Source organism: Chenopodium album, chromosome 7 (assembly GCF_948465745.1).
Source record: "Chenopodium album chromosome 7, dcCheAlbu1.1, whole genome shotgun sequence".
NCBI lineage: Eukaryota > Viridiplantae > Streptophyta > Magnoliopsida > Caryophyllales > Amaranthaceae > Chenopodium > Chenopodium album.
The window spans coordinates 29,771,293-29,843,381 of NC_137840.1; the positions used below are offsets into that span (position 1 = coordinate 29,771,293).

Below are 72,089 nucleotides of genomic sequence, written 5' to 3' on the forward strand. Positions count from 1 at the left end.
TTATCTTCGCATAGCATCATCCAGGGATAGTGCAAGATCGCCAAGGGGTACCAGCTCCCTCTGACATGCTCAACAACCTCGCTGCGTTAAACATGTGACGTGGTGGAGGAGTAGGAACGACAAAAATATCGGAGGAATGCTGTCTAGCAACCCTCTCTCCAAGGTATACGGTCGCTCCATAGGTCCCAAGAAATAGCGACGCTCAGCGGAATACTGCGCGGCTAACCTAGAGACTGCCAAGCCGACCCACGACCGGTACAGCACCTCAGGCTCCTGTAGAGAGCGCCAATCAGGCAAGAAACTATCTAAAGCATCGCAAAATGGCAAATAAGAAAAGAATCATACCTCAATGATCTAATCTCGGACGTATGCAGTGGACATCCCCACACGGCGGCTGCCCCTGGAAGCACTGACTGGAAACTTGTGCGGCGACTGTCTCGCCGGCGCAGCAGAAGGGAAGTACTCGTAGAACCAGATCTACAAGGAGTTAAAATTATCAGCAAGTGCTAGCTAAAGTGTAGAGCTAAACTTTATAGGGAATGATGTTTACCTCTACGACCCTCCAAAAGCTGGATAGAGCAACATTCGTCCCAAAAGACCGGTGTCGACACGAGTCCCTCAGCGCTCGAATGAAGTCAGCATAGGTCAAGCTGGCCCAGTCATAAGTCCCGATCTGATGTAGATCGCGGACGGTAGGAAGGTAGTAAAGCAGCGCCCTGCTACCCTTGTCAGGGGAGAACGTCCCTAACAATAAAATAAGCGCAAAGATGCGCACCCGCTGCTTTCTCGTGGTCGCACCATCGTCAAAAGCCGCTGCTAGAGTCGAGCGGCGAATCCCCCTAGCGCTGAACTGAGACGACTCTACCTCAGCTCGAGCCCGAATGGTAATCGGCCCCAACAACTCCTCGACCTCAGGGGAAAAGAAGTCGATCCCGCTGTCGAACGGCAGTTGCACGGAGCTAAACTGCAGTCCTGTGATGAGACTGAAGTCGGTAGGAGTGACCATCATCTCACCCCAAGGAAAGTGGAAAGTGTTGGTGGTGTCCCAAAAGAACTCCACCAGGGCACGCACTACATGATGACCCCCGCTGGAGGCAACCATAGCCTCGAAGGTCTCGTACAGCGCAGTAAGACCGCAGGACTCCCATAGGAGTCTCGTCTCGACATCTCTAGCGATGTACATCTTGTAAAGATCGCCCAAACCGTCACAGCCAGAGCCATGACAGCGCGTCTCTCAGAAATGTGGTGGACGGGGGAAAAGAACAAGGTCCGCTCATCCCACTCGGGGAGTCAACCAAGCGAAGTGGACGGCTCGGCATCGTCCTCCACGGGCTCATGCTCCTGTCGAATGTCTCGGGACCGTGAACCAGAACCTCGCTGTCTAGCCATGCTACATTGTGCAGAATTATCATAAATTAAGATTCTATAGTATCTAAGGTTCGCCTAGCCGCATGATACTATGTTCGCATAAAACAGAGTACGTAGTACTAAAACAGAGCACAAATTCAAATTGAGCATAACGGCATTTTTCAAGCAATCAAACAATTTCTTGCAATACTATAGTAATTATTGTGACAAATTGGACAAGAATTTCTAGCAAAAACATCAAGAACGAGCCACATTGTATTCCCGACCTCAAGAGGTTCAACAATGGCAATTTGTTCATTTCTTCACCAAATTGAGTCAAACAAGTCTCAAATTACTCCCAAGGTAATATATAAACATAATCAAGCAATTTCATGGCATAAAATTTGACAAATAAAGAGAATTAAGCATTCCAAGTTTTGAAATTTCATGAAATTCGAGAATAAACACATGAAAAATTCATTAAAACCGATGTGAGTTCGAAGAAAACTTAAATAGATCGGGAAAATGGATGAAATAAGCTTTGGTTTACAACAAATTTGAGTAAATTTGGCTGGGAAACGAGCAAGAACGAAGCAAATGAATTTCTGGAAATTTTCGAGCAAAAACGCGACGAGCAACAGCGAAAATGAAGAAGAAAAGGGTATTTAAGGAATACCCTATTCTGGCGCCAAGCGCTAGACCTTGGCGTCAACAGATAGGCTTGGCGCCTGGCGCTAATCCCAGCGTCTGGCGCTACGGCCAGTTATGTGGCGCTGATGTTATTTCAGCGGCGCCAGGACCTTCAGCTACTCAGTGAGGTTGTTCTACCTTTTTACAATATATTTTGGGTTCCTTGGTACGCCAGTTAGCCCCTCTAAGCAATTTGACACGATTTTTAGTAATCGGCTTGATTACAATTATATAAAGTGATCGACCTGATGAATGACCGTCTCACTTAGCTTAAAGCGCCTAAGCATTGGCTCATTAACAAAAGACACCGACATACTGGTTCATTCACAAAAGGCACCGACGTACAGGTTCAGAAGCAACAAAAGCGCCGACGAACAGGCATAGCGGAAGCAAAGTTCAAGCGAGCTTTTAAAAATCGACAAGCGGAGATCTTTGGTAATTTCCTTTGGGAATTTATCGCAACAAATGAGGAAAGATTCAAGCGAGGATATCTTTGACGGCATTCCCTAGATTGTGGAGAGTTGTCACAAACAACTGAAGGTGATTTCAAGCGAAGTTGTCTTCGATCATGTTCCCTTAGACGTGGAAGATGGTCACATAGCGAAAGAGGATTGTTTAAAGCGAAGCAATCTTCGATAGTGTTCCCTTAGACGTGGAATATTATCAAAGCAGAAGAGGATCGTTTCAAGCGAAGCAATCTTCTATATTGGAAGCAGTTACAAGCGTAGCGGTTTTCAAGCGGGATGACATTCTCTTGGCAGGAGGTCATCAAAACAACAGTAAAGCGGCAGCAAATCGGTTACTTTCAGAGACGTGTGCTCGATGGTGCAAGATACGCATTTCTTAACTCTTTTATCTGTTTAACTAACGCTAGTTTGCAAGTATCGGCGTTACAAGAGTGGTTTAGGATCGTAGAACGTTCTGAATCATTCTCCGTCCCTATCGATACTTTGACTTTTGTTTTTGAAACTTGCGTTTCTCCAAACTTAGTTAAAGTGGGGGATTCTGTAGACACCCATTTGTGTCTCCCCAAAACCAAACCCAGTGATGAGTGCCTTTCGCGTCGAATCATAATCGAATGAAGTGAAAGTGTGGAAAGTTTAGTGTTGCGGGTAGTTTTAATTTCTTTTCTATTCTCTCTGTTTTTGAAAACTTATTTTAAAAAAACGGCCAATCAAGTTTGGTTGGTCCATGATATGGGACCAATAGAAGTGTAGTTGGATGGGGCTTGAAAAGAGTTTTCCAACGATATATAATAAGCCTAATTCCGATGAATATTGAGGAAATTATGGCCAATTTACTGAACTGGGCCCGGTTTGAGCCTTATATGCGACCCAATGATCTAGAGGAGGGCCTAACAAAGATTTATCATTCCTAAAGCAATTAGGAATGGTTTTAGTCTTCTAGATTCTTTTAGAAGGTTCTTTTCATTCCTAATTCAATTATCATTGATAAATTGACTTTTGTTGACTTTTTAGAGTTTTAAATAGAATCAAAGAACATTTTTTTAGGGAAATACGATTTTATCCTCTTGTACGGCAATTTTTATCTGATTTCAAGAAAACTCATTTATTTCTGAGTCAGCGCCAAACGCCAAATGTAGCACCTGACGCTGCGATTGGCGCCTAGCGCTAGACTTGGCGCCTGCCGCCAATATTAGCGTCTTGCGCTAAGGTCAGCGTCTGGCGCCAACTCGGTTTTTTGTGTCAGAAACTAATTATTGATATTTTATCTTTTGGCTGATTTTCTTTATAAATAACGCCGTAAAAACTCCGTTTTGATTCACCAACTCTCATCAAGATTTTCTTGATTACTCTCTCTCTTTCTAAACTAGCCTTCTCTCAAATACAAAATTTCGCACTCATTAGATTTAGATACACACCTAGCCATATTCGAAGTTGCCTTTGCCCTAGACATGAAAGGTTTAATTTCTGAGGGTTTGGTCCCAAATCTCTCTTTCAATTATTTAATTTAATTGTTTTGCTTATTATTTTCGTTGAAGTTACTAACGCGTGTATTTTGTTATTAGAAAGAGGTACGAGGCATCAAAGTAAGTACTTTAATGATTTTGATTGACATTATGGTATAGAGTTCATGCTTAGGTTGTTATTATGATTCCTAGTATCATGTCTTGGGTAAATTTAATATCAAGTATGATTGTTATGATGCCTTCTATTTTCTTTCCTAATATTTATGATTGTTAGTATCATGTTAGGGTTAAAGCTTTGATTTTTATTGCTTAATGACATGCTAGGGTTTATTATTAATCTTGTTAGTATCATGCCTAGGATCTTGCTATTATTATGCTTTAACATGATTTATGATTATTAATTATGATTATGATTATTTTTATGATTCATGATTATGGTTGTGAATATTATTATTATTATAATTTTATGATTATTATTATTATTATGATGATGATTATATATTATGTTGCTTGATTAAATTTATTGTTATTGCTTGATCACACCTTTTATGCATGTTTAAAGGGAATTTGTACTTGTAATCACGCTTAATAAGATAATTAATAATCTTGTTTAGGGTTAATTGCGATTATAATTCAAGTGATCGCCAATAATAGCTTTATTTGTGCATTAATATTCAACCAACATAGATAAACAGGTTTAGGGTTAAACCTATTGATTGCATGTTAGTCAGAAAGCGCACATGAATACGATCTGAATAAAGTAGAGGCCTATTATTAGGGCAGGTTCAATCTCTTTTAGGTTGGATTTGTATCTTCATCCCCGAACCCTATTTGGTTCAAGACCTTATGGAGTTGACGATCTCTTGGATCGTTAAGGGGTGTAACCTTCACCTCTTGAACGGTTTACAAGTTCCTAAAAAACTTGTTGGCGACTCTTTTGCTCTATCTTCTTCCCTTTTGGACGCCACCGTACTTTAGTGTATTATCACAGTGGGGTTCAAGCTAGGGGTAATGCTTGAAATATTCCCTACAATTGGTATTTGCTTAATGTTGAAGTCTTGAGCCTTCATTCCACCCATGTGAAAGTGCAAGTTAGTTCAAAGTCATTCTCTTACGTGAGTATGCCCTCATATTAAATGGGATTTCAACATATTTTGATCTGGCTTGTGATTTCCTGGTGTTGCAGTTCAATCCAGATGAAATAGTTGTGTTGTGAAAGATTTCAAGGAGTATGAAATGGGGATTGTACTGTAGAATTGTTAGTCATTGAACAAAATTAGAATTTCCAATGGAATTGAAATATATCCCATATTCAAAATAATTGTAAGTATGAGTGTCAATTTTATAATCATTAGCTATTTACCGTTGTAAATAATACGAGTAGGTTGAATTTTGAAACAATAAGCTATTGCCCTAGCTCAATTTCATTCTTAAGTGACAGGTTTAAGTACTACTTTATATTATACTTGTACATTTGTCTGAAGACTTAATAGCGATATTTATTTTTATGATGCATTAAATATATATGAACAATCTCTCAGTTTTTTAACAAATGTATTGGTAAAATATTTCCGTAAAAAAATTTTTAGGTATGATAGGAATTAGGAAGTATAAATAATTTCTAAACGACTATTTGATTAGAGGGTGTTTGGTTCACAAAATGATATGAGTTTTGAATTATGAATGAAATTAGGGTGGTATGAGTTTGGAATTAAGAATGAAATTAAGGTGATATGAGGTTGGAACTTGATTCTTAATGCATTGTGTTTGGTTTTTTTTGTTTAAAATTTTTTTTAAGGCGTGGTATGAACAATACTTACCTCCCCTACCTTGTCGGTTTAAGGTATAATTTAAAAATTAGATTTTTCTTAAACAGACATTAGTGTCAAAATATATTCACATATATCTTAACAGTTAGTTATGGGTTTTACTTTCTTTAAAAAAAAAAGTATGGGTTTTACTCATTCCAACCCCATACCTCACACATAGACCTGGTTATTAGGCGGGTCGGGTCAAAGAGGGTAACATTTTATAGGGTCAGTATAGGGTTGGGCCGATGCGAGTTGCGGGTCGATATATAGTGGGTCGATAATGGACGGGCCTACAAAATATCAATTACAATAAATATTGGACAAAGCCATTATTAAATACATATGAATACTAATTTATCTATATTATTATTTTTAAATTATTTATTTTCTTTATCAATTAAATTGGAAAAATATTTTGGCCATATATTGACCCTACCCAATAAGGGCCCTGTCCATTAAAGGTCCTGTCCATAAAAAGCCCTATAAGCTTGGCCCTGACCCTGTTATCATTGGGTTACCCTACCCAATAACCACCTCTACTCACACATAAAATCTACGAATCAGACACCCCTTTAAACTTTCTTGTACACTGTGTCGTCCTAAAAATCTCCTTGCATTCATAAGATTTAAATGACTTTATTGTTACATATTAACAATTGCTTAATAACTCAATGATTCTTATATTAACAACAATTTGGTTCTTAAGAGGGATGCTTAATACATGTTGTCTTTGAGTTTCTTGTAGTTAGAGGGAGACAGAGATTGAGAGAGAGAAAGAGGAAGAGAGAGAGAGAGAGAGAGAGAGAGAGAGAATGCTTGTTAAAATGTAATTAAGTAATCAAATGATAATACTTTTTAGAAACTTTTTAATGTGCTCAAAATCGTGAATGAAAGAGAAATCTAAGGGAAGGTGAAACAAAGTAAACATGAGGGAGAATTTCTACGATTAGATTTGGATAAGCTTATTTTAATAATCAATATATGTTATTGATTAACCAACGTGTTTTGTGATAATTATGAGAAAGTCAACTAATTAATAGTACCTTTACAATAAAAATTTCAGCATAATTTTATACACAATGACAAAATCGTGCTATATTCATGAGAAATTTTTTTTAATGTTTGTAAGACCATAGTGATATATAGCTTTAGAGACAGATAGACAAAGGAGGGGGGAGGGAAGCAGCAGGAGTATAAGAGAGCAAAAGAGGGGGGAAGAAGAGAGCGAGAAAGAGAAAAAGAGGAGATAGAGCAAGAGAGGGAAGGAGACATAGATAGATAGATAGATAGATAGATAGATAGATAGATAGATAGATAGATAGATAAAGAAAAAGGATGAGAGAGAGAGAAAGAGTGGAAATCAACAAAGAAAATGGTTACAAGATAAAGAAAATGGAGCAATGAAATATAGAGATAGCATGCTAAAAAAGAGAGAGGGCATGATAGGAGAGGAGAAGGCATGCAGGGAAAGGAAAGGGGTTGAGAGATAAATAGAGAACAAGGGTCCTAAAGAGAGAGTGAGAAAAGAAGGGTTGGGAAGGAAATGGAAGAAAAGAGGGGGTGGGGGAAGAGGGGCTTGAAGAAGAGAGAGAAAGAAAAAGAGGGGGGCTAGGATGAAAAGAATAGAAAGGAGAGAACGAGATATAGGGTAAAGAGAAAGAAATAGGGCATTAAAAAAAGAAAGAGGTCGAGAGTGATAAAGTGGGAGTGGGAGAGGGAGAGGGAGAGAAGTTTGAAACTTTATAAAAATCTGAAAATTATTTTATATATGAAGTCATGAAATTACAGCTATCTTTAAAACTACCTATATTATATAGTAGGTTAGTAAGCTTTAAACCCAAACAAAACATCAATTCAAAAAAATTAGAGACTTCAAAAACAATAAATAATAATATGTGTTTTGGGTGTTTTTGTCCCTCGGGAGAGTTACGTCACAAAGATTGGTCCGGCCGAGTTGTACTTGCAAAACAACGGAGACTCCGGGTGGTTGGAGCTCCGCCTCCGATGATCAAGTTAGTAACTTGAAAGAGAATAAAGAGTGCGGAAATTTAGGTGGGGATCTGCTTGGATTCCAAGCTCAGGTGCTTCTCTGATGAGAGAGAATGTAGGTGTAATAAATGATTGAATGTGTCCCCAAAGTGGGGAAATATCTCCCTATTTATAGGGTCATTGGTAGGAGTGCCCCTATCTAGGTCACTTGACCTAGATTGTGGTGGGCTGCGCCGAATTACGGCGTTCTCTTGGGGTTTGGGCCCTTAAAGGCCGCCATTTCAGAATCTATCTGAAGGAGCCACGTGTCAAATGGCTAGGGGGCCACTTGGGTGAGTCTGATCTTGACACGTGGCCTTCTCTTATTGAGACACCTGTCTAGGGTAATTTTTACCCTAAACATTTTCCCCTCACATGGGTCACGTGGGGCATGTGACACGTGTCCACCTATCAAAGGTGAACAGTAACAACGGATAGTAAAATTTAAATTTCAAACGGGGATGCCCCCGTTTTCACCTTCTATAAATAGAAGTTTACCCCCCCCCCCCCCTTTTTCTCTCACTTCATTTTCATTTGACTTTCTAGAGAGAGAAAGAAAGATTTTTAGAGAGAGATTCTCTGCTTCCGTCTGCGTCAAAGTTTTTCGGATTTCCGCATGCTAACGTTGCAACACCCGGTTCACCGTCTGTAGTCGTTTTCAGATTTTTCAGTGCTAAAGTAAGGTAACCGCCTGTACCATCTTTAGCTTTTTTCTTTTTTCAACTTGTATACATTCTTTCTTCGCCTGTATACATAGTTTAGAAATAAAAATGAGTTCTCAATCCACACACTCGGCACTGCCTAGGACACTCAGCCGGTTCCCCGGAACGGCTGAGTCTAGAACAGGAGGTGCCTTTTCTGGACTGTCAGAATCGATGTGCTCATCTCCAAATTCCTTCCTCTCTGTGTCTATGCAGAACACAATGGCAAGAGTCAAACAGACGACCAGAAAGTCTAGGAGCCGACGCACTATGGCAGTGCCAGCCGATGAGATTGTTCCGGATGGGGAACATGAAGATTTGGAGGAGAGAAGTTCTGATGAAGAGGATCTCTCTACTTCCGAAAGCTCAGGCGTACGGGAGGATGGCGGTGAGGAAGCCGCCTCCTCTAATGGATCCGGCGATTATGAGGCAGGTGAAAGATCGAAGGCCGAAACTTCTGGTTCTGACCAGGATAACTTTGCGGCTGACTATCAGCAGCCTTCGAAAGTCGCTGACAACCCCAACCCTAAAAGGATTAGAATGCTACCGGGTGACATTGCCCTGTTAAAAAGTGGTTTCAAGGCTTTCAAAGAGAAGCACCCCTTTGGAAAGGGGTGGGATATTATTGTCCCGCCTGCTGATGCAGTAATGGCATGGGACGACGACATTGATAATGGAGACCACTACTTTGTCATCTACGAGGCGGTTATAGAAGCTGGCCTCTGGTTTCCCCTCCATACCAGGATTAGGAAAATCCTAAAGGGGTATGATATGGGAGTTTGGCATCTCACCCCCAATTCGTGGGTGAACATTTTAAGTTACATTGCCGCCTGCGAGCTCCAGAACTTAGCTCCTAACTTCTCCGCTTTCGCTCATATGCATTACTTGAGCAAGGCACCAGGCGGTCATGGGGCATGGTACACTCTTTCCACTTTACCCTAGTATTTGATGAGTTTGGACAAGGTGTCCAAGTGGTCCGGGTGGAAAGATAAGTTTTATTTGATTTCTTCTCCAACTCTGAGACACAATCGGACACTACGCTGGTACAAAAAGGAACCGGTTCTTCTGGGCAGGAAATGCCCTCTCCCGAAGCTATCTGCTAGGGCCCGGGAGCAAATAATGGAGCCTGGTTTCTTTGAAACCATTACTGAGCCCATGGGAGATGGGACTCATATTATAGTTCCAAAAAAATGGATCCCCCACCCGGACTACTTCAAGGACCAATGCTTCTTGTCTGCTTGTGGGTTAAGTCCCATGTTTCCCAAGGGTAGATCCACTTGCATCCAAAATGTTTGTGATTTTATTTTTACATTACAAACTTTCCATAATTTCTTCTAACTTTTACCTTATTCATGCAGCTGACGCCTTGAAGATGGTTGACCCGGCCAAAACCCCGGCTAAGTCAGCGGCGCTACTGCGCAAGGAGGCTGTTATTGCAAGGAAAGTAGTCGTTGAAGCCAAAGAGTTGAAGAAAGGCGGGGTAAGACCGCCTGACTTAGTATTAATATATATTTTTTTTACTAAGGCAGTTTGCCGGTTGGGTATACTTAACTTTTTAATTTGCAAGACTCTGCAAAACGTGTGCCACAATCCTTCTCCAAACTTTTCAAAAGGCAAGGAAAAGATCTAGAAAAGGCTTCGGCTGCTAAGGCCGCCAGAAAGGACCCTCCCTGGTCAAGCTCTACTGCCAAAATCGATCGTCCCATGACCGGTGGCAAATCCCCTGCTGCAATGAAGATTCTGAGCGAAGGCTCAGAGCGTTCGCAGAAGAAAGCGCCGGATGCCTCCACGACATCGAAGGGTGGCCCGCCACCTAATGTTGTAGCCGGTGCGGCAACAACCAGGGAGGAGGAGGCTCCTAAGCCCAATCCTGAAACCCAAGGTAAGGGAAAGATTGAAATACCTTGGCCACTTGACTTCATGAGAGTCAAGACTAAGGTAGACCCATCCGGAGGTTCAGTCAACAGCCGGCAACGGATGAATGCCAACTATGCTGCTTTCTTCTCACAAAGTACTTCTACTTTTGGTGCAGATCTTACATCCGACGAGCCAGAACTTACTGGTTTTGCAAAACGGATGGTGAGGACCCTTACCCGGTCAAAGAAGAATTCAATCCCTGATCTGCAGGTAGTGGACTTCGACCGGATAATGGGCTAGCTGGCTGAGGTAAAGAATCCCCACCTTAACCCTGATATCTTTTCTTTATTTTAACTAAGTATGCCATAATCCGGCTGCTCTTTTCTCAGGTAATGCTGAGAGTGGACGAACTCCGAGGCCCCTTCAGGCGGAAACTGGAAGAGGTAAATGATGCCAAACGGAGGGCCCTTGAAAACCTCAACTCTGCTGAATATGCTAATTATATGTGTGATTTAGAGATTAAAGCAGTAGAGTTGAAACAAGAAGAGCTGGTCTAGAGCTTGACGGCTGCAAATGATGAGGCCACCAACTGGGCTAATGACCTTGAGCAAAAACTAAAGGATGCCAAATTTGAGCTCAAGGCATTAGAAGATGCCGAAAAGAAAAACGCCCAACTCTGGGCAGACGTCTCTCGATTGGGGGTCGAGATCGTCAAACTGCGGAACAAGTAGTCGGATGAGATCGCCTAGGAGCAAAAACGGCTGATGGAAGAGAACGAGCGGGACATCGAAGCCCGCCTGAAGATAGCCTGGGGGCTGCTCTACTCAGATGTGGACTTCGAGGTCTACAAGCTTAGGTATGATTACGCCACAGCGGTGTATGTGCCCAAGTGCTGGGTGAAGCTCCTCCGCCTCGCTTCCAAGGCTGGGCTGCCGAGCAAAGGTATGAAGTGTCGGACAATGAGGAGCCGGCGGAGGAAGAGAGAAATGTAGGTAATCAGCCTTAAGTAGCTTATTACCAATCTGAAGCCCTCCCAACCGGCCAAGACCAGTCGGAGCAGCAGCTTCCACCTCCGCCTTAGGCAAGCCTCCCCAAATTCAGCGGCAGTATGCCAATATCTTTTCTTTACCGGCTTGTATGCCGAGTAATGTTGTATTTTTACCAACTGTAGAGTTGGTTAACAATCATTTTCTTTTGCTTCTTCTCCGGATGTTATTCCGGCTAACAATTATTCTGGCCTTTGTGCCATTTTTAATATGAAGTATTCCGACTCAGTCGGTTATTTATATATATATTTATGTTTGAATTTTTCAATTTGAATTTTGCGTATATATTGCAGTTCTTTAATATTTTGTCTAACTTAAAAAAGCATGCAGCAATTCACAATCCGGGTGCTCTTGCCCCTGAACGACTGTGTGGTTGGTTTCATTTCAAATTGATTGATTGGCTTGATAAACACTTGATACTTGGAGAAGTATGAGTTGTTTTAAGGCCAATCAATCACAATGGTGATTGCCCCAAACCAAGTGCACAGCCGACCATTAGAACGGGTGCTTCGAGTCTCTTACCCAGACGGTAATATTCCGTCTAGAATTATTACATAGCCATTACACAAAATCTTTTACCCCAACTGGGAGAGAGAGTGCAACTTTGGAATAAATAATCTAAGTGGAAACTTCTGCCGGCAACCGACTGATGCCTCGGGGCATCCGGTATTTGGTAATTTAATCGTTTCTCGTAGATTATTCTGGTCAGACGGCTATGAGTTAACCAATTTGGTCATTCAATCTTTGCCGTCTGCATAGGTACGTAGAAATGACGAAGAGTCTGTTCTTTGCAACGATTGCACCCGGAGGGGTGTCGCCGGACGCCATTGTCCATGTTGGGATAGGCGGTTTTATAAAATAAGCAACTATCCGGCCATTTGGCCTTTTGTCTTGTTTGAGACCGGTTGTATAGCCACTAAGCGTTTTTTAACTTAGTTTTTTCAAACTGGCCATTGGCCACGGGATATCATATTTACACTAAATATCAATTTTAGTTGGTTAAGAAATTAGTCCGTCTAGGTATTACCCAGGCGGAATGGTTATTATAACATTAAATTACACTAAGCATTAAACTTAGTGGGTTAAACAAGTAGTCTGTCTAAGTATTACCCAGGCAGATAAGATAACAAAACAGTTTTGCAAATAAATCCTGATTTCTCATTGATGGACTCACTGTTTACAAAAAATTTACATTTCTCAGAAGTAGTACTTTTTTAAGTTATCTACATTCCAAGTTCTAGGTAGACGCTGGCCGTCTGGAGTTTCCAGACGGTAAGTGCCATCCTTGACTTCTTCATAAATCCGGTAGGGGCCTTCCCAATTAGGAGTTAGCTTTCCAGCTTCATTGGCCCTACCGGTTGCCTCCATTTTACGTAAAACAAAGTCGTCAACTTTCAAAGGACGCTTGCGTACTTTCTTGTTGTAGGCTCTGGTCATTCACAGACGGTATATCTCATGGCGCATGACAGCATTGCCCCTGCGTTCCGGGAGGGAGTCCAGTGCTAGTCGCATGGCCTCCCAATTTGCCTTTTCATCATAAAGCATGACTCTAAGAGTCGGCTCGTAATGTTCAATGGGCAAGACGGCTTCATCACTGTATACCATAAGAAATGGGGTTTCACCGGTTGCCCCTTTAGCAGTCGTCCGGATGGCCCATAGGACATGAATTAGCTCTTCTGCCCATAAGCCACCGGCTCTTTCAATTTTCTTTTTTATGCCGTCTAAGATGAGCTTGTTGAAGGCTTCAACTTGGCCATTTGCTTGGGGTCGGCCGACTGATGCAAAACAAATGTGAGATACCCTGATCTCCCAACCAATTCTTAAGGTGAGGCGTTTCAAACTGAGGGCCATTATCAAACACCATATACATAGGTACCTCGAACCGGGTGATGATATTTTTCCAAATGAAAGAGATGACATCCTTTGTCTTGATGTTCTTGACCGGCTCAGCTTCTACCCATTTGGTAAAATAATCCACAGCCACCAAAATGTAGCGCTTTTCGCCTGGAGCAGGCGTATAAGGACCCAGGATATCCATGCCCCATTTAGCAAACGAGACTGGGATGTGGATTGTCGTCAGATCATTAGCCGGGCGGTGAATAAGCTTGCCAAACCTCTGGCATTTGTCACATCTCTTCACCATCTCTTTAGCATCTGCTTCAAGAGTAGGCCAAAAGTAATGTCGCCTGGCTCTGACGGCTAGGGACCTGCCGCCTATATGAGAGGCACAGTATCCAGCATGCAATTCTTCAAGAATTCATTTCCCCTTTTCTTGGGTAACACACTTCAATAGAGGTTTAAGGAAACCCGCCTTGAAGAGCTCTCCGTTTCTCAACTCAAAGTTTGCTGCTCGCTTCTTCATGACGGCTGCTTCCTGTGGTGAATCAGGAACTGTGGCGTCTGCTAAATATGCCCGTATGCCATCCATCCAGGTAGAGCTTTGGTCCAGGATTCCAATGGGCTCTTCATATACACTTCTCTTTTCAAGAACTTCCCAAAAGACTGACCGAGGCGTATCACAGCAGGCGGATGAAGCAAATTTGGACAACGCATCCGCCTGGTTGTTATCTGACCTGGGCAATTGACTCAAACGGAATTCCTCAAGTGCCCCGGCCTCTTCTTTGGCTGCCTGAAGGTACTTGATCAAAGCCGGATGAGTTGCCTCATATTTCCCACATACTGGCTTACGACCAACTGTGAATCAGAGTAGGCGTCAATTTTAGTTGCCCCTGCTGCCTTACACATGCAAACTCCGGCTAGTAGAGCTTCATATTCCGCATCGTTATATTGAGGCTTGAAACTTAAACCGCAGTGCATATTCAAATATGTCCCCCTCAGGGGACTCGTATATAATTCCTGCACCGCAGCCGTTCTTCGTCGAGCTCCCGTCTACATACACTTTCCAAACCTGATCAATGTTATCCGGTTGAACCGGTCGCGTCATTTCAACAATGAAGTCGGCAAACGCCTGACCTTTCACTACCTTTCTAGGTTCAAAAGTGATTTCAAGACTTTGCATTTCAATAGCCCATTTCAGCATTCTGCCTGATGATTCCAAGGTAGACATTGCCCGCTTGAGGGGCTGATCGGTGTAAATTACCACCGGATGGGCTAGAAAATACGGCTTCAATTTCTTGAAGGCCATATATAGGGCAAGGTCAAATTTTTCAACCCTGGGATACCGGAGCTCAGCATTTTTTAGAACATGGCTAATGAAATAGACCGGGAGCTGAATGTCGTCTCTCTCAGCAAGGAGAACAGCACTGAGAGCATGATCTAAGACGACTAGGTACATATATAACGACTCTTTAGGTAAAGGGCTAGCCAGCCTTGGCAAAGAGTGCAAGTGCTCTTTTAGCTTTTGAAAGGTCGCTTCAGCATCATCCCCCCATTCAAATCTGGTCTTCTTCCTGATTGCTTGGAAGAAGTAAAGGCATTTGTCACCTGACCGGCTGAGGAATCTCCCCAAAGCCTCTAGGCAATCGGTTAGTCTTTGTGCTTCCTTGACAGTTCGGGGTGACTTCATGTCAATTACTTCCTGTATCTTCTCGGGGTTAGCCTCTATCCCCCTTTGAACAATCAGGAATCCGAGAAACTTCCCAGACTCAACACCAAAGATGCATTTCTTAGGGTTTAACATAACCTTATGCCGCCTGAGTGTGGTGAAGGTTTCTTTGAGATCAGCAAGGTGATCCGCCTGCTGCTTGGATTTGACTATCATGTCATCAATGTACGCCTCTACATTCCTCCCAATTTCATTAATGAAGACCGTATTAATCATCCATTGGAATGTAGCCGACGCATTTTTTAAGCCAAACGACATCACAGTGTAACAGAATAACCCCTGATCAGTGACGAAGGCCGTCTTCTCTTGATCTTTTTTCCACAGGGGTATCTGATGGAAGCCGGAGTAGGCATCCATTAAACTTATCAAGGCATGCCTAGTTGTCGAATCGACCAAACTGTCGATCTTTGGAAGTGGGTAACTGTCCTTAGGACATGCCTTGTTGAGGTCTGTGTAGTCAACACACATACGCCAGGTACCATTCGGCTTCTTTACAAGCACAACATTCGCCGAATGAACCCAGTGTCCAACAGCTTTTTCACTTCGGCAGCTGCCGCCTAACTTCTCTCCTCACCGTGATTTCTTTTCTTTTTACGGATGGGCTTCTTTTTAGGATCCACGGCGAGTTTGTGGGCAGCAAGATCCGGGCTAACGCCTGGCATCTCCTCCACTGCAAAGGCAAAAATGTCTTTGAATTCTTTCAACAGGAGGTGCAGATTTGCACCCAATTTAATAAGAGCAGCTCTGGACGGATGTCTTCTAGAGTTATATCAATATGGTCTCCAACCGGCTGGGGACGGAGCTCAGCTGACCGCTCCCCGGTCAGTGATTGCTGTTTTTTCTCTTTCTTCACCTCCACCAGCAGCGGTGCCTTTCTTTTCTTTTTGGCTGATGGGGCTGGAGCTGGGTCGGCATCCTTGACAGTGTCAAGGTCTATTGGTTATGGGCCTTGGTCGCCTGGGGTCACAGTATCTTTGACGGCTGAAAGGTAGCACTCCCAGGTCATCTTTTGATCCCCATTCAAGGAACCAACAGAGTCGTCATCCCTCTCATACTTGATGAGAATGAGGGAAGGGATGATTACAGCCTTGGCTTCGTTGAGGGTTGGCCGACCTAGAATAATGTTATAGGCGGTCAGCTCCTCAACGACCAAGAACTTGACGACCAGGTGTCGTCTTTTTCCTTTTTCACCTAGCCGGATTAGTAAATCAACCCTTCTGACTGGGTAAACCATTCCACCCCAAAGCCAACCAGGGGGTGTGCAACTGGATGCATGCTACTGACATTGTATTTCAGCTTTTGCAGGCATCGGAGACTGATGATGTCCGATGAGCTGCCGGTGTCAATAAGGATTCGTCCAACCAATTGGTTGGCAACCTTACATTCAATGACGACCGGGTCGTCATGCTAACGGCAAACGCTGCCCCTGTCCTTCTCAGTGATCAGAACGTCTGGGAAGGAGGAGCTAGCAGACGCTTGATCATCATCATCGTTGTCCATATTTTGAAGATGGCTCTTGGTGCCCCGGATGGTAGGGCCACCGCATGAGAACCCGCCTGCTATGGTGTAGACCGGCTCCTTATCAGTGTCCAAACTACTAGCAGGATGGGGTGTCTTAGACGACTGCCCCGGGTTCTTCTTATTAGTCCCTTTGGACTTAGAGATATAGGACTTTAACATCCCCTTGTCAGCCAGACGGTCAAACGCCCGTTGAAGGTTGAAGTAGTCGTTGGTGTCATGGCCAACTTCCTCATGGTATTGGCAGAATTTATTTTTGTTCCTTGATTGAATGGAACTTTTCATTGGACTCCAGGATGGAGTTGCAGTCCTTGTTAAACTCGTACTTAGGAACGTACGGTTTAAATTCTTTCTTCTTCTTCTGAGACGGCTGGTCAGAATCACTAACCGCCTAGACTTCTTTTCTTTTCTTGCTCTCTTCTTTTTTCTTGGTTGGCTGAGCAGGCCGGCTGTCTTTCTGTTTGTCAGACTTCTTAGAGTCCGACTGGTTACCAGGCAAGCAGAGGTCGGTTGCTTGAATATAGCTTTCCGCCTCCCTCAGGGCCGCTTGTAAGGTGAAAGCCCCTTTTCTGACTAGGTCGAACTTAAAAGTCGACCCGTCTCTCAGACCCTTGAAAAATTCTGTAAAAGCTACCTCGTTAGACAGTCCTTGAATTTGAATTCTTATCAGATTGAACCGCCTGACATAGGAGCGCAATCCTTCTCTCTCCCCCTGCTTAATGGTGCTCAAGTCTAGACTTGTTTTTTTCGCAGGGATGTTCATCGAGAAGTTGGAAGCAACACAAGAAGGCAAGCTTCCTGAAACTATCAATGGACCCGGCTGGCAGGTTGCCAAACCATTGTTGGGCAATGCCCTTCATTGTAGCCGGGAAGCATCGACACCAAGTGGCATCATCCAACCCTTGTAAGTACATGAGGTTGGTGTAAGCCATGAGGTGGTCTTCCGGGTTGGAGGTACCGTCATAGGTGCCTACCAACACATTTTTAACCTTGGCCGGTTGTGCCGCCTCGGTTATCTCCCGGGTGAACGCAGAAGGTTGTTCACCCAGGCGGAGCAGACGAAGCTTCTAGTCTAGTGGCTGGACAATGTTGTATGCCGCCTGACCTCCAAAGAGGGTCGGCTGCATGAAATAGGGAGAATACTGACCGTAGACCTGATAAGATACATACGGTGCAGTCTCAATCATCTGAGGACCAGAATGGACGTTATTACCGCCTGTTTAGCTCTCATGCAAGGAAGGTACATTTCCTGCAGAGTTGTTGTTGAAACTGTCTAGAAAGTTTGACGTAGAAGCCGACTCAGACAACTGCTTATTTCTCTTGCGGGTGATGATCTCCCGGGCGTCAAGAATTGATTTTTTGCTTCCCACCGGCTGTTGAGTCCGGCGGGGATTGTTGACATTCCTCTTGGGCAGAAGAATTTTAGACCAATCAATGGTCCCGGCTGCCTTCTCATTTGGATGAGGAGTTGGCTGCCGATCTCTGACTGACTTCCCCTTCTCAAGAGGAGTCTTTTTTGCCGACTGACCCTTGCTTGGGCCAGCCTGGCTCTTCGTGATCAGATCTTTAATTTCACCCTTGAAACTTGTCATGAAGTTCATGAGTTCGTCTCGAGTGACAGGAGCTGATCCGCTGGCCGTATGGGTTTCCCCTTCCGACTGCCCAGGGGGTCGTCGTGTACCCGCCTCGCTGGCACCCCGCTCCAGAGTGTCTCTAGGCCGAATACGCTTGGTTATCAGGGAGCCATCATCGGCTATATAAGTTTCAACCTGAGGATCTTTATCCTCTTGGTCAGTGAAAACTTCCCGGTCATCGCCCGGACGCTTAGGAGGTGGTACAGACTCTTGAAGCATCCTTGAGGTACTCTCCCCCACAGACGGCGCCAAATGTTTTGGGTGTTTTTGTCCCTCGGGAGAGTTACGTCACAAAGATTGGTCCGGCTGAGTTGTACCTGCAAAACAACGGAGACTCCGGGTGGTTGGAGCTCCGCCTCTGAAGATCAATTTAGTAACTTGAAAGAGAATAAAAAGTGCGGAAATTTAGGTGGGGATCTGCTTAGATTCCAAGCTCAAGTGATTCTTTGATGAGAGAGAATGTAGGTGTAATAAATGATTGAATGTGTCCCCAAAATGGGGAAATATCTCCCTATTTATAGGGTCATTGGTAGGAGTGCCCCTATCTAGGTCACTTGACCTAGATTGTGGTGGGCTGCGCCGAATTACGGCGTTCTCTTGGGATTTGGGCCCTTGAAGGCCGCCATTTCAGAATCTATCTGAAGGAGCCACGTGTCAAATGGCTAGGGGGCCATTTGGGTCAGTCTGATCTTGACACGTGGCCTTCTCTTATTGGGACACCTGTCTAAGGTAATTTTATACCCTAAACAATATGAAAATTAATTCTTGAAATTAAACTTTAAAGTTTAAATTAGACTTTAAAGAGCACGGATCACCAAATTGGTTCCCTCCCCCAAAATGAATAGGTTGATCTACACTCAGCAGCATAGTTGATGGTAACAATAAACTTTAATATAATTATGTTGCCGCCGGTTAAATTCACTTCACGAGCAACATATTTATATTAGAGATAATCAATCATTATTTAGGTGTATTGTCAATATAAAACATTTGTTATATGTTGACGATTAAACATCTAAATGACACCCGAGTAAAGCACTCAAGCAAATGGGCTCGGCGTTTACGTCAAGCAAATGGAGTCAACTTCCACCGAATGAAGCTTACTCCTACCAAACATCTCTTGGGAAAAATGGTTGTGATTTTATTTTTTGAAGTTATTTGTAATCTTATATAGTTTTGCATGTTATATGAAATTGAAATATATTTCAAGGTATTAGAATATCGAGATAAAAAAAAAAAACAAAAAAACTAACACATTGAGTTGTAATTTTTTTTTTTTTTCTAATATATCTTCTAAAACTTACTTACTAGAATTATTGTCCATTTTAAAGAATAAGTACTTTGTTATGTTGAATTAGTTTATAATTTGTTATGTTTTATGAACAATGCAAGTTAATACTTGCTGAGTTTTATGAACAATGGCTGAACTTCAAACAGTTTTTCAAATTATTTGAAGCTCCGCTAATAGATATTGATGATAATGCTGCAAGTATTAATAGCCTAAACTCTAATTAACAAGCTCCTCTATCTTCAGTAATTTCCTTGAATTGTTCATCTTATAAGTACGACACTGATGCAAAGTTAAAGCCACTACATTTGCCATGCTTGTTGATCCTGATAGTGCAGTGCTTATATTTCTTTTGCAAAAGAAAACTCAGCAAGTATAACCTGCTTAAAGTTAAGTCAAATAAAGGATCATTAGCTACGGATTATGCAAAGTTCTTATAATTGAAACAAATTTCTTTGACATTATCTTATAAACTGCTCCAATTTTAGTTGAAGCAATAATTTTGCGTATAGCTAGAGTGATCATCATACGCTAACCAATCGAAGCAAAACAAAATCAGCAATCAAAATGCGACCAATTACATTAACACATAAACAACAACTAATTACACACTAATCATCGAGGTGAAATCACCAAATTGAAGGAACGCGCGCGAAGCGCGCGGGCCAACAACTAGTATATGAAAAATTGCCACATAATAATATCATATATTATACTTGCCAATAATCAAAATATCTATATTCTTAATTATGTCAAGTGGATAAATCAATTAATTAGGAAATCCTTGAATATAAATCATATCAATATTTTTAATTATATTCTAGGATTTCCTAATTAATTAAATATGCTCATATTTAATGTGAGCATATCATATGCTCACACGGAGTTCAGGCTGGTTTAACTCCCAAGAAGAGGGATGTTAAAACTTTATGTGATATGCTCACATACAAATTGGTAAGCTCTTGGTGTACATGCTTGATATTCGAATCTTGCTTAGTTCTTTAGTTTTAGATTGCATTGTTCTTGGTACAATCCTTGAATAATTTGTATTCTTCTGAGCACTTTCTTTAGATAACAGTTACTTTTAACACGTCAGTAGCATTTTTTTGTCCATGAATGTCAGTTGTACGTAACTCTTCTAGCATTTTACGTTGGTAAGTAAGCGAGTGAAAAATTGAGGTTGATACAATTTTCCTTGTTTGATCTTGGCTCATTTGTGTTTTCCTCATTTTATTTTTACTTTGAAGATATAGATAAAAATGGAGTACAAAAATAAAAAAATTGTTCATTTATGGACTGAACAGTGAAACTGCTCAATTTTTTTTTTTAAAGGGGTGACTGCTTCACAGTAATTGTAAAACTACACCGATGGCTTGAAAAAGGGGCACGTGTCAAAATGCTGTAATATCTTGACTTAAGGTCAACAGGAGAAACACTCCCAAGTTTAAGAGAGAAAAACCGAGAAAACCAAAAAGAAGCTTGATGATCACGCTTCATTCACAAAACTCCTCCTATAAAAACCATGCTTACTCCCACTCTCATTCCTCCTTCCTTCCGCTGCTACTGTTTCTCAAAATACTCTCAAATCTCCGATGAATGGAAGCCCCTAAAGCACCGTTGTCGCCATCGATATTACCACCGGGTTGCCGATTCTACCCTTCGGAGGAGCAGCTCCTTTCGTACTACCTCGGTCACAAGAACCACCTCAATTCGCCTCAGCAATCCTCATCTTCATCTTCGAATGCCGATTATTATGACGCAATTAAGGAGATCAATTTGTATGATTACAACCCCTTTGATCTTCCGGAATTGACATGCTTTAGATTTGGGTGCGGCGGAAGGAAGCGGCATTGGTATTGCTTCACTGAGAGGGTTAATGGGGAAGAAGAAGAGAGAGGAAATAGAAGAGCTGGGATTGGGTATTGGAAGAGGAAAGGTAGGGTCAGGGATGTTATGGGTAATGGTGGTAATGTTATTTTGGGGAGGAGGAAATGCTTCATTTTCTATTTGGAGAAATTGAATGGTAAAACTGCTGTTCGGACTGATTGGTTCATGTATGAGTATGCTCTAATCGACAGTTTTAAGGTTTGTTCTTCGATTTTTTTTGGGTTTTTTTTTTGGTTTGATTGCAATTTAGTACTTGGGATTGGTTTATTTCAGGTTTAATTTTGTGAAATTCTGCAATTATGTTAGGATTTATGTGTTTGACTTTAAAATGTGTTGTGTTTTTCGTTTTTGATTTTTATTTACTACTTGGGATTTGTTTATTTCAGGTTTAATTATGTGAAATTTGTAAAATTTATGCAACTAAATTAAATTTATTCTATTGTTTTATGATTGTAAAAATGATTAAAATTGTAGGGTATGATGGCCATTGAAGGTCTAACTTAGTGTTACTAAATTTAGTAAATTGCTAGGCACCTCCAAGAACTACAAAGTCAGTGCAATGGAGCACTTTTAGACTAAGTTAGCAAGTATAGGTAGTGAATTGGGTCTTTATATCTGTTTCAGATAACAAGGATATTGCAAATTGGGTGACATTGTTTTGATTTTTTAGTTAAGGATGCGTGTATTTGTTCCAATCTCAATTCAGAATGTAAGGATGATTTTTATTTGTTATGATAGTATGAAGTAGGGTCAACTGTTCAAGTGATTTGTGTTTTTGGAATGGTGTTACCATAGATGCTATATTGTAGGCTTAAAGTTGATGTATTCATCATTTTATTGGGTAATCTTGATTAACAAGTGAAAATCAAGGATATTATGCGAAATAACTTGAGCAATAGTTGCTGCAGCAGGACTGATAAATATTGGAGACAAAGATGCAGCTTGATGGATAGCTGTAATATATTGAGTATGATAGTTAGAAGTGCTTCCTGTGTAATAGCTTCAAGTAGTGTTAATATCTTAGTTTACTGAAAGGCGAGGGTTTCCAAGTGTATAGGCAATTCTGCTTAATTTTGGATGTTTTGAGATTGTACCCTCAAAGTACTGCCCAGTCAGGCAATATACTTAAATATTTCATTATAAATTAAGAATACAAAGTTATTGAATCCTTTTTCAATTGTTCTTAATGAAGGTTAAATTTGCACATTACAACTCTTTTTAAATGTATCCGTCTAAAACAAATTAAGAAGATGCAAAGAACAGAAATTCTAAGAAATTCTATTGTGTTTCTTATTATAATATATTTTACCTCATTTGTGTAAATGATAGGAATCTATATATGTAATACTTCCTCAATACATCCATGAATTTGACTGTCACTCAATTGAACTCACAACCTTGATTATTATTTTAATTAGAAAACTTATAGTATAATTGTAAAATTTTAATACTTCGTATTTATAAAATATACTTTAAGATTAATCTAATAACATTAAACACTATGCTATTGTTTGTTTAATATATAAATGAGAAATTGGTGTCAAAGCTCATATATAAGTTGTGCAAAAAGCTAAAATGAATGTATTGGGAAAACCCATCCATCGCCTTGTTTCTGTACTAGTTCCCTTTACTTTGTTTCTCATCGTCCCTCATTAATTGAGTATCTGAACCTATGCTTACCTTCTTCAATATCATGAGCTGCAAAATTCAGCTGCAAGCTACACTTTGAGCCCTTTTCTCATGTGATTAATCTCTTCATTATGTAACAGTTGGCCGAGAGTGAACATACTGTTCTTATGCTGCTGTTTTATGATTTGGAGAAGCAACTCCCAGACCTTCAGTGTGAGTAACTCCAGTAAATTATGGGATCAAGCCTACATCTTCCTGGCCCTGTTGTAAAGTAGTACCAAATATACTCTATCTTCTACACATGTTGCTTCACTTTGTGGCACAAAATTCTTGTTCAGTCTAGTTTCTCTTCAATCCTTGAGCTGTTCTTAGATTCACAAGTTATATTCTTTTATTGATAAAAAAATTTGCAAGGAATCAGTATTTGAGGGAGGGGCACATTAGTCATAGCCTATTAGTAGTGTCTTGAGGAATAAGTTAGAGTTAGTTATGAGACTTTTTCTATAAATAGACCTCATTAGGAGGAATAATGATCGTGTTGAATATTGTTAAGAAGTCTGTTATTGACTTGTTGGAGAGCACCTTCCTCTCGAAAGAAGGCATTGTATTGTTGAACAATCAGTTTGATAATACAACTTATCTCTCTTAGCTATCCTTTTCTATCTAATTAGCTTGCTTGCTTACTGTTTGAGAGCTAATTCCTGGTAAATTCAGCCTCTGAAATTAATTCTGTTTTCAGCCATTAAAAAAAAAAAGAAAAAAAAAAAAGAGAATGGAAGTCGCCGGAGCTCCGATTTGGTCACAATCACTTGAGCAATTCTCCGAAAGGATGGAGGAATCCACGAAGAGAATTGTTGATACCTTTCAAAGAAATCTGGAGAAGATATTTGAAGAAGCCTTTTCTCGAATTAGAGTGGAGCTAAGTCTGATTCGAGAAGGGCTCGAGGAGGAAGGAAGTGAACTCAGTGATGAGAAGCAGTCAACCACCACTGACCTTCCAAGCGGTGATGTAGAAATCACGATGGAGGAGACAGCCGATTTGGAGATGAGCAACTGTGAACAATACTTTTGCTCTGCTGTCGACAGCTTATTTGGTGGTTGTTGCAGTGGTGCGGTTGTGGTGATGACAGTTGGAGGACCAGAGAGATCGGAAGTTCGGTTTAAGGATGCCAAGACAAGTAGATCTGGACATTCTCTGAGTGAATTCGTGTTTGGTAGTAGTGGTGGTGGTGATTTTTTGGGTGGCCCTGAAAAAATTGACGGTGAAAGGGAACTAAAATATGGGGGAAGGCTTGGCAATTTCGAGGATGGGTTTACAGGTGGAGGTCCAAGGGAAATTGTCGGCGAGCTGGGTGGTGGATACTTTGGGCGAACAGTGAGGGAGTTATGGCTGGAGAACTCGGGCGTGGAGGTAAGAACACCGCTAGTGGTGGCCAGGGAAGGTGTCTTCATGAGGGGCGGGTCTGGAGCAAGCGGCTCTGGAGGTGGTCCGGGCTCCGGGCTCCGGGCTCCGGGCTGATGGTTCGCAAGAGAAGACGGTGGAACGATCAATTCGTCTCCCTCGATGATTGGAGGACGGGATGGTGATTTTTCTAGTGGTTTTACCAGTGGTGGGATAATGTTCGGAGGTGGACTGGGCTTTTTTACCGGCGGTGAAACTGATGGTGGGAAGTTGCAATGGAGGTGGATTCACGGTGGTTTCCAGAAGTACCTAGAAAGAGAAGTTAATGGGAGATGCTTTGATGATTCTTGTGTTAGCTGGGAGAGGAAGATAGTAGAAGGTGCTAGTAAGGGTATTATAGTAATAATACACCTTCAAGAGATTGCAAGTGATTTCAACAAGAGCTCACGTGCTTCAAACAACACAGACTGACATAGTAGATACCTGAGACTGAATGGGCTTTCTCATTTTCAGCCCAACCTATCATATTTTGTGGTGACTTGCAAATTAGACTCTTCAGGTTTTGGGCTTGTTAGTTTTAGGCCCATCTGTCTAACATCAGTTTTAAAATCCAAAGTCATCACCCAGACTGTTCATTGCAATTTTCCCTACCCACAACCAACTCATCCCAAGTCAACGAAGACCAACTCTACCCAATATTCAATGATCTCTCATACCATGCTGGTGCATTATTCAGATTTTTCTGCCACTAGTGACCATTGTTGCCAAGGCCGGGAATCCAGTTCCGATTATAAACCACCTTGAGGACAAGGTGAATGTTTGGGCGGCGGGTATTGCAAGGAATAGGGAGGGGCACATTAGTCATAGCCTATTAGTAGTGTCTTGAGGAATAAGTTAGAGATAGTTATGAGACTTTTTCTATAAATAGACCTCATTAGGAGGAATAATGATCGTGTTGAATATTGTTAAGAAGTCTGTTATTGACTTGTTGGAGAGCACCTTCCTCTCGAAAGAAGGCATTGTATTGTGCTATGGACTACCAGATTTCACAATAACACAAATAGAGAAACAGAGCAACAGAGGAAATGTGGGCTAAAGTTGGGATCTCTGATTTAGATGCACTGTAAATAACAATGACAATGGAGAAAAGCTTCTACCTTGGAGGCTACTCTACTACTGCTATTCTACGGCTACAAAATTACTTCATTCAACATAAAAAGCACTGTTACATTGTTCTCTCTATTTATACTCTGATTTTGCCCTGCTCCCAAAACCCTAGCATTCCCCAACTTTGTCCTTTTGTGACAGAAAGACAACATCTCTTTTCACCACACCTCATAGTGGGAAATCATCCTTGTTTGTCTTTTTGCTACAGCATTGGCTGGCCTTGATTTTGTTGCTTGCGCCTCCTTGCATACACTATTACAGGTGCCTCAGCCCGATCCATAACATTACTCCCCTCCCGGACATTCACCTTGTCCTCAAGGTGGAAAGATGGAAATCGAAGATTAATGCTGTCAAAATCTTCCCAAGTGGCTTCAAAGTCAGGTAAGTCTTGCCATTTGAGCAAGACTTCAGTGTTAGGCTTGCCCTTGTCCTTTGTCTGGCGTACTCCCAAGACTTTCTCAGGCACTGCTATCAACTCCAGCTGCTGTGATTTGTTCAGGGATCGTGGGGTTGACCGGGGCATCTCCTACCTTCTTCTTCAATTGAGACACATGGAAAACCGAATGCACCCTGCTGTTCTCAGGCAATTTCAGACGATAAGCCACCCTCCCAATGCGTTGCAACACCTCAAAGGGGCCATAAAATCGTGCAGCCAGCTTCTCAAATGGTCGTTTGGCCAATGATTGCTGCCTATAGGGCTGCAATTTGAGGTATACCCAGTCCCCTATCTTGAACTCCATATCTCTTCTCTGACCATCCTCATTTTCCTTCATTAATTGCTGTGCACGATTGATGTTCATGCGCAATTCTTCCAGCATCAGATCTCTCTCCCTTAGTCCATCCTCCAAACTCTTCACCATTGTTGCTCCCTCGGACACTCTCCAAATCTTAGGTGGATCCCTCCCGTAAACTACCTTGAACGGTGTCATCTTTGTTGAGGTGTGTGGAGAAGTATTATAGGCATACTCGGCCCATGGGAGCCACCGTGCCCAAGACTTGGGTTGGCTAGCCACAAAACATCGAAGGTAAGTCTCAAGACATTTGTTAACAACCTCCGTTTGCCCATCGGTCTGTGGGTGGTATGAGGTGCTGCGTTTGAGATGCGTGCCCTGTAAACGGAAAAGCTCCTCCCAAAAATTACTCATAAATACCTTATCACGATCGGATACAATTGTAGAAGGGAATCCATGTAAACGAACCACCCCAGTAATGAAGATGTCAGCCACTTTCAAGGCATTGAATGGGTGTTTGAGCCCGAAGAAATGGCTGTACTTAGATAACCTGTCCACGATCACCAAGATCACATTCACCCCCTTGGATAGAGGTAGACCCTCTATAAAATCCATAGAAAGGTCGTCCCAAATAGCCTCGGGTACTGGCAGTGGCTGCTTGCTGCCCCTTGATGAGAGGTCAGGTCTTGTTCTTCTGGCAAACCTCACATTGACTCACATACTCACCCACTCTTTTGCGCATCCCTGACCAAAACCAGTCCGCGGCCAACCGAAGGTATGTTTTTACCTCACCATCATGCCCTGCAGTTAGGGTATCGTGATATTCTTGCAATAACTTCGGAATGAATTTGGAAGTTTTTGGCACCACAACTCTCCCCTTGTACAGTACCCTTTCCCCAGCCACAGAGAAACCTTTACATCCCTCGTGCTTTTCCTCCAACCTCTTCCTAATCTCCAGTAGCCACGGGTCATGGGCTATTTCTTGCTCTAATTCAGCCCAATCCATTCTTTGTGACGACATTAGAGCCCCAAATTGAATGACTCCCCCTCCTTTACGCGATAAGGCATCAACAACTCTATTTGAAGATCCGGGTTTGTACTGAATTTCGAAGTCCATGCCCATTAATTTGCGCATCTACTTCTGGTACTCACTCCCCACCTCTCTTTGCTGAGTTAAAAACCTCAAGCTCTGCTGATCAGTACGAATGATGAACTTCCTGCCAAGGAGATAATGTCTCCACTTCATCACGGCTAAACTAATAGCCATTAACTCCTTCTCATAAATCGATTTCGCCTAATTCCTAACCCCAAGCAACTTGCTGAAATATGCCACGGGTTTCCCTCCTTGCATCATCACCGCTCCCAAACCATACCCCGAAGCATCGGTTTCGATTATGAACTCAAGCTCGAAATTTGGCATTGCGAGAATAGGGGCTGTTGTCATGGCAGTCTTGAGTTGCTTAAAGGCATGGGCAGCCTCGGTATTCCACCCAAAGCAATCCTTCTTGAGCTGAGAAGTTAACGGGGCTGCGATTTGAGCATAGTGCGCTACAAATTTCCTATAGTACCCGGTGAGACCCAAGAACCCCCGTAATTCCTTCAAACTCTTCGGCTCTTCCCACTCAACCATCGCCTTCACCTTCTCCATATCCATGGACACCCCTCTCTCCGAAATCACATGTCCTAAATATGCCACCTCCCGCTTCCCAAACTCACATTTCTTCCAATTTGCATACAAGCTATGTTTTGCCAAAGTGTCCAAGACAACCCTCACGTGTTCCTTGTGCTCGCCCTCCTCTCTACTATACACAAGAATATCGTCAAAAAAGACTAATACGAACTTCCTCAAGTATGGCTTGAAAACCTCGTTCATTAGGGATTGAAAGGTGGCCGGAGCGTTAGTCAAGCCAAAAGGCATTACGAGGAATTCGTAATGCCCTTCGTGGGTACGAAAAGCTGTTTTGTGCACATCTTCCGGTTTCACCCTTATTTGGTGATACCCGGATTTCAAATCCAACTTGGAAAACCACCTTGCCCCATGAAGCTCATCAAGTAGCTCATCGATAACCGGTATTGGAAACTTATCCGGTACGGTTTCTTTGTTCAACGCCCTATAATCTACACAAAAACGCCAACTTCCATCTTTTTTTTTCACCAAAATTACGGGCTGGTGGAAGGTCGGATGATCCCTGCTTGCAACATCTCATGAATTAATCGTTCAATTTTGTCCTTCTGAATTTGTGGGTAACGATACGGCCTTACGCTGACCGGATCGCTGCCACCTTTTAGCACAATCGAGTGCTCATGATCTCTTTTTGGGGGTAAACCTTCTGGCATCTCAAACACCCCGCTATATTCTTGTAACAGTTCTGCCAAAAATTCTGGTGCTTCCTTCCCTTCGTTCCCCTCAATCTGCACCCTTGCTCCTGCCTTCTCCATTTTACTCAATTCTATCAAAATTCCTTGCCCCTCTTTGCTGAGTGTTCGAACCATTGCTTTAAGGGACACTTGAGTCTTTTCGAGGGAAGGATCGTCCTTGATGGTTACCGGCAATCCCTTCACCCAAAATTTCATTATATGTGTCTTCCAATTGGTTGTCACCGACCCTAATTTCTCCAGCCACTGCACTCCCAGTATTAAGTCCGCGTTACCCAATTCGAGTGGTAAAAAGTCTTCTACCACCGAAACGCCTCCTTCCAGTTTCACTTCCACGCCTTTACACACCCCCTGTCCTTTTACCAACTCCCCATTCCCTAGAGCTACAGCGAATTCCCCCCCTCTAGCCACCGGAATTGCCATTTTCGCCACCAATCTCAGAGCAAGGGATCGATCATCACAGCCTCGGGAATCCCCTCCAACTGCGCCGCCTTCTCTATATATCTCCTTCTATACTCCTCCACTGAACCTCCATCTTGACTCACAGCCAACCATTGTTCGTACAGCGAACCCGAATGGGATGGTCGAAACTCATAAAGTACCCGTTGCTTCAAATCCATCCACCCCACAAACGGACGCCGCTTTTTCTCCTGAAACCACTTCAAGGCGGTGCCGTCCATGGCCACTATCGCTGCTTCCAACTTCTCCTTCTCCGACAGTTGGTAGAAGTCGAAGAACATCTCCGCTCTCAAGATCCAATTGTCTGGGTCAACCCCCACGAACACCGGCATATCTAACTTCCGATGCTTCCAGTGGCCGCGATTATCTCTGGCGGCGTCGCACGCCCCTAGGCCAGTGACGAAACTCGAATGGCTCGTCCTCCCCATTACCACCGCCTCTACGGCCTCTCCTTATCGGAGAACGCACCTCGTTCTCACCATGACCTTGGTTATGACTACTTTCGGCCTCGACGTTGATGGGTACATGTTGAATGATCGGCGGCGGTCGTGTTCCCTGACCACCAGCTGTAGCCTTCTTCATCTCTTCCCGAAATTTCAGGTTGTTTTCCTTCTCCAGCACCGCCAATCGTTCTTGCTCGGCTCTGAAACGGTCGATCCTCTCCTCTAGCCTTGTGGTGGTTCTAGCCAGGACATCCTCAGTTCGTTTCCGCTCCACCTCCAGTACACCGGCCACCGCTGCTTGCACCGCTCTCTCAATGGTGGCTTCCTGAGCGCCGAGCTTCTCTGCAATGGTTTTGAGGTGAGTTTCCTGTAACTCAAATTTCTGCTCAATAGTTTGCAACCTCGTCTCGACTTCTCCTATCTTCTCGTCCACCGCATCAGCACGTTGAGACAGAGTAGGGGTCACCATGATCGTATCGCTCTGATACCAATTGCTATGGACTACCAGATTTCACAATAACACAAATAAAGAAACAGAGCAACAGAGGAATGTGGGCTAAAGTTGGGATCTCTGATTTAGATGCACTGTAAATAACAATGACAATGGAGAAAAGCTTCTACCTTGGAGGCTACTCTACTACTACTGCTATTCTACGACTACAAAATTACTTCATTCAACATAAAAAGCACTGTCTATTTATACTCTGATTTTGCCCTGCTCCCAAAACCCTAGCATTCCCCAACTTTGTCCTTTTGTGACAGAAAGACAACAGCTCTTTTCACCACACCTCATAGTGGGAAATCATCCTTGTTTGTCTTTTTGCTACAGCATTGGCTGGCCTTGATTTTGTTGCTTGCGCCTCCTTGCATACACTATCCATAGCATATTGTTGAACAATCAGTTTGATAATACAACTTATCTCTCTTAGCTATCCTTTTCTATCTAATTAGCTTGCTTGCTTACTGTTTGAGAGCTAATTCCTAGCAAAATTAAACGTATACCAAATCCAAGTCAGACACCTTACCATTTTATTAAGCAATGGAATCTACCATGCATTTAGAAGTGTTGACTTGCTCTTACAACCTTGATATAAGGATTTCAAGTGATCTAAGAGACTTGGTTTCTAGAAGAGCTTCCAATGATAGAAAGTGTTCTTTCTTTGGGATGAATATTATGGCTCCGGTTTTTATTTTTACATATATTTATATGCATATTATAGAAGAAGAAAGAGAGAGCAAAGGGAAATATATTTACATTTGATATTTTTAAGCAGTTGAGGAGAGATTAAGAGAGCAGGTTTGTACAATAGCCGAAGAGAAAAATTAAACACTGATTTGAAATATTTGTACATTGCATATTATATAATGTTATAAAATGGTTATATTTGGTGCCAGAATCCTTGTGGCTGTGGTTTAGAATGGAGATAGAATCGGAATATGCCAGATATGATACAGAAGTTAGGGTCTAGTCATTGTGATGCTCTAGATTAAGAGTTAACTCAAGCTTCTTAGTCGAAAGTCCAAACATTGTTGAAGTAACAGAAACTGTGGTAGATTTTCTAGGCATCTTCATCGCTAGATTATTCATCAGTACGTTATGGTAGTTAATAGTCTTGTAATCACAAGCATCTAAACTATTTTAAATATGTGTAGATTGTATTAATGTGCTTATTCATGGTGTAAAGTTGTTGATTTAGATGGCTTGTACTGCATGCATTATTTTGATGCATTTTTCTTAATGCATTTTGAATTTTGGCAATTGATGGGAGAGAATCAAGAGTTATCTTGTGCCTTAAACAACTATTTTGAATTTGGGATCTTTGTTCAGTGAACATCAAGAGAGCAAAAGAGAATATGGGAGTGTGGTAGCGAGAGTCTAGAAGTTGAGAGAAGAATGGAATGAAGTTTCAGCTTATTTAGGCTCCATTAAATATAAAATAAAAAATAAAAAATAAAAAATTAGAGCTTGAACTAATACGAATGAATTAAACATAACAAGGGCTGTGTATTGGAATACAGTTCTTAGGGTTATTGCACGCATGCATTGGTATTTTCACTGAAATGTGAATTATTAAGAGGCTTTCAGGCAAGCAAACAGGTATCAGTAATTGTGTGACATTTTTTAATTTTGCTCTTGCCACCAATTTGAAATCGTGATGTTAACCATTCATAGTATGAAACTGAGGCATTTGGGTTTTATTTTCACTATGAAAGGTTTTTGAGAGAGGTCTTTATTAGTTTCATAATGAGGTAAATAGTACGTGGCTGCATATTGACTAATATCATTTAATGACTAAGAATTTCTTAATGAGTTTTTATTGCTAGCAGTAATCTGGATGGATAATCAGGTTATGCATGGAAATGCTATCGTTAATTGGTAAGTGTTGAGTTTAAGTAGTGTCATATAATTTATGTGTGTAGGTAGAACTCTTTTTTTTAGTAAAAAGGCATTTGTATGATTCAAAGAAAAATATCTTAAAGAATATGTTACTAAAAAGATTTTTTTATTAATTTTTATAAATATTTGTGTGTTGATAGCTTTACCCAAATGTATTAGTTATATTATATTATTCCTCGAGCTTGAAAAAGTCTACTTGTTTTGATGATCAATGCTGTATTTTGAATTTCTTCTGTCGTACTTTGCTTTTCTTTTTAACTTGTAATATTCTCCTTTGAAACACACGTTCATGATGAGATTAGACAAGGTAAATACTACCTCTGTTTCATATTATTTGCAACAATTTGACATAAAGTAGAGAGGAAAAATCGTTGCAAATAATATGAAACGGAGGTAGTAAACAACTTAATTAAAATAGTTTAACAACTAGAACTTAATAATACAAGCTATACAAACCTCCCCTCTTACCGGTGTAAGATTGAACTGCTTAACTTGTGCTATCTTAATCATATTACATTTTTTGCAGGCCTCGTTTGTTGTGTGCCGAGTGTTTGTCAAATCACGTGGTCGAAACAGCATTTCAGAGCATGCCTTAAGTTCGTGTGCTGAAGAAAGCATTGCAACTGTACGTCATATTGGTATTCAGCATGATTCAAGCACTGTTTCTGTCTTGGATGAAGATAAAGCACATGGCTTCTACTATGTAAATGGTAAGATTGCGGGTCAGCCAACAAAATTGATGGAAGAGACAGAACCCAACATTCCGGTGAACTTTCTTAACCTTGAGTTCAATTTCTTAACATGTTTATTAATTTGTTAAGTAACATGTCTGGGATGTGGTAAACAATTTGATGTTCTCTTTTCATGTAAGGTTTTTTAATGTGTTTTTTGCAAAGTGAAAGCTTTTTTTTTTAATGTAGTTTGAGCAAAAATATTCATGAATATTACTTCGTTTCAAAAAGTGTGTTTTGGGCGTGCCTAGGTGCCAAGCAAGTCAAGGCGGAAGTCAAAATGCCTTGACCTTGTGGGTACAATATATTCTAAAAGGCGACAAAAGAATTTGCTTCAGGCTGCCTCAACCAAGGGCAAGGCGAATTGCCTATGCTGCTTCATGTATAAATGTGAGGAAGTAAATTTTAGTCTAATTTTATTTTTTATTTTTTAAAAAAAACCTTTTTTTTTTCATTATTTCATCCTTGATTGTCTTTAAGAAGCTAATCTGGGCAAAGACACTCAGTTAATTGCATAATAACTTTAATTTAATTCCGAGTTTTTTTTAAAAAAATTTTTTAGAGGAAGAAGAATATTAATATTAGAAAATTTTGCAAAAAACCACCTTTTAAATCTTTTTTATTTTTGCATATAATCACCTTTTACAAAAAATGTTGCAAAAAGACCACCAATTTTAAAAATTTTGTTGCAAATTACCACTTTTTAAACCAAATTTATCAATTGTTTTACATTGAATTGGTGGTAAATTGCAACAAAATTTCTTAAATTGGTGCTCTTTTGCAACATTTTTCTTACAAGGTAGTTATATGCAAAAGAACAAGATTTAAAAGATGGTTTTTTGCAAAATTTCCTTAATATTTTCATTAATAAATAGCCATACAACATCTATAATAGTTATAAAGATTTGTGAACCAAAGCTTTAGACAAAATAACAGAACTTTTACAATCAAAATCATAACCATTTTGCATATTTGGCATAGCTCACACTCCACCACTTCCGACTTGACGCGAGCAGTGATTTTTGAAGTGTTCGCATTTTTCTAAGTAGAGACCTTCGTAATCGAGTTGATGACAAACCCTAAACCCATATTAATCCATATCACATTCTCAATTATTATTACAACCCTAAAAAGCCCTAATGATAGAAAATCTTATTTCACGCGTGTTGCAACTCACAAGTGGTGAATCAATTGAGCAATTGGTTGTTGCTGGCTATGATAATTTTTGTTGGTGAACAATTTCTGGCACGGCAAGAGGAAAATCCTCATTCACAATGATATAAATGAAGCTTAACATTCTGTCATGGAATAATCAGAGGAGCGGGTTTGGATTATCAATAATGGGATAGCAAGGTTATAGGATTTGAATTTGAATTGGCATATAGTTCAACCAAGAGAGATTCAATAAAGTGGTAGATGCTTTATTGAGAAACAATAGCTACGTAGTTAGTGTCCATCGAATCCATTTGTGGTGTTTCTTTTGAGCATATTCAAGCTGTGTTTTTCTAGATATCTTCGCACAAATATATGATCACATAGACTTTGGAAGAAAGTGCATCGCATCATGATTCACTTGTAGAGGAAGAGTTGTTTTTTATGAAGGAAGGGTTGATGGTGGTAGTCACTTTGAGCTAGTAATATGACTCTCCCGGCAGTGTTTCTCTGTAGGAAATTGAAGACATATTAACGTTTAGTTTTTGAATGGTTTTGGGTCTATAAGGAAAGAAGTGGCACAACAAATTCAAGCTTTTTTAACCTACTAGCCTTCTTCAGTCCTTGCCCCTCCCCTCCCAGCCCACGTACAAGATGAAATCACGATGGATTTCATCATAGGGTTAATATTAACCAAGTTTGCGCACTTTATCTGAATAAATTACCATTTTACTGCTATGTTAGGTGTATAATCATGAAGGAGTTGGTTTAACCATATGGGCCTGAGTTCCATATCACCGACAGGATCAGCCTGCTCATCCCACACCTCAAATTAGATACACATATGCAAGAAGGGAAGGGATAGGTATCAAGGATAGTACACAATAATGAGGTTTGTTATGAATCCTGAAGGTGAGGAAGAGCATCAAAAAGAGGACACTCATAAATCAGTGAGAAGAGAGAACAATGTAATGGGGAGAGAGTATTAAAAGGGTTTGTTAAGTCTGTGTGAATATTTTTGGGCACTTGAAAGTCTTATATTAGGTACTGGATTTTTCCTTAATTATAGTGTCAATTTTTTTTTTCTCTTTCGATCGGTTTCAGTGACGAACCATTAAAACTTTTGCTTACCTAGTTTAGCTATGAGCTTATGATTGTTTTGACGCCCCTCTTGAACAACCTTTGCAGATGAGGTGTGGTTTGCTTATCTATTCTCATAATCATGTTTATTCTTAATACCACCACTCCACCAAAATTTAAACCTGAATAGCCTGATTACCTGTCTCTCGTAGTAGCGATACAATTGGCTGCAAAATCTATTAATATTGGTGTTATTTCACTTGTTTATATGATACACAGAAGCTTTCATTGGTTGGGAACTTTGTTTTTATTTACCATCAGAAAATTAGTTGTAAATTTGTGTTGAGATTTTAGATGTTGGAAGATTACCGTTCTTGTCTATTTAGGTATGATATTTGGTAAAGGCATTAAAAGTACTTTTGGGTGAATGCTTGTGGGTTGGGATTATCTAGGTATTGTCATAATGGCGCACTTGCTTAGCTTGTAAAAGTACAACTATGTGGGAGTTGCCAAGTGTGCATACTCAAATACACTTTGAGCGGAGATACCTTCAATCCATATCAAAGTTCATGAATGTGATGACATCATGCAATTCCTTTGACACCTTTTCCTTCAGCCGTTTTGTTTGGAAGTTTAGGTGAAATTAGTAAGAATCTAACCATTGTTTATTAGAGGTAATGCTTTGATTTGAACTCCTTGATCCAGGTCCCCAACTTGATAAAAACCCTAATGTGCAAATTGTGCATGTTAAGTCAAATTGGAGGACATCCATCCATTAATACATCAAAATGCTATTCAATACCAGTGAAGTGTTGATCAATTGCTTGCTTGTTCTGTCCATTCAAAGCTATAGAATAATCATACCTGAACCTTATAAAAAGGAAACTAGTTAACTGCATACCTATAGTAGATTCCTTGGATTTTGAAATCAGGACTAGTTGATTTAGCTAGACCTGGCAATCCTAGACCCAATGACCCCACCAGAATAACCCTACATGTGATCCGAATTTGACCCGTAAACAGTGACCCGAAACTTGAACTCAATCAAAACTGACCCATACCGACCCGAATTGGAATTGACCCGACCTTGACCCAAAACCCGAAACGACCCGACCTGAAATGGCCCGACCTGAAGTTGACCCGACCTGAAGTTGACCCGATACCCAAAGTGACCCGACCTTAATTTAACTTTAATCAATTGACCAAAATAGAATTGAAGCCCGAAGTAACCCGAACTAAATTACCTTATATCTGAAATGACTAGAATCAATTTAAGCCATAGACTTGACCTTAGCAAACCGAAATAGAAAATACCCGCAATCAAACTGAATTAATTTTTTATTTATTAATTTGTAATGTGTAATAGTGTTAGTAATTTACATATTTTGAGTATTACTTTTCTCGATTTCGTCGGCCTTTTCTCTATTAAGTTATAAGTTATAAAAAATTCGTAAAAAGATTGAAAATTAATGACTATTCTAAAGAGTTTGTCCATAAGATTAAGAAAAAACTTACTATAGCTTGAAATAAAAGTCACATTTTACTAGTCTGGACAAAACAAATAGTACAATAATAACATGAACATAACATAATGTTCGATACCAAATGAAATTACAAGGTCTGATAGGCAAAGATAGCAACCGACTCGAGTGTGACCCGACCCGAAGTTGACCCAAAATTTGGACCGGACCCAAATTCAGCTTGAAGTGTTGACCCGATATCCGACCCATCCGTTGGCCCGAAATCAACCGAACGACCCGATCCAACCTGAAGATGACCCGATAACTTATTGACCCGACCTATATCCGACCCGAATGTCCCTGATAACTTGTTGACCCGAATGGGGTTACATGGAATTTTTGGGAAATCATGCAAATCCTCCACTGGCCTCAAGTCTTTAGGCCCTTGTGTTTTAGGGTACATGTTCCTATTAAAGGAAACGGGGACTCCCAAGAGAAATTATGTAAAATTTGCATTTCTTTTAAAATGGTGGACATGGTTTCAATGAATGGCACAAACACCCTTTATTCTTTGTCTCTTGAGAATTATGTGAAGATTTAAGTTTTGCCGGTTGTTTGAACAAAGGTTAAAAGACTAGATTTAAGTCATTCAACTTGCTTAATTTATAACAATTATACTTTTGAACCTTTTAAAAGGCTTTTTAGGATTGCAATGTGAGCCACCTATTTTTGGTGTTTGCTTGCTTTGAGATCTAAACTTCCCTACTTTTCAATTGGCATGGCCACCATGGTGCTACTATTCTGTGAAAACAAGCTTAATTGCCTTGGAAGTTCTCCTTGATTGGATACTATTCTGTGAAAACAAACTTTGATTTATATTTTCCTTTTCCTTTTCAAATCATAATTTATATTTAGTTTCATTATAGTCTTACATTTCATGTATGTTTTAATAGGTGAAATCACCAGGGCATGTTGGCAGCGCTGACTTGGTCAATTCTTCGAGTCCTAGGCATTTAGTATCCATCGTAGAAGGAGATTTTATAGAGTTGGATGATCTTCTCTGACAATCCTGCAATAATCATTTATACTAGATGGAACCTGTTATTACCATCTGCTTTGAAGTTATGTTGAAGGAGACTGGAATTGTTTGCTTTTCAACAGTTCACATATTGCTGCTACTACAACTTTGTACATCTGAAATTGGTATTCCACCAAAATCTGCATTTGATGAACCTCATCATGGTATTGCTGAATTAGGCGCTTGTTAAGTGCTGGTTCTATATAGATTCTGCACCCCTGTAAACAACACTAGAGTTGGTTTTATATCAAAATTATGTAGGAAACATTATTATCAGAAGCCAAGTTTGACAATGCTGTGGCAGGACGCGTCTTCCTGTTAAAGGTAAGTATATCTGATTTGTCACTTCCCAGTTCCAGTTAACACTTGGACTTGCAACTCATTCCCATGCTGAATGTGCAGATTTTCACCATTCCCTTTGACAGGCAAGCTTGGTGCATACTGATTGGGGTATTATTCCCAATTGCGGAGAATCTGTCCTTGACGAAGCTCTCCATCGCAAATGTTCGCTGTTCTCTGTATTTAAATCTTTACTAGGTCCAGGTGGAAATGCTTTTGAAGTGAGAATCGAATAGTGCTTTGATGGAATTCTCTTGTAAATATATCAGCTATCTTAGTTCGATGTGAGTAATTGAGTATATTGTTTGAAGTGCGGATTTCGTTGTTACGCTTATTTGCGTGTTGGGAATTAAAATTAAGGCAGTAGCTTATCTATGAAATTATCATGAATGCATTGCGAAGTTATGTTCTTGCTATTTGTGTTGGACTATTTCAAAGTTCAGCTTGTGAGCTGGTGGACAAAGTTACTTGCTTATTTATAGTCCTTAAGTCTACCCGATTTCCTCCTTGTAGGAATTAGCCTGTTTGGTTCAATAACCAGAAAGGAAGGTAAACGAAAGGAAAGAAGCTCAAAGCCCACATATTTCTTAGTATGCTTGGTTCAATTTGGCATAATGGCAAGGAAATGCATTATGGTCTTTACGGAGAGTATCTGTTAGTTAGGTAGGTTTTCACTATTATTCTTGTTTTGGGTAAAATCACCCAAGACGTGTGGTCCTATTAGAAGGTGACACATGTCAACCAATGAAAGACCCAAATGGATCAATTACTTCATGACACGTGTGTCTCCAAATAAATGGGAGAAAATGTTGCTTTCTTGACCCAAATCCCAAGAAAGCCGTAATACGGTGCAATCCATCAAACTTAGGTCAGAATGACCTACAAAAAGACACTTTTTTCCATTGACTCTATAAATAGGGAGAGTTCTCCCATTTTTACGACATGTTCATTTATTACAATATAACTACATTTTCTTACATCAGAGAAAACACCTGATATCGGAATTCGAGAAGATCTCATTTTTTTTATCTTTTTTCGCACCTTTTCATCTTCTACAACCAATACTAAAGCTCTTATTAATCAGAGTTTTCGTGTTTTGCAGGTACATATCGCGCTGGACCAGTCTTGGTGACATAACTCTCTCGAGGGACCAGTTAACAACCAAAATATTTGGCGTTGTCTGTAGGGAGAGTACCTCTAAGATGGTTCAAAATTCTGTAATGCCACCTGAACCGAACCGGTTGGAGCTTATAGGGGGTGGTCAATTTGGACCATGATACAAACAACGATTGTGAAGTTGAAACCCATGTGGCCCCTCACGGGTCACTAATCTCTAAGTGAATTTGTTCCAGGGGCCTGGAACGGAGTAACACTGAAGCTGGTCCCAATAAATCTAGTGGACCACTACCTGGCGAAACCTAGACGGCAAGAGGTAAGGCTCCAGTCACCCGAGACGAACTCATGAAATTCATGACCAGTTTTAAAGGTGAAATTAAGGACCAGCAAGGGTCAGTCGGCCAAGAAGTCTCCTCAAGCTGAGAGGAGAAAGCCAGTCAAAGACAAGCAACTTACTCCACACCCAAAGGAGAAAGTCACCCCTGCCATTGAATGGTCTAAGATCCTTCTGCCTCAGACGGGCAAAAAGGAAGGTCATCTGGACAGTTCAATCGGATGGCAGCAAGAAGACTTTCTCCGATGCTCGATACATCATCGAGCGTAATTGGAGCCAACAACATTCTGAGTCAGCCTCCACATCGAGCTTCCCAGATAGCTTTAAAAACACGTCAGCAAGGAATTCTCAATCCTTGCACGAGAGTCAAACAGGCGGAAAGTCTGTCCACACTAGTCCTCAAATGATTGGGTCAGCCCCGTATGTGCCTCAGATGCCATACGGGCAATAAACTCCTTCTTTCATGCAACTGACGCTGACCCTCATTGAAGGATAGGCGACATGTAACGTTTAACCCTTGGAGTGGCAGCCCGTTTGATCAAACTTGGTGATCAAACTTCTGTGTTCACCAAGGAGATAACCGAGGCGACATAGTCGGCTAAAGTTAAGAATGTGTTGGTCGTTGCCTATGATGGTACCATGATCACCTCATGCGCATGCAAGGGTTGGAGGATGCCATGTTGTGCAGATAGTTTCCGGCTACATTAAAGGACATAGCCCAACAATGGTTTGGCAACTTGCCAGCCGACTTCAAGAGTTTTGCCTTCTTGTTTGTTTCAAACTTTCAATGAACATCCCTATCAAGAAAACAAGTGTCGACTTGAGCACCATTTAGTAGGACTGGCAAACAGATCTGGTCGGGTCGGGTTCTTGTTTGGGTCAGTTCGATTTCGGGTCGAATACCCCTAACCTGAACCTGACCCATTAACTTTTCGGGTCTAAAAGCTCAACCCTAACCAGATTTTTTCGGGTTTGGGTCAACTCGAATCTGACCTGATATTTTTGGATCATTTTTTTTTCGATTATGAATTTACTTAAAATTTTAGATCTAATATTTCCGATTTCAATTTTAAATATTAACATCTTAATTTTATAGAGAAAATCATTGATAAATAATCAAATTGATACCATCACTAAATTACAAATGTAGATCATATAACAGCTATCCTTCGAGAAAGAGTCTTGGATAATAAAATACCAAATTAAATTACATACATAAGATCTAACATTAATAAACATAAACGTGTCTCTAATTTCAATGATTTGCAGAAATATAATTTAGATATTGTTCGATGACAATGAGGTTGAAGCTTGCCATTGCTAGATCGATCGAGCGGTAGTGAATCAACGATGAGGTGAGGCTGATGAAGCAAAGAAAGCGTGATGTGATGGTGGCGGAAAAACACCGAAGGATTTTCAGAACAAAATGTAATATTTAGAAAACTAATACATAAAATTAAAAAAAAAAACCTTGGATTGTTGAAGGAGAGATTGAGATAACGCGAAGAAGTGTAGATTGATGAAAAGAATTCAAGGATTAAATAGAAATTAAGGGTTTGAAAAAGGTTAGAAAGATTTTAGGGAATGAAGAGAGAGAAAATTTAAGAGATAGAATGGAGGAGAACCGAGAACGGCTGAGTAAAAGTGAGAAAGAATTGAGGAGTTTAGGGTTTTTGATGTTATTAGGTGGGCTCATTTCAAATTTGGGTTGGACTTATGATTTATTTAGGTTTTTTTTTTTTTTTTTTTTCGAGTTATGTGGGTCAATTTCGGGTTGGGATTTTAAACCTTAACCTAACCCATTTAAATTTAAGGTCGTCTCGTGTCAACCAATATAAGTTTTCGGGTTCGGGTTGTGTTTTCGGGTCAGGTCAGCTTTTGCTAGCACATCATTCAGTAGGGGGTACATCCGACGGTTCAATCTGGTGAGAATCTAGAGTCAAATCCAAGCAACAGATGGATCATCTTGTTGATCTCCGAGAAACCTTCACCACACTAAGGCAGGAAAAGGTTATGCTTAATCGCAAGAAGTGTGTCTTTGGTGTTGAGTCTAGGAAGTTTATCGGATTTTTAATTGATCAAAGGGGGACAGAGGCCAACCCAGAAAAGATACATGCGATGATTGACATGAAGTCACCCCGTACGGTACCCCGTACTGTAAGGGAAGTTCAGAAACTTACAGGTTGCCTGGCTGAATTGGGGAGATTCCTTAGTCGGTCTGGTGACAAGTGCCTCTATTTCTTCCAAGCGATCAGAAAAAAGACAAGGTTTGAATGGGGGGATGATGCTGAGGCGGCCTTTTAGAAATTAAAAGAACATCTATACTCTTTGCCAAGGCTTGTTAGCCCTCTATCCAAAGAGATGCTTTACGTGTACTTAGTCGTCTCAAATCATGTTCCTGGCCTATTTAATTAGCCATGTGCTCAGAAGTACTGCACTACGGTACCCCATGGTTGGAAAATTTGGCCTTACTCTTTACATATCTATCAAGAAGTGGAAACCTTACTTCTTGGCGCATCCGGTTGTGGTCTATACAGACTAACCTCTCAAGTGGCCTATGACAACCTTGGAGTTATCCGGTAAGATGTTTAAATGGGCTATTGAAATGCATAGTCTTGAAATCACTTTTGAATCAAGAAAGGTAGTGAAGGGTCAGGCGTTCGCCGACTTCATTTTTGAAATGATAAGGCTGGTTGCACCGGAAAATAATGATCAGGTTTGGAAAGTGTACGTAGACGGGAGCTCTACCATGAACGACTATGATTAGGGGTGGTTATTAGGCGGGTCACTGGGGGTCGGTGTGGATCATTAGTGGGGCGGGTTAGTTGGGTCATGATGAATATTTAGTGGGTCAGGGTCGGGTTAGGGCCAATGTAGATCAGGGCGGGTCAGGGTTAGGGTAAAAATGAAGCGGGGCATTAACGGGCCTTTACCCACATACTTCTATTTAACTGCTCATGTAAATAGGAAACAAAAATAATCCCTTGAACATAAATACTCCTTGAAAACTAATACATTTAAGTGGGAAACATAATACTCAGTATCAAAATTGGAAAATTTTTGAAATCCATAAAGTTCATATTACATTTTAAGCAACCAACTAGCACATGTCCTATCTTGCAATGTCATGAAAATGATGCTAAACACAGAGACTTGGTGTTAGCAAATATTTGAAAACATTAGGCTTCAAATCCATATAAGAATATCAAGCTTCATGGACATTCGAGAACTTCAGATGTAATCTCAAATTATCTTGACTAGCTGCTCATGTTACCGCCGAGAGGTTCGAGACCTTGGCTTAGCTCTCTGCCAATTCAAACATTAGACGAAATAGAACCTGATGTATGCATTATTATAGGAAAGTCTTTCTCACGAGCAAAAGCAAACACCTTCTCTCTCTTGATTATACCTTCGGGACTCATCTGGTAACAAGAGATGAATGCCACAAGTAAGACTTACTAATTAACAACCTCAAACTAACCCAATAAATGTTTTGCAAAATATAAATGCATTAAACTTGTTCCAATATACAATGTTTACAACAAAATAAGTGCAATGCAGAATTGATTGGAGTAACTGTACACAAATCAACTGACATGCATCCAGGAATACTAGACATGCGGTCAGGAATACTAGACATACACCTAGAAGAAGCAAGCCGCAAATCTTCACTAATGCACAAACTACAAAATATGAGGTAGCTTGAGTAATTTGAGACAATTACTGATAGATAATCCATCAACCCTCTCAACTGACAGAAAAAAAAGAAACACATACATTAATCTGTGTATACCTAATAAAATAAACCTAATAAAATAAGCAGAACCTGATCCACAAGAAGCTTGACCCTGATCCTAATGCAAAACCTGTTAATCAAGGGAAATCAGAACCTGTTAAGCTTGACTTATATTGTTGCTGATATATACAACACAGAGCACTTAACACCATGTCATGTCTTGCATTTATTAGAAAATGAAGACAATAAAATATACAACACTAAGGAACAAACAAAAACATCGAGAATTGTGATCAAAGCTTTGTAGAAATTACCTAGTAGAAAGGGTCTGCATCAACATCCTCTTCTTCTTCGTCAATGATTTCATCTTCAAGTTCACTATCAACCTCTACTTGATTGCTTTCACGATGCCAATCTTGCATACATACTAATGCTTGAATTGTTTTTTACTTTAATGAACCTTCGCGATGCCGAAACAGTCTTTCCTCCAATACTAAAAGCAGACTCCGAAGCTACAGTACTCACAGGAATAGTCAACAAATCCCGTGCCATCTTAGATACCACTGGATACCTCATAGAACTTTGATGCCAAAACTCCAAAATATCAAGTTGTGAATTTAAATCTAGAGGATCATCATCAAGATACATCTCAAGTTGTGATTTTCCTACTTGAAATCTTGTACTAGTACTGACAAAATGGTCATAATCATCAAAGTAGTTTCTAGCTCCTGAAGTACTAGGAGGAGAAGGAGCAACTACAATAGGTGAACTACTAGCATATTGCAACTTATAATCCTCAAATATTGACTTCAAAGTTCCCAACACCAAGCTAATTCGTCTTGAGGCCTCTACACTTCCATATAACTTACTAAAACAAAATTCCACAAATTTCACTTTGTACCTCGGATCAAGAATAGTAGCACATGACAAGTACAAATTGTAATCCGACCAATACTTGTCAAACCTTTCAAGCGTTGGTTTCACCATTTCCTTTAAATAATCATAAGGACCATTCTCCGCCTCAAGAAAATGGCGATGCACCATCTATGCACCTTTAAAATACACATTAGAAGTAGGATAATTCGCCTCCGAAAACATATAAGTAACCTCATAAAACAACTCTAAAAAAATTGTGAATCACGCTTACTTTTTCCCACTCATCCTCTAAAGGAATATATGATTGAAATGAAGCATGACTAGATCTCAAGTGAAGAAAAACATCTTTGAAGTAAAGAGAAGTGCCAAGCATTTTATACGTGGAATTCCAATGAACATGCATATCAAGGTTCAATTTCCATTTTACGTCAAGGTGAAATATCTTCTCCGCAGAATCATAGAATTCTTCACTTCTATGAGAAGATTTGATTATCAACTTTTTAAATGAACGAATTCTATCCAAAATTCCACTAACACAAGTCAATCCTTTTTGCACAATAAGATTAATTATATGGGCACAACGTCACACATGAAAGAATGTCTCACCACAACTTAACCCTCCTCTAGGAAAAAGACGTCTCTTTAAACAAGATATCATTGCATCATTATAAGTTGCATTATCAACAGTGATGGAGAGTATCCTATCATCTAATTTCCATTGACAAAGAAACATACAAATCTCATTAGCAATACTTACCTGTAGGGAATATTTCAAGCATTACCCCAAAATTGAAACCCACTGTGATCATACACTTAAGCATGGTGGCGTCCAAAGGGAAGTAAGCTAGAGCAAAAGAGTCGGCAACAAGTTTTAGGAACTTGTAAACCGTTTATAGGGTGAAGGTTACACCCCTTAACGATGTATGAGATCTTCAACTCCAATAGGTCTGGAACCAAGACTGGAAGTTCGGGGATGAAGGTACAAATCCAATCTAAAAGAGAAATAACCTGCCCTAATAATAGGCCTCTACATTATTCTTCTCGTATTAATGTGCGCTTTCTGACTAACATGCAATCAATAGGTTTACTCTTAACTCGTTTATCTATGTTAGTTGAATATTAATACACAAACAAAACTTTTATTGGCGATCACTTGAATTATAATCATATTAACCCTTAACAAGATTATTAATTATCTTATTAAGCGTGATTACAAGTACAAATTCCCTTTAAACATGCTTTAAAGGTGTGATCAAGTAATAACAATAATAATAATCAAGCAACATAATAATCATCACAATCATAATAATTATAACAATTATAAAAATAATCACGTTAACAATAAAGCATAATGATAGCAAGATCCTAGGCATGATACTAACAAGATTAATAACAAACCATAGCATGTCACTAAGCATATAAAAATCAAAGCTTTAGCCCTAACATGATAATAACATGTTATTAGGAAAGAAAATAGGAAGCATCATAGAAATCATAATTGATGTAAGGAACTTATTCTTTATCCAAAACATCATACTAAGAAAAGCATCCTAACATGATACTAGAAATTAAAATAACATCCTAAACATGATTTCTATATCATAATATCAATAAAACAATAAATTACTTACTTCAATGCCTCGTATCTTTTTCTAATAAAAAAATACACGTGTTAGTAACTTCAAGAAAAATAATAAAATAAAACAATTAAATTAAATAATTGAAATAGGGATTTGGGACCAAACCCTCAGAAATATCAAGCTATTCATGTCTAGGTCGAAGACAACTTCGAACTTGGCTAGGCGTGTCTAGTACTAATGTATAAGGAATTTTATTTGTAAAAGGCTAGGCTAGAAAGAAGGAGAGAGAGAATAAGCTTTAGCTTAGAGAGAGAGAGAGAAGAATTAGATAATTCCGGTTGAGAGTTGATGATTAAAAACGGAGGTCTAAGGACGCTATTTATAATAAAATGGTACTGAATTGATAATACGAATCAGAGTTCGAAAAGGAATAAAACACGCCTCTGTCGCTAACAACAGGACATGTCGCCGTGCGACAGGGTAAAATCAAGTCGTAAACCTAATAAAATCAAGTCGTAAAAGTCCGTACGATGGGTAAAATCGTAATTTCACATAAAACACTTCTTTTGTTCCTAATAAAACTCATTAAACATAATTATCAATCCCTATCTCATTAGGATTCAAAAGAACCTTCAAGAAGATTCTAAAAGACTATAATCAATCCTAATTGCATTAGAAATGATAATTCATAATAGGGCCTCCTCTAGATCATTGGGCCGCATATAAAAACCAAACCGGACTCAGTTTAGTATTTAGGCCATAACTTCCTCAATATTCATCGGAATTAGGCTTATAATATATCGTTGGAAAGATCTTTTCGAGCCCAATCCAACTACACCATTATTAGACCCATGTCATGGACCAAACTAAACTGGATTGGATATTTTCATAAAATAGAGTACGTTTTCGAAAACAGAAAGAGAGATTTTTAATAAAAAAAACTAATCACAACATTAGACTTTCCACACTTTCACTTCATTCGATTATGATTCAACGCAAAAGGTATTCATCCCTGGTTTTGGTTTTGGGGAGACACAAATGAGTGTCTACATTACCCCATCATATGGAGGAGCAAGGCCCTAAACCTAAGAATTTTTTTACGGAGTTTCCAAGAATCAACAACAAAGTGAGAAGTGACACAAATGAAATGTTGTCTAGTATGATTTGATTTCCAATTATTGGTTGTTAAACAAATTCTACCCGAAACATTAGACATAAAATCTTTCAATTTATCAACTCCAATACGTAAGACTTCAATAAATCTTTCTTTGTGGTTGCACGGCTAAATGGTATAAACTTAGGGGTAGCTCTTTTCATCATTCTCCTAAATCCTTGTTCTTTAACCATTTTGAATGAATGACCTCCATCAACAATGAGATTAAGAATATCTTTTCGAAGTTCATTAATGTCAAAAACAAAATTTTCTTCATCACTATCTTCCTCAAATATGAGTCCTAGAGGCCTATTTGCACACCTCTCTAAATGACGCTTCAAATGAGATGTACCACTATCACGATGTGCAAATAAATTAGAATTACAATGTACACATGTAACAATTTTCTCACCTTGAACATTCTTCCCTTCAATAAGCTCTCTACAAACTTTAGACCTCTTCTTTCTCTTTCGTTGCGGAGTGATGTATTCATTATATCCATCATCATGTGCCGTAGAAGTAGTAGTAGTATCATCGTCCATATTAATGAACACAATGCACAATTGCTAGCTTTGAAAGATTACCAAAAATTAATGGGATTTAATTAACAATTGCAAATACTTATGTCAACTAATTTAAGTAGTATCATATCCTCCATTCTTTACCATCATCAAAGTAATCAATCAGGTTTCTATTGCTCTATTTTTGGTCATTTGGTCTTAAATTATAAAGATTTAATAGCAAAAACCCAGAAACTTATGAAATTGAATTAATTTAATCATAGTTTACTGTTCCTAAAACATCAATAAATACCCCTGATGAAGGGAATTTCGTCGAACACTTGATATGTATGACATAGAACTAGAAATTTACATCAAATACAGTAATCTAACTAACCAAAAACCCCATCATGTTATATGATGAGATTGATAAAGTTAGCACCTTTCAGAATTGAACTACAAGAACAGATAAATCAAAGCAAAAGTTAAATTAAAAATACGATAAGTAGATTGAGGAATTTTGACAAACACATAGTGTGCAACTAAATTTACAAAGTTTAAATCTTAAGAAGAGAAATTGAAAATTTTCAATCTGATTTACAACTAATCCTGCTCATCGAATTTTAATTAACTAACCTCAGTATTAATCGAAATCTCGAAATCAATTGTGAAGCTTGAAGGCTCGAAATCGCAATTGTGAAGGTCGCCTAATTGTGAAGCTTGAATGCTCGAAATTGCAAAATTGTAAATCAATTGAAGAACTTAGGGTTTATTGGAGGTTGAAGTTCAGAAGATCGAAAAGAGGGGAGAGAATGAAATTGGAGGTTCTGGTCCTTTTTTTGGCCCTTTAATTTTTCTTTGATATTAATGGGTTGTCAATAAAAACCCATTGTTGACCCTATATCCTAAAGCCCTTTAGTGACCCTATCCACTAAAATATTAAAGGGTCAAGACCCTTTTAATTTTCGCCCGACCCTATTATCAATGGGCAGCCCTGTCCATTAATCACCCCTAGCTATGATGCACGCGTAATATCTCAGTCTCCTAAGGGGGACAAGCATGAGTATGCACTACGGTCCAATTTCTAAGCCTGAAATAATGAGGCAGAATATAAAGCTCTGCTAGCCGGTATTCATATGATTAAGGCGGCAAGGGCAACTAAAATTGATGCCTGCTCTAATTCACAGTTGGTCGTTAGCCAATACCATGGTGACTATGAGGCCACCCATCCGGTTATGATCAAATGCCTTCAGGCAGTCAAAACTGAAGCTGGGACACTTAAAGAATTCCATCTGAGTCAACTGCCTAGATATGAAAAGAATCAAGCGGATGCGTTGTCAAAACTGGCATCTTCTGCCTCCTTTAAAAACGAAATATTGTCGAAGAAAACCTCATTGGAGTACTTGATCGATGCTCTACCTGGATAGATGGCATCCGACCATTCTTGCAAGACAGCATGCTGCCTGATTCACCAAAGGAAGTGGTCGTCATGAAAAAGCGTGCTGTAAACTTCGGGATAAGAAACAGAGAACTCTTCAAAATAGATTTCTTAAAGCCTCTATTGAAGCGTGTTACCCTAGAAAAGGGGTTGTAAGTTCTCGAAGAATTGCATGCGTGATACTGCGCCTTTCACATAGGTGACAAGTCCCTAGCTGTTAGGGTCAGGAGGCAGGGTTATTTTCGACTCACTCTTGAGTCAGACGTCATGGAGATGGTAAAAACTACGACAAGTGTCAAAAGTTTGGCAAGCTAATCCATCGCCCGTTCACTGACGACAATCCATATCCCAGTCCCGTTTGCTAAACGGGGCGTAAACATTTTGGGTCCGTACACGCCTGCACCAGTCGAAAAGCGATGCATTCTGGTGACTGTGGATTATTTCACCAAGTGGGTTGAGGTAGAGGCGATAAAAAATATAAAGACAAAGGATATCATCTCTTTCATTTGGAAAAACATTATCAGTTGGTTTGGGATACCTATGTCTATGGTTATTTGACAATGGCCTTCAGTTTCAGACACCTTAGCTCAAAAATTAATTAGGATATCAAGGGATCATATTGTTTTGCATCAGTCGGCCGACTCCAAGTAAAAGACCAAGTTGAAGCCTTCAACAAACTCATCTCAGACGACATTGAAAAGAAAATTGATAGAGCCGGTGACTTATCGGTAGAAGAATTAATTCATGTCCTATGGGCCATTCGGACAACTTAAAAAGGGGTAACCGGTGACACCTCATTTCTCATGGCATACAGTGCTGAGACTGTATTTCCCATCGAGCATTATGAGCTGACTCTACGGGTCATGATATACGATGAAGAGGCAAACTGGGATGCTATGCGTCTATCATTGGACTCACTTCCAGAGCGCAGTGGCAATGCCACCTTACGTAATGAGATTTATCATCTAAGAGTGACTCGTGCCTATAACAAAAGAGTACACTGAAAGAGGGGGATTTTGTGTTACGGAAAATGGAGGCAACTGGTAAGCCCAATGAGCAAGGTAAACTAACGCCCAATTTGGAAGGACCCTACCGGATCTATGAGAAAGTAAGAGGCAGCACCTACCGCTTGGAAACTCCATATGGTAGGCGGCTGCCCATAACTTGGAATGTAGATAATCTTAAAAAGTACTACTTCTAAGACTTGTAAATTTTTTGTAAACATTAAGCCATCAATGAGAAATTTTCTTTTTATTTTCAAATTGTGTATTTATTTGTTGTAGACACTGACGTCCGTCAATGAGAATATCGCCTATGCATACTACATGTGTACAACTATAAAAATGAAACTAAGCTAAGAATCTTAGTGGCTAAACAATAAAAAGGCTAATGGTCAATGACATTTATATTTATAAATTCGCCTGCACCCATATGAGTATGGAGTCCGACGACTCCCATACGGGTGAGTTCGTCGCAGAGAACATCTCTCATTTGGGTGCCACATTGCTCTATATACAGACGACAAAGGTTGAAAGACCTAATTGGTCAACTCATAGCTATCCGACGTAAGTAATCTATAGAGAACACAATCGGACTTGAAATTAGGTTGTGTCTAGCTAGGAACACATGCTAGTAGAAAATAACAATTAGGCACCGAGTAATGCCCACTGATTTTTAAAAACCGGTGGGGAAAAAATGGGCGGGATTGGATTGAAGGAAATTGGCACCGGTTCAAACCAACCGGAGCCAAATTTTTTAAAGGACACCGGCTTTAACTGGTGGCATTAAAAAAGAAAAACTTGCCCTTTGTTTCTCCTTTCCCCTATTCATTCTCTTTCCATTTCTTTTTTCATTTTATTTCTCTCTCTTAATACACCTCTCTCTCCTCAACTAAACCCTAACCCTCAACCCCTTTCTTCTCCATCGCCATTCCCTTCTTCTCCTTAGAACACCCTTCTTTCTCCATTGAAGCGTAGATCCGTTCTCTCTTTATTAAAGCCTTGTTGGTCGTCCTTCCCTGTCGTCGGTTAGTTGTTATTCCTCGTAAATGAAGTGTCGTCGGTCGTCCTTCCTCGTCGTCGGTCGGTCGTTGTTTGTTAATCAAGCTCTTTCTCCCTCTTAAGCTTGCTCGTTAATCCGAAATTTGAGGTTAGTGTTTCTCAGTTCTTTAGCTTTGCGTTTTTGTTCAATTCTCATGTTAGATCTGTAATTTTGAAATCATTGCTTTAATTTGGTTGCTGTTGGTTGTGATTTAATTTGGTTGCTGATGGTTGTGGTGGGTTGTTCCAAATTAGATCTGTAATTTCAAAATTGTTGCTTGTCTTGTAGATCTAATTTGGGTTTTTTTTTCTTTGTTTTGAGTTTTAAGGATTAAATATCAAGATTATTTATTTATTTATTATTAACAATTATCAATATTAATTATGTATTTGGGTTTATAATGTTTTTATTGTTCTATTTTACTATATTTTCCAGTAGATGTTTTTAGATTTCATGCTGTTTTTTTAGGAATTCTGATAGTTTTTTTATTACTTTCTTTTTTTTTTTGTTCTATATTACTAGATTTTTTTTTGTTATATAATCTTTTAAGGTTTCAAATGTTAGTTTATCGTGGATTTTTATTAATTTTGGTGTCTAAATTTGATGCAGGTTTTACACTTCACATAGCAAAAGGATTCAAGATGTTGATTTTGGAATATTTTTGGTGTTTTAATTCGATGTTACAGTTTGTTTTTTTTTTTTAAATTGTAAAATATTAAATTATTTGATGAATATATATATACGTTATTATTAAAGATACTTGTATTATGTTTTTAATATCATTGTCTGCTAATTTTTAGTGAAAAAAGCAAGAAAAAAAATATATCAAAAGTAATGAATTTTTTTTTAAAAGTGGGTGTATATTATTATCATCAGTTAACCGGTGCCAATGTGTGATATTGACATCGGTTTTGAACCGGTGGCTTTTCATAAAAGTATTGGCATTAGGGGTGTTCAAATCCGGGTAGTTGTGAATTCGTCCCATGTCCCGACTCGAATATCTCGGGTACCCGGGTTCCGGGTACCCAAATTATTTGGGTCGGGACATAGGGTACCCGGATTTCTTTCTTTTTTTTTTAAAAAAAATAACATTATACTTGCAATAATTTTTGGTTTTTATACTTGCTGTAGTTTAATTTATTTGTTAGATAACACAAATTATAATAATTGATTTCCCAATTCACAAGCAGTCAAGTATTCCATCATCAAAAATAACAATAACACAATGCAAAAAATAAAATTAAATTTATAATTTTTGGGAAAAATGTAGAAAAAATATCCATGGAATTAATAGTTTAAGGATTGAATCTTTGATGCGAAAAATAAACAAATGAAAGGGGTGAACAAAACTTAATGAAATTGGAAAATAAAGAGGAGAAAAAGAATTAGAAATAAAAGCCGACGACGACGCATACAGTGCTGTGCTGAATTACAGTTCGACGCTTAAGTTCACGAGGGTCATGAGTTATCTTTTTTCTTCAGAGGGTAATGAATTACAGTAGAGCTCCTCAAGATCTTCTCGTCGACAATTATGCATGTCCATTCAGCACTTGAATTTTGATGAATTACGTTATGGTGCTCTGCTAAATTACAAATCTTCGCTTGAATTCTGATGATTGTTCATAGTTTGTCAAAGGGAAGGAATGAGGTAGGGAATGAAAGAGATGCAAGAAGAGAGAGAGAAAGGCAGGAAGAGAAGAGTAAGTGAGAGAGGGGCAGGAAAAGAAGAAAGGCGTTTGAGAGTGAAAACCTAACTAGGGTGTTCTGAATGTCTAAAGTATAAATGGGCTGGGCTTATTTGAGGGAGGTTTTTTTTTAATTTAAGCTAAGATATCGGGTAATCGGGTACTCGCGAATTTAAAAATGCGGCCCATGTCCCGACCCGGATAACAAGCAATTTTCCCGGGTCGGTTACCCGTCCCGGAAAAACAGTTTTTCCCCCAAATTTCCCATCGGGTATTTACCGGGTCATCGGGAAATCGGGTCGGGACAATCGAGTCGGGTTTTTTTGAACACCCCTAATTGGCATCCCTCTAATGCTCAACGGTTCAAAATCAGTGGCATCGAGGGGTTTTTCCAATCTTCTTTTTTCAACTAGTGACATCCGAAATCCATATAAACTCTTACTTAGATTATGGCTCAAAATTATTAACTTGTATAGAATTTTTCTAGACAGATGGGTATATAATTGGATTGCAAATACCCCGCCTGGGGGTAAGCAGTTCACACGCTTGTATTACATACAGGTGGCTTCGTAGCATGGAGTAGAATCTCAATTAAGATAACTCGTTTCTCCTAAGATACATAGACCACCCAGACTATTTGGCCAAATTGGCTAATTCATAGCTGTTTGAAATGAAAAATCTGGGTGGGACAAGTACGCCTTAAAGAACCCGTTTTAAATGGGGTAAGTGGAGTTTATAGGACCGCCTGCAATACACCAGCGCTATAAGGCCGCCTGTTCTTGCGACAAAGCAAAGCAGGCGGGCGAAAGCCGATTGAATATTCTGGTTCACCTGCTCCTTTTGGGCAAAATGGCCAGAAAATAAGAGTTAAGGCTCGAACATAATAACCATTCGGCTACTTAGAGGAGGTCAATGACCACCTGTTTCCTTCACCGGCTGCTCAGTGACCGGTTGCACGCTTGGTTTGGGGTAATCACTATAATGATTAACTTGGAAATTAGTCGTACTCTTTTACTCCCTCCGTGTTTTTTTTTAAGTTTTTACAGTTTGACTGACACATAGTTTTAGGTAATTTAATTAACTTAAATAAAACAAGAGGTAAGTGAGGTTGTTGGAGAATTAAAAAATTGTAAGAGAAAGATAGTGGGGTTAATGGTTTATTGAAAAGTAATGAATGTGAGAGGAGAGATATAATAAAAAATTAGTAGTGGGTTTGGGTGGAGACCATGAAAGTGAGAGATATATTATTTTAATGTAGATTTTTGCCAAAAAAGGAAGTGTAACACTTAATAAAACACGACCGGATTGGTAAGTGTAACACTTAAAAAAACACAGAGGGAGTATGTATCAAAAATTTCCAAGTCAATCAACCCACTCTTGAGCCCAAGCAAACAGTTGTCCAGGGGCAAACCACTCGATCTACGACTTGTATCAAATAAGATGCAATCATTCAAAAAACACAACTTTTAAAAACTGATCTAATGGTCGGATGATTCATCACTAAAAAATCCGACCCTTTGGCCAGCCAAATAAAAATTGTTAACCGATATACAATCGGTGGAAACAGTAACATTGTTAGATAACTTAACTCCAAAGTCGGTAAAAGAACGAAGATACTCGGTATGTAGGGCGAAAATGTATTTGAAATGCCATTCGGCCGCAAAAACATAAACTAGTGAGCTTTGGGGGAGGACTCTGCTTCATTATCATCCGCCATATCCTCTTCATTGGCCGGATGATGCTCGTTTAGCTCATGGTCCTCGTTCCCTTCTTCCTCATCTAAAACCTCAATTCCTTCTCCCTCAGCCTCCTGCTGCCGCTCCCCATCCAAGGCATCTGTGACTTGCTCAAAGGGATACTCCCAGTTGGAGTAACCGTCCTTAGGGAAGTGAGCCTTCCACACCATCTTCATCCGGGTGTTGCAGTCGGCTTCATTTTCTTCTATGAGCAGCCGCATCTCCTCTTCAGCGCGGGCACCAAACTTCGACTTGAGTAGCTAGTTCTTCCTTGTTGGCAAGCTTTTTCTTCAAGTTCTCGTTCTGGCGTTTCAGACTGTCTGTGTCCCTACCAACGTCTTGCAACTTGTCAAGCTCAGCCTTGGCTGTCTTCAGCTCCTCCTTCAGCTCAGTCACAATTTTCTAGGCCGCCTCCAAATCATTTTTTGACTTACAAATTTCCAGTCGCCTGCGAGTATAGGATATCTTGAGTTAGTGCCTTAGTTTTATTGAGTTTGCAGGAAGCCTAGACCTAAAAATAGGCTAGTTGGAATGTGCTTTTGCTGAGGCTGTGTATCAGATATGGCTGCAGAGGAATGCTGTAGTTTTTACAGGGAGCTGTAAGACTACTTCTGGTGTTTTTAGAGATATTTTATTCTCTAAAGCTTGTAGATGTTCTGTCTCTGACAGACAGCTTCTTGTGTTGTAGTTGTTTGTTTTGTGCTGTTTGTGTTGTATGCCTTTCTGTCTAGTCCTGCTGCTTGTTTTTAGTAGTTGAGTCTAGGGTAGGCTTGTTTCTTTTGTGTTCCTGTCTGCTTTTTCTGGCACCCTTCATAGAAGGTGGTTAGATTTTGCTTGCAGGGTCTGTCTCCTTTTCCCTGGTGAACCCTTCCTAGAAGGTGGCACTCTAGGATCTAGGGGCAGTTTGGGGGTTTGTTTGCCTGTGTTCAGGCTTGTGTAGCTTGGGGTTGCAACTTTGCTTTTGAAAGTTGTAATTTTCTTCTTTGGTAATAATAATTCCAATTTACCAAAAAAAAAAAAAAAAAAGATCCCTAGGAGGTGATATCTTGTGTTGCATCTTCTACAGATGAAATAGACAAATGGCAAAAGGAAGTTGATGCAATAGAAAGAGCCCTCCACAATGTTGGTCTTGGCTTTGAAGATGAGAAGGTGGAAATAAACAAGCAAGTTATGGAAATTGAGCTTACAGTAAGTGTTCCACCAGATCGAGTTGCAATTGCTCAATCTAGTGATAATTTTAAGCAACCATTGGTCGAAAAGGGGTCTCTAGTGTGTAGTATTAAAGAACCCCCAGTTCAAGTCAAGGAGGATCCACCAGATAAGGTGAATTGGCGTCCCACAGGGTATGTCAGGAAGCTGCGTCATGGTCTAAACTGCGCTCGACCAGGTGAGAAACCACCCAACCAAGCGGTAGGCCAAGGGTCCTAGTTTTTATACTTGGTAAGAGGGTTGTGCGGGACCTAGATAAACCAGCGCTTTGCGGGAGGCAACCCGTATTTTCTTGCTTTTTAAACTAGTTTTTCTTTCTTTTTCTTGTGAGAGGAGAGAAGAGGGAGTTTAATGAGTTTATTGAGTTTTTGTACAGGTTTTAAGGAAAAGAAATGGTTAAAATTTGAAGAAAAGAGGAAAAAAATACCCCCGTACTAATGTTGTCTCGGGCCTAATCGGGTAAAGCACTACTCGACCGGGCGCGAGACTAAGGGCAATAATTGAAGAATTTTCGCCCGACCGGGCGAAGGGGGCCCGACCGGGCACGAGAATTGACGAAATACGGGGATTTGGATCGCTCGATTGGGTGAAGGGCCCCCGACCGGGCGCGAGAGTGGAAGAAAAATCGAGCGAATTTTCGCTCGACCTGGCGAATGGCGCCCGACCGGGCGCGAGTGGAGTTTAATTTCTGGAATTTAGATCGCCCGCCCGACTGGGCGCGGATACCTCCACCCGTATTTTCTTCTTCCTTAGTTCTTTTCTCACTTCTTTCTTTTTCCACCATTTTTTCTCTCTCTAAAACCTTAAACTCTCAAACTTCTCTCTAAGATCTCTTCTCCATTTCTCATCCAAATTCAATATTTTTCACATATTTTTAACCCTATCATAATCCTCAATATTCCCATACCAAAATCCCCAAATTCCAATCAAAATTTTTTTTACCCATTTTTGAAATATGGCATCAAAGAGGTCGAGGACAATTCTAGGGAAGAGTTCTAGCTCAAGTCAACAATACAATCTGGAAATGCAACTTCCGCAATGGCAAACCATCTGAATTGCTACCCCGGAGCAAAGAGAACGGCTTGAGCAACTCTCCAGGCGTGAGGTAATCCCTTCACGGTGGTTACACCGCCCTACTCTTGAATCCTATGGTTTATATGATTATGTTAAACGTTTTTTGAACAATATATGGATGAGAAAATTCGTAGATATGCACTACCCTACTTATCGTGAATTAACATGTGAATTCCTGTCTTCTTTGTCTGTTGCAAATAGAAAAAATGGTCTGAAATTAATGTTTAGGTTAAATAATAGAAATATTGTTTTAACCTTTGTTGATTTTTGTAAGATTTTTTATTTAAATTCTTAATTACCCAACCAATGGAATGAGAATTATAAAATGGAAGATATTTATCATGTTTTGACTGGTTTACCGGCGCCTAACGCCCAACATGCTAGTGCCAGACCCATTCATCACCCTTTACCTAAAATCTGGCAAAGATTTGCAGGTGTTTGTTTTTTGCGTAGGAATGAGCCGCACAATGCCCAAACCAATGAATTAGCTGTAATTGGACACTATGTGTTTGGGTACGGTAAGCTAAACATTGCTAGATACATTATCTTTCACCTCAGTAGACATGCCTCGGCTAGTGACCATGTTACCACCCCGATTCGTCTAGGAGGCCTCATCACCAGGATATAAGTTAAGAAGGCCGGGTTTGTAGAGAGTGGACCTCACTGTCTCACTAACTGTGGACCAGACACTTATATGACTGCTAGGTACCTAGAAGACTTGGGTTGGGTACGTTTGGATAGCCAGAGAGTCCCCCATTGGTGCATTAGGGCAGGGTCGGAACAACCATTGCCTATCTTTCCCCTGCTTAATCCTGAGTTGACATCTTTTCCCCCTGGGCAAGAGTCTTTCACATATGACCTATTAGTTGCCAACGCTAGGGGGCAAGCACCACCAGTTCCACTACCAATTTCACCACCCCAGCCTGAGTCCGAGGTAGTGCTTTCACCACCTCGCATGTCTCATGTAGCCCCACCTCCTCCCCATAGCGACTCTGAGACAGTCTGGGATCTTCAGATTATAGGTCAGACCATAGGGCGGATAGAGTATTCACACAGCGACCTTAGGAGGATGGTAGGCTCCTTTGAGCGATTAGTGTACCTTGACAGGAACCAGGGTAGAGCCTTATATCCTATGTATGATGATTATGCTCGTCGGGATAATATTCCCGACGATGCTATTTACCCTGATTGGTTTCAACCCCCACCCCAGGGATACGATAAAGTTCCCACCGCCCATGGTATTTATACTGACTATTCATCTTTCAACGGGTACGGCCAGGACATACCTTTTGGGGGACCGACTGAGGGGGTTGTTTTCAGCCTAACTATTTTTGTGATAGCTCTTCTGGTGCAGGTGTTGCAGGTAGTAGCGGTGGAGGATTCGGCTCCATGGATGAGGATGATGAGGATTAGCTAGCTGGGCTAGTTCCCGAGCCAATGAGGTTATTGTCTGATTCTGGCTTAGGGGAGATTTTTGATTTGGTATCTTTCTTTTTTCCTTTTCTTTTATTTTTGGTGTGTTTTCTCAGATTAAATTTATTGTTTTCTAGTATAGTTTTATTGCTTTCTTATATGAAAAAATACAAAAAAAATTAAAAAATATAAAAATCCAAAAATACGTTCCAATGAAATGTAAATCATGCTTCCCTGTGCCCCGTACTTGGAAATTATTGTTTTGATTCTTGGTGTATGATGATAAGCATTGTGGATTTGTTGATCATGATATGAAGTTTGGTTTCTTAGATGCCCTAGCATGCGTTAATGTTTCCCAACTGCGTGTGAATATAGTGCTTGACTAGTTGATTTGGTTAGGAATGTGTGGTAGTTCCTGGTATGTCAATGAATTTGAGTATTGGTTTGCAACTATGAGTAATGGTTGTATGTTTCACTATTATGCACATTGAGGAGGACGAAGACGTTCATTCTTCTAGGTAGCCTTTAGATGGTTTAGATACATTTGTTCCCTTCTTGCTACCCATGTTGTTACCTTGACCTTTTGTTGTTTATTAGCCACATTACAAGCATATTTGGCCCCATTGGTTACTAGTCCCAAGCTTGGCTTGGGGGGGCTACTAGTGAGTGAGGTGAGGGAGTTTGTAGTGTGCTTATTATTTGCACAATTTGGGTGGGTTTTGAGAAGTGATTTTGTTCTTGATCGTAGTTTATTTTTGATGAGCTTGATTTTTTAATCCTCTTAAGAGAAAATAAAGTATGATGTTATGAAGAAAAAAAAAAGTTCAAGAAAAAAAAAGTGAAAAAGATAAGTGAACTACAATAGAAAAAAAAGAAAAAAAAAAGTTTAATGTTCAAGTGTTCTAAGTGAAGTGTTCTAAGTGAAGGTTGATCAAAAGAAAGAAAGAAAAAAAATTGAGTTTCAATGAAAAAAATCAAGTTTGAAGAGTTAAAGCTTGTTATTCGCTTAAGTGTTACATTATTATATCTGTATGAGTGAAATTTGTAAGTGTTATGATTGGTGTTTATGTTTGGAGTTGTATTTGGTGAACTTTTGTTGGAGTTGAGTATGTTAGAGATGATTGGTCATCATTTATTTTTGACCTTGGTTATTAGGATTTGCTCCCTTAAGCATGGCTTTGCTCTCACTTTTTCCTAAATATTTCCTACCCTTTACCCTAACCTTACATTACAAGCTTTAAAAACCTTCCGACCTTGTGCATAGAGTTGTATGGATGTGAAAGTGTTGTTTATCAATGCAAGTTATAATTTAACATATTTCGAGTTTATTAGTAGATTGAGTGCTTGTCTTTTTAAACACACGAGAGTTATGAGTTTGGGAGGGCATTGTTCACATAAAGGGGTTGGGATGGAGAGCGATCGAGTACATCTTTTACTCGCCACATAAATGAGAGTTGAGTGTGTGAGCACTAGTCTTGAATTCTATATGCTCTTGTGGTTTGCTCTATTTGACAATTGTTAAGGAGGATTAGTGATTGGATGGATGAGATTGGTTGATGTTGAAACATGTTTATTAGATTTGCCTTGAATTGTTTGTGCTTGATTTTTACTTTTGGGGGTGAGGATTATATTTATTTATTCATTGATGAGATCTTTGTTTAGGGACAAGCAAAGTTTTGGCTTGGGGGTGTTTGATATGTCCATTTTATATAGTGTTTTACCCCGTCCCTTTGTCATAATTAGTAGTGTTTTTGTCTCTTTAGAGCCACTTTTATTACTAATTGGTTTTTCTAGTGTTTTTGTAGTTTTGGTTGACTTTTGTAGGGATTTGCACTTTTGGAGCATTTTCCCGAGATATTATGGAGTGACTACGAGCATTGGAGGAGCACGACCATTTTTTATAGCCCAGGGCCTGTTAGAGTCATCGAGCCGCTGATTAAGGTCTTAGCATTTGAGATTCCGAGGCATTTGGACCGAGTATTCAAGACCCTAAGAGGAAATCCGGATTGGGCAGAAGAACCGGAGCCCAATTAATAAGTCCAAGCTAGCCCAAGTGTCCGGCCCGGCCAAGTAAGCTACCGCCCGAAGGCGTGCCCGGCCGGGCGGGGAAGATGAGTTTGCGCCCGAGCTCGCACCCTGCCGGGCGCAAGAGAAGCACATATAGCACTAACAACTTGTCCCTGATTGTTGCTTTGGATTCCTCGAAATTCCAAGTGACAATCTAAAACCGCCAACTCAGGGCATGAATCCCTAAATTTTCTGACCGTTACCTTGAGCTAGTCTAATTTTTTCAACTTCCACGTTGTTCATGTCTCCCCACTCTCTTTAGACGAAATAACTTCCCAATTACTCTCTATAAATGTCCAGAGCTTAAGAAATGAACTCTTCTAATTTACTTCATAACATTTTCAACTTCAAATTTGGAGAATTCCGAAGCTTATTTGAGAGCTTTTTTTTGGGCGAATTTCAAGTACTTGCTTCTTTACTGGGTAATTACTCATACTTTAACTTCTTTCAATTTTCTTAATTTTCATTTTCCTTTTTTTGTCTTTTGAAATGAAAAGGAGTAGTTTTAGATCTAGGTTTTCACTTAGAATTTTAGAGAATACTAGGGATTTACCTGTTCAAACTATGGCGACGTATGAAAATCCGGCGCGCGCAAATACTGAGGAAGAGCTTCTGTCCTTTGCTTCCATGGCGAGCTTCCCTGACAGTGCTCTAATGGTAATTCAATCCAAGGACATGCATCTTAAAGATTGTCCTGATGGACACATTGTCTTTTATGAGTATCCTTTTAAGATGGGTTTCAATTTTAGGTTTAATGCGGTGACACGCTCTTTCATGGTGTTGCTTGACTTGAGCCCAGAGCAAGTGATGCACTGAGTCTAGCGGGTTGCCCAGGTAATTGAAAAAGTTACGAAAGGCTGGGAAGATCCCTTCGATCTTTTTGATTTGGCTCAAGTATACAAGATCCATGTCAAAGCTTACAATAGATGCACTCTTCACGTACAACGTGGCCGCTCTGCCGTAGTTGGAAAAGTGAATGCCAACGATCGTGGGTGGAAGGCACGCTACGTCTTCGTTGACAAGGAAACTGTAATACCCGAATATTTTCTGATTTTATAAAATATAACTTTTAAATAAATAATTTATATTTCTAGTTACTAATTATATTACTAATTATTATTATTTATTTTTATACCTAATATATGTTTAAACCCTTACTATTATAAATGTTCTATTGCTTCATTATTTTTCATCCCTTTTGCTGTTTTGTTCCTCTGCGTTGGAACAAGCAAACCTTGAGCCCTATTATCAAGTAAGCAACATTATTCTCTCAATAAGCCTTTTAGCCCTTTTACTATTATCATGATTGTCCATCAAATTTTTATTATGTAAGCCTTCGTATCTATTTTTTTATGCCGTCATGATGTTCGTTCAATGATCTTTGTACAAATTATATATTGATTTCTTTCATAATCATTTATCAACACCTCCACCACTCATAATATGCGCACATTAATTATTAATTTCTTATCACTATAAATGGTGATCAATTTTTTGATAATTGCTAAGTAATGTGGAGTTCTATGCGTGGATCGTAACCACATCTCACAAGGTAATCACACTCGTTGTCTGGAAGTTGTTTGCTTACTCTTATACGCAGTCACATTATATCAATTTAGAGATGTTTGTGATATTTTTTTTTATTTTATTATTATTTTATGTAATCACACGGATTTACTTTGGAATTGTTTGTATAATTATTGCTTTACATTATTATTGTATGATTTGATATTTATATGCTTAAGTTTATATATATGATTGATGTACATAATTTTATGATATGATCTGATTTAATTGTCTTGTTATTATTGTCGTATTGATTGATTGGGTTATCTATGCTAGGGTTTTTAATGTTGTTGCTCTAGGGAGTATTGTTCTTGAGGTTTTAGGGTTAATAATAGAGACTATAATTTTTAGGTTGTGAGTTAATTATATTTGGATATTACTTTAATTGTCGTATAAGAGTAAAGATATACTATGATGGAATCAATATTAAGGGGCCGTTTGGTTAAGACGGGATAAACAGAATGGAATTAAGAAAGGGATTGAGGGGGAAAGGAAATGATACCCTTTGATGTAATATGTTGTTTGGGTTACATAATCAATAAGTTACAGATCTTCCACCACCTTCTCCAAAAACTTCTCCCTCATATTAATAGAGCACCACCCACTCCATCCTGACGTCGCTTTTGGATCCCTTCCATTGTCACTGCCACCTTCACGCCGCTGCCTCTCTTAGGCCCCACAATCGAAATTTTCTCTCTCATCTAATTTTAGGTTTTAAAGGTCAAATTCACCCTTAAAAACTCTAGATCTTGAGCTTTTATTGGTGTATTTGACCATCTATAGCCAAATTTGATGATAGAAAAAGGTAATTTTTTCACTTATATTAATTTAATTTTAAAATTAGTAGTAATTGGGAGGTTGTATGTGGTTTTTTTCTGGTGGTGGTGGGGCTTCGGGGTGGTTATGGTGGTTTTGATTAATGGCTGTGGTGGTATCATGGTAATTACAAAGTTGTTTCGTGGAGCGGTGGAGTTTTAGGGGCGTTTGAAGGTGGGGTCGTCGGTGGTGGTGACGACTACAGTGGGGACGGTTCACGATTGGCAGTGGGAGGTTGCTGGTGGACCAAGTCAGGTGGTGAAAGTTGGTTATGGTTGTTGGGTGTAGAGGATTTTGGGGTAATGGATGATTCCCTTGGAGGGGGTTGTGAATGATGATGGAAGAAAATTGGGTAATCAAAGGGGAAAGGGAATGATTGAATTAGACAAACAAACAACATTAAAGGGAATCATGGCAGTTGATTCCCATTCTGTTTCTTGAAACCCCCCAACTAAACGCCCCCTAAATGGTTATGTTATTTGGGAACATGTGACATTGTTGAGATATAAATTATTAGTTTGTGAATGGTTATTTGATCAAATTATGAGATCAAAAGGGTGAACATTATTATTTGGTTATTGGTTTGAGGCTCGATGTTATAGACCTTATTCCTTGGCATGTTGGTAATCAGATAATGATCATGAGTTAAGAATGAGGTACAATCTTTATTTACATTTTTCTATGCTCCCCTACAGTGGGATTTGACACGTATGTGGTTTGGTTCAAGGTACTTTTCTGATTATTGAGAGTATTCAATTTTTATACTTGTTGGTTTGTTACTCGAATTACCCATGTCCAAGTTTAGGATTAAAACAAAGAGCGTGACACACTTATTGGTTATGCGTTAATTGAGTGAAGGATTGTATTATTATTTAAGGTTCGGTTTGACAAAGGTTGGTTTCAGAGTACAATGTGTAATGTAGTTTTAAACTATATTATTTAATGGAGATAGTAATATTGATTATCCTATTATTCTTTGTACTATGATATGAAGTGATTACTCAGCTTTTGCTGACGTGTGTGTTTGTTTGTTATGCTATTTGTGTTTGCGGCCATGTCTTTTTCTTATGGTGGCCCAGCAACGATCTATTTTGGAATTTGTCCTTAATGGTGAGCAGCCAAGATTTTCTAAGCAGGTTTAACAAATGAGGAGCTCAAGTGTTTCGATTAGTTTGTTATAATGAGTTTATAAAGTTGTATAAATAGCTCTCTTAGATTATTGGGTTGTAATTATAGGGATTTTGTAAAACTTAACACTTGACAAGTTATTGAGTGTGGCTGTAATACCTCTGATTTAAGTGTATGCTTGCGCAATTTTATTCAATGGTCATTTATTTTTCCTTTAATTCTTATCTATGGTTAGTCAGCAAATCGAAGGTGTTACAGAAACTCTGGGAGAAAACTCCAAATGGATAAGGACGGGATGGCGCAGTGGAGGTACTTTTCGTCTTCTTTGTGTTGTCTTTGGCGTTTGTGGTTGACACCTTTCTTATGTGATTCCTTTTACAGTGATCGAAGTTGACACCGTCGTTTATGGGAACAAAAGTGATGACATGGTGAAGGCTTTCTTGAAGTTTCCTTTATAGGATAGGACGTTCCCTTGCATTGTTGTCGAGAACTCAGTACGGTTTGACTCTGATTGAGAGGAGGACGTGAGAATTATTAATGACACTCTTAACATGACTTCAGGTGACGCCTTACTTATTTAGTGTTTTTTTTTTTATTTCTTTGCCTTCTCTGATTTTCCGACGCCTTGGTTTTTCTCAAATGCGGCTCATTTTTCTTAAACTAGAGTTAGCTCCATGTCCACGGAGGAGATGGTAGAGAGGGCAAAGCTAAGAAGGAAAGAGAACAGACGCCTGCTGCTTTTGTTACTCTTGCTACTGACGGTGTGCTCCTTGATGTCAAACTTATTGACTTCAAGATTCCAGAGAAGAAACCTCTAGAAAAGATAAAGAAATATAAAACTATCCTAGAAAAATAAAAAACACAACCTCGAAAAGATGCCTTTATTCTTTCTAAATGGCTCAATCGCAATCTCGGGAGAAAAGAGTCAAATTCTAGATAAATTATACAATAGTCAAGGATCCATGTGCCGCTCATGTAAAATATGTAGAAGGCTTAAAAATGATGATACCTCACATGGTTGTAGAAAAAACTCACTATTAGTTTCGAATTCACCAGAAAGGGAGCAATGTGAAAATTTCAAAAACAATTAGAATCTGGCTTAAAGGTCCCAAAAGTTCTAAACACATTACCTTAGCATACTCCATCCTAGAATCAACAAAAGATACTCTCAAAATGTGAATACCGATACCACATAGGAAACTATTCATTCAAAAGCAAAAGTTTGGATGATATTATGTCCGTAAGAAAAGCATTACATGAAAAAAAAACTAAGAGAAAGCCTTAAAATCATATTTTTGGATTTTTGCATTTATGAAAAGAATGAAATGAAAAAGAAAAATAGAAAAGAGAAGAAAAGGAAAACAAAGGAAAAGAGAAAGAAAAGTGCAAAGATGCATGCATGTCATATAAATCCTAATCGACAAACAAGTGGTCATTCGACAACATCGTCAATGACTGCAAACACCCTTGGTGTTACAAAGCAAACATCCTCGAACCGTTCAACTCTTTCTATACTAATCCTATTCTATGCAAAAAATGAAAGAAAAAAAAAGGGATGTAAGAAAGATCTCACTGGGAATCCAAGCTAAGCAAAGAAAAGTGTGGTAAAGAAAGTACCACCTCCGTGAAGCTCCAAAAAGCATAGCAGGATTTTGCAAAACCGAGTGAGAATGAAAAAGAGAAAATGAACAATATACAAAGAAAACAATTATTAACTTTAAAACAAAATAAGAAAACAAAATCAAAAATGAAAAAAATTAGAAACAAAATAAAACTAATCTACAAAATCAAAACAAAACAAACCAAACAAACTAACATAATCAATTATACACTTAAATAATAGAAACAACTAACACCTAAGCAAAAATCATTTGGATTAGAGGGATTTGGATTCAAGGATTTTGGGTTTTGGGATTTAGATTTATGGGAGCAAAAACCACCAACACGTCATGGAAAAACCATCATCATCAAAACTCATCAACTAAAAAAATTCAATCAGAATAACATGATATGATCATTGAAACAACTACAACACTCAACAACATCAAGTATGAATCAAGACAAGCAATCATACATCATCAAGACATGAAAAATCAAGGATATCCAACAACAACAAAATTGGCAACCGAGACTCTTCATAAGACTAGTGTCTCCTCAAGCTAAACAAAAATATATCTCAACATCCCATCAATACAAAAAAAATACCACATGGTAAAAAGGATGGTTGTAAAAGCTCAAAGAAAGGGGAACTAGTTACCACTAGGCTCGACATTATCGTATGAAAAGCCAGATGGGGGGCCATAAGGATCTTATCCCTTGGTGTAGCTGGGTGGCTCACCATAATGGCCCTTAAAATTATCTTATTACCATGGGGACAAGGGATATATTGCGAGGGAACCTCTAGAGGCAATGGATGTGTAGGATTGACATAGGGGTAGTTAGGATCACCCCTATAGTCGTTCCTACCGGGCACATGGTAATCATAGCTACTGTGCTCATCCGGAAATGACATAGTCTCGGTGTCAGACCCTTGAGGTCCTTGCCAATATGGGTAGGTAGCCCTCACATCATCTCCCCAACAATGTACGGGACCGAGTTGAGGAGGAAAGTATGGGTAGTTAGCCGGGGGAGTGATCTCCCCATAGTTAACACTCGCATCATATAGTTGTTGTTGTTGGAGAAACATACCTTGTTGCATTTCGGTGATGCCTCTCATTTGGTTGAATATGGCCTCAAAATATTGGTCATACATCCCCTCCATTCGGACTTGCATGCCCGCCATTTGAGCACTTAAAGCCTCCATGTCGAGGTTGGCGAATTTATGTTGTCTAGGTTGAGGTTGAGGAACTTGTTGCTCTAGTTGTTGTTGTTGTTGTTGTTATTGTTTTTGTTGTTAGATTTATTTGATTTGTTGCTCTTCATTGAGCACATCTTCCATATCTTCATCCTCACTGTGGATGCGGTTGCTCTCGAGCACAAACCATACATTTGGGGCATGCCGGTGAAGGGAGGTCAAGGAAGGGTTCGGAAGATAGCACCGATGTGAATTCCTCACAAGCCAAGCAAACACCTCCTCATCATCGCTCTTTGCTATGAATTATACTTGTTTGAGTTGAACGATGTTGAGGTAAAGGGTGTTGAGATCCCCTACCGGAGTGCAAGAAAGAAGATACCTCCCATACCCAAGGCTAGTAGCCAACCTAGTGATCATGCTACCATAAGGGATGTCTCCCGACCTACTGTCTCTCATGTCCAAACAATTCCTCATAAATATGTGCCCAAAGTTCAACCTCCCACGTAACTCTTCCCTTGTTTCCATTCATACAACTCGCAATTCAGCTTGCGATATCTTGCCCGAATCTTGCTAAGGGAACATCAAGTACCCCAACAATCGATGAAGCACTCGTAGATGTGGCTAGAAAATGTCGCTTACAAGGGAATAGCAAGCAGATAACTCATTCTTCCCCGAGATTGCTTGCCAACAAGCATTTTGAGAATACCCATCCAAGTAGTCTTGCTTGGAGAAAAGAATATCAGCCCCCGGGTTGAAGTCAAGGGCAGCATTGAACTCGACCAAGGACATGACATGCTTGATACCAACCGCAGTAGTAGTCAAAGAGACCAAAAACTCCCTAGTTAGCTCAAGGTAGATACGGTAGCGCTTGTTGACAAAGCTACTCAACCTGACGTTGTTGAATAAAACCCAAAAGTCCTCATCAATGTCTAATTTGATCATGCCTGATTGATGGTAATGACGTGAGGGCTTTATGACTATTTTCTTGAAATTAGCCCAAAGCGGCTGTAGACACCTAAAAATGTCTCCCCAAAACCAAACCCGATGATAAATAATCTTTCACCGCCACTATTGGTCGGGTTTAGTATTTAATCCCGAGAGTGCTTAAAAAATCGTATTTTATTAAATTCATACTTTTGAAAGGTACATGGATTAGTCTTGATGTTTGGTAAAAGCATAGTTTTAATTTTAGCCCAAACTTATTAATTAATTTTAAGCCCAAACCTTTTTATTTTATTATTATTTATTGGCCTAAATATTTTATTTAATTATTTTATTATTTTAGCCCGAATAATAAAAGTCAGAAAAAAGCCCGAAATTATCAATCGGCACTTAAAAGACGAAAGAAATTAGGGTTAAAAAATGAATTTAGACGGAAAAATGGACTGGAAGTTCCCGCGTCACGGCAGACTGCCACCGTGTCACGGGAACTCTTCCCGTCTGACGATGGGACTTCCCGTGACACGGGAGGTCTTCCGTGACACGGGACGTTCCGTGTCCTTTCCGCGTAAACCTTTAACGTGTTTTTCATTCCGTTTTCTGAAAATTTCCCGCGTCACTCCAAAACTGTACCGTGTCACGGGGAAGTGTACCGTCTGACGGTACAGTCTGACCGTGTCACGGGATACTTTTTTAGGGTTTTCATCATTTTAGGGTTCCGTGTGCTCCCTCAGCACATTTTCCCTATAAATACCCCCTCATTTCTGATGTAAGGGGCAACCAGAATTTTATTATTTTGATTTTCTCTCTTCTATGCTATTAACCTAAACACTAGCCTACCCTTTTCACTTCAAAATTCCTTCTTCAAGCACTCAAAGGAGTCCATATTTTACTCGAGGTTCTGTCCTTAAGATACGGCGTGAAAGGTAGAATCGTTTGAGGGTTTGGCCCCAAAATCAACCTTATTTTATTTAATTTAATTTAGTTGTTGTTTTATTATTTCCTTGAAGTTACTAACTCGTTTATTATTTTGTAGTTGCAAACAAACAAATTCAAAGTAAGGATCATGCTTTTTTATTATTATTATTATTTTTCTAACAATTTTATGTTGTTGGAATTCTGATTAAATTGGTTTTAATATTAATATTTGTTCTATTATTTCTATTGATCACCATATTGCATGTTAAAGAGAATATGTAATTGAAAATCACGCCTAATAAGATAATTTGGACAACCGACTTAGGTTCCTTTTTAATCTTGTTATTAAATCAAGTGATCACAATATTTTATAATTATGTGTTGCATTAATATTCAACCAATTTAGCATAATAATAGTTTGGAGCGAATTGAATTATTGTTTGTATGCCTTTGAGATCACAGAAATGCTTTTCAATACAAGAATCGAGTAGAGGCCAATACGGGCGAATGTGACTCCATGACTCACTTCGTACCATTATCCCCGATCCTCCTTTTGTGGTCCCGAACCATATGGAGTTAGTAATCTCATAGATTATGAATGGGGTGTAACCTTCACGGGTCAATCGTTGTTGCCTATCGTTGTTCCTTATCGTGGTTGCCTTTTTATGATCCGTGAACGGTTTACAAGTTCCTTAAAAACTTGTTGGCGGCTCCCTACTTTCCTTATCCCTAATCGTATATGTCAATTCCCACTTCCTAAGAGTGCCAATCATATTCACCACATGCTTTTAACGTAGACGCACTTTGAGCGACGCCTACAATTTGGCGACTCCACTGGGGAGGATTCTTAATTATTTATCGATTTGAGTGATCGGTATTTAATTATGATGAGTGGATGAGACTTGAAAGATTCTTGAAAAAATATTCCTGTGATTAATTTGGCATTTTTGCATCTGCATAGACGTTTTAACGTCGCATTCAGGTCTGTCCCGTAGGAAAAATTGGATAACTTGGTTGCGCGCAAAAACAAACAGGGCACCAGTCAGATTTTCTGACTGCCGTGTCACGGCAGTCCTAAAATCAGTCCGGTGGTCTATTTTCTTTTCTCACAGTCGACTTCCTTCGATTTTTCTGTAAAAAACGTATGTGTTCTACATGCGTCTTAGCCCCGGGGGATTTAAGCTCTATCGACCCAAAAACGCTCATGGCAATAAGGGTTCATCCGAGTTATTAAATCCACCCAAACCATGGAGTCGAGTTCGATTTCATCACGAACTCGCGGAGCCGCCCGTTGGCATACACCCTCAAGGGAGGCTGCCTTACTAACGCGTCCAAACTCTTAACCATAGTACCCTTTTGACACCCAAAGCTTGACCAATAGTTGAACATAGATCTTGACTCTAGGTTGCGAACTTTTTTACATCATCGTGCCTAAATGCTATGTGGTTGTTTGGTGCTAACCCTCATGTGTTTGCTCTTTTTTTTAACCCATGATCGAGGGTTTTTATTCTCACATAGTAATTAGTACGGACTTAAAATCGATTAAAATCTGAAAAAATCACAAAATTGACCTGGAACTGCGCACCGTGTCACGGCATTTTCTGCCGTGCCACGGTGAACAGTGTCGTGACACGGGGCTTCCTGCCGTCTGACGGTAGACTGCATCGTGTCACGACAATCTGTACCGTGACACGGTGCCCAGGAAAGTGTCCTGTCAGTCTTTTTTTTTCGATTTTTGTGCCAATGCTGTGTCCAGTTTTGTGTCGTGTCTAGCTATACGGTCAAAACACGCGTCTATAACCTCACCTAATCACTCACATATCGTGTTCACACACTTTTTTTTTAGTCGTGCACCACTTTTTGACCGTATTTTAGGGAAGTCTCGTTTTTGTGTCGTTTTTTTTTTCGGAGTAAGTCGGATGGTATCCTCCCATGTTTTTTTTTAAAAAAATATAATAAGTAGAGTTTCAAAATTATAGATTTTTAATAAAAAAATTTTCTTTTAATCCGGATAGGTTAAGGTTAAGTTTGGTCATTAAAGGTGTGTTTGTTTCGGTGTCACAGCGCTTGGGCAAGAAGCAAGGGTAGATTGTTACGGTTCGAGTCCATACCTCAACAACCTCTTATACCAAAGAGGCGTACAAGGAAACCACCTCAATCATTTCCACAAGATCCATCTCCAGTCTACTTTCAACCAATGGCCACTAAGGAAGACATTGAGAACCTCAATAGGACCATCGAAAGATTGTCTGACATGATGCAGACACTCACCACTAGAGTCAGCACTGTAGAGCAAGACAATCAAAACAGTGTCACTACTGCTGCGATGGAGAAAATCAAGGAACAGATGAGCAAGATTTCCGAAGAGTTCACTTATGTGGAACAGCCTGTCACCTCCTCGTCCATAAGAGAGAAGCTTCCTAAGAAGTTTTCCACTGCTGATATTCCCTAATTCAAGCCTACTGATAATCCGCTTTTCCATTTGAAGGCTTTTTCTGCAACTATGGCTCTTAAGGGAGTAGATGTGACACTCTTCCCTACAGTGTTTCCTCTTTCCTTAGAGCATGCATGTCAACAGTGGTTCTATTCTTTGGAATCCAAGCATGTCGCGACCTGGGAGGATGTTGCTGAAAGCTTTATGAATCGGTATAAGTGTAACATCTAGGCCATGACTTCTGAACGTGAACTCTCCATTCTCAAGCAGAAAGAGAATGAAGGCTTCACCACTTACTTAAGCAGGTGGAGAGAAACAGCTGCGCTCTTGGTGGATCCTCCCAAGGAGAAGGAAATGGTTCGCTTGTTCATTGCCAATCTGACTCATAAATACAAGCAACACTTGAAGTTTCTGCCTTTAAGTACCTTTGAATCTGTATACGATATTGGAATCAATATCGAAGATGAATTGATGAAGTCTGTTGGTAGCAACAATAACAACAGCAGTTGGAAAAACAAGAAGAACGACACTCCTTCTTCTTCGTCTTCTAAGCCCAATAATGCTACCAACAATATCAACATCAATGATGAGATGGCCCTTAATGCTCCTCCTCAAAGATTCCAAAGGCAAAGGAGGGTTTATACGCCTTTGGGAATGACTTATGATGCTGCTTACGACCGATTGCATGATCAGGGACTGATTATGCCAATCGGACCATTTCTAGAACCTCGACTTGAGAATAGTACCGCTAGCTATGACCCCAATGCTTATTGCAAGTATCATCAAGGCAAGGGTCATAACACTGAGAAGTGTTAGAGGCTGAAAGATGCAATCCAAGACCTGATTGATGCTAACCAACTTCCTGTCCCTCCAGGGGGCAAGAAGCCTAACATTCAAACAGGTCCTCTTTCTGATGCTTTGGCTATCATGGGAGATGAAGTCTCCTTTGATCCGTCAATACTCATTCAACCTGTGAATGAACCTCTGCCGGAAGTTGTATTTATCTCAAGCACTAAAGAAGTGAATGGGATCTGGGATAGTGATGATGAAGACGTCTATCTTAAAGACATAGCCTGTTCATCTCTCGGCACCAGTGAAGATGTTTGGGGGGACCTTGAGGTCAAGGTTCTCACCAGAAGTGGACGGTTGCAACAACCTAACCCACCTCCACCTCCACCACAATCACATCCGGTAGTTGATCCCATCGACCCTGTGAATAGCGATGTGGTCAAAGAACTGCAAAAGACCAAGGTGGAGATGAATGTATGGAAGCTTTTGGCCACTTCCCACGAGCATCGAAATGCTGTGATTAATGCTCTGGTGAAAATAGGAGTCGATGATGACATGACTCCTCAAGGATTGGTCAACTTTCTCACTACTGAGCTGCCGAGTACTAGCAATTTGATTTCCTTTTCTGATAAGGATCTACCCCCGGAAGAGGACCAACATAATAAGGCCTTACACCTCACTGTAGTGTGTAGGCAGATGAATGTTCCCATGAGCCTGGTTGATAATGGCTCTGCAATCAATGTGTGCCCACTCTGTACTGCAAAGAAGTTGGGTGTAAAGAATGAAGAATTGACTCCCTCCACTCAAGGGATTCGAGCTTACGATAATACTCGTCGTCAAGCCGTGGGTACTATCATATTGAATATAACTACTGGGGCCATTGAACGTCGCACCAAATTTAAGGTGGTGGACATTAAGGCCTCTTTCAATCTGTTGTTAGGACGCCCTTGGCTTCATGAGCTAAAGGCGATTCCGTCATCGCTTCACCAGAAAGTGAAAGC

The 72,089-nt window shown here is 39.8% G+C and overlaps 2 protein-coding genes across 2 annotated transcripts; one reads left to right on the forward strand and one right to left on the reverse strand.

Moving 5' to 3' along the window:
• Positions 1–20,947: 20,947 nt before the first annotated feature.
• LOC145638978 (NAC domain-containing protein 72-like) lies at positions 20,948–38,148 on the forward strand. Its single transcript, XM_081690060.1, has 4 exons — positions 20,948–21,500; positions 32,434–32,673; positions 37,284–37,732; positions 37,811–38,148. The coding sequence occupies exons 1-3, from the start codon at positions 21,012–21,014 to the stop codon at positions 37,392–37,394; spliced, it is 840 nt and encodes a 279-aa protein (XP_081546186.1). The 5' UTR covers positions 20,948–21,011; the 3' UTR covers positions 37,395–37,732; positions 37,811–38,148.
• Positions 38,149–42,708: 4,560 nt separating this feature from the next.
• LOC145640126 (zinc finger BED domain-containing protein RICESLEEPER 2-like) lies at positions 42,709–47,084 on the reverse strand. The gene is made up of 6 exons (XM_081691436.1): positions 46,635–47,084; positions 44,416–44,566; positions 44,081–44,355; positions 43,394–43,977; positions 43,024–43,063; positions 42,709–42,948 (listed from the first exon to the last, which is right to left on the reverse strand). The coding sequence occupies exons 1-6, from the start codon at positions 47,082–47,084 to the stop codon at positions 42,709–42,711; spliced, it is 1,740 nt and encodes a 579-aa protein (XP_081547562.1).
• Between the last annotated feature and the right edge of the window lie 25,005 nt (positions 47,085–72,089).

Excerpts from the sequence above, each read along its gene's own strand:
- LOC145638978 (XM_081690060.1), top strand. The coding sequence starts at position 21,012 with ATGGAAGCCCCTAAAGCACCGTTGTCGCCATCGATATTACCACCGGGT. Across the intron at positions 21,501-32,433 it reads CTCTAATCGACAGTTTTAAG|GCCTCGTTTGTTGTGTGCCG; the intron begins GTTTGTTCTTCG and ends CATTTTTTGCAG. Across the intron at positions 32,674-37,283 it reads AGACAGAACCCAACATTCCG|GTGAAATCACCAGGGCATGT; the intron begins GTGAACTTTCTT and ends ATGTTTTAATAG.
- LOC145640126 (XM_081691436.1), bottom strand. The coding sequence starts at position 47,084 with ATGGACGATGATACTACTACTACTTCTACGGCACATGATGATGGATAT. Across the intron at positions 44,356-44,415 it reads TAGAGGAGGGTTAAGTTGTG|GATTGACTTGTGTTAGTGGA; the intron begins GTGAGACATTCT and ends TTGTGCAAAAAG. Across the intron at positions 43,978-44,080 it reads TAGAGGATGAGTGGGAAAAA|ATGGTGCATCGCCATTTTCT; the intron begins GTAAGCGTGATT and ends AAAGGTGCATAG.